The 72,089-nt window shown below is 36.3% G+C and overlaps 5 protein-coding genes and 1 long non-coding RNA gene across 10 annotated transcripts; 3 read left to right on the top strand and 3 right to left on the bottom strand.

Annotated features, from left to right (window-relative positions):
* Positions 1–13,886: 13,886 nt before the first annotated feature.
* Positions 13,887–26,875, top strand: LOC131303584 (protein DOG1-like 4). Its single transcript, XM_058330525.1, has 2 exons — positions 13,887–14,583; positions 25,837–26,875. Exons 1-2 carry the CDS (start codon positions 14,089–14,091, stop codon positions 26,263–26,265), a joined length of 924 nt encoding a protein of 307 aa, XP_058186508.1. The 5' UTR covers positions 13,887–14,088; the 3' UTR covers positions 26,266–26,875.
* Positions 26,876–30,699: 3,824 nt separating this feature from the next.
* LOC131303583 (protein disulfide-isomerase-like) lies at positions 30,700–38,698 on the bottom strand. Of its 5 annotated transcripts, none has more exons than XR_009192095.1 (11): positions 38,410–38,649; positions 36,606–36,636; positions 36,199–36,486; positions 35,916–36,104; positions 35,709–35,834; positions 33,260–33,397; positions 33,050–33,169; positions 32,716–32,833; positions 32,507–32,619; positions 31,852–31,953; positions 30,700–30,846 (listed from the first exon to the last, which is right to left on the bottom strand). XR_009192095.1 is itself a non-coding variant. In XM_058330521.1 (11 exons), the coding sequence occupies exons 1-11, from the start codon at positions 38,574–38,576 to the stop codon at positions 30,776–30,778; spliced, it is 1,524 nt and encodes a 507-aa protein (XP_058186504.1). In that variant the 5' UTR covers positions 38,577–38,698; the 3' UTR covers positions 30,700–30,775. The 5 variants fall into 5 exon arrangements, 4 of the variants coding, with proteins under 4 accessions (XP_058186504.1, XP_058186506.1, XP_058186505.1 ...); XM_058330521.1 differs by having other exon boundaries at positions 31,852–32,014; positions 38,410–38,698; XM_058330523.1 differs by having other exon boundaries at positions 31,852–32,060.
* Positions 38,699–41,250: 2,552 nt separating this feature from the next.
* On the bottom strand, positions 41,251–49,924 carry LOC131303582 (uncharacterized). Its single transcript, XR_009192093.1, has 3 exons — positions 49,686–49,924; positions 44,750–45,149; positions 41,251–41,501 (listed from the first exon to the last, which is right to left on the bottom strand). It is a non-coding gene; the product is annotated as an uncharacterized LOC131303582 (long non-coding RNA).
* A 4,772-nt stretch (positions 49,925–54,696) lies between these two features.
* On the top strand, positions 54,697–55,852 carry LOC131303580 (uncharacterized). The gene is made up of 3 exons (XM_058330520.1): positions 54,697–55,036; positions 55,227–55,546; positions 55,577–55,852. The coding sequence occupies exons 1-3, from the start codon at positions 54,701–54,703 to the stop codon at positions 55,719–55,721; spliced, it is 801 nt and encodes a 266-aa protein (XP_058186503.1). The 5' UTR covers positions 54,697–54,700; the 3' UTR covers positions 55,722–55,852.
* Positions 55,853–58,882: 3,030 nt separating this feature from the next.
* LOC131303050 (uncharacterized) lies at positions 58,883–61,330 on the bottom strand. Its single transcript, XM_058329840.1, has 4 exons — positions 60,530–61,330; positions 60,218–60,485; positions 59,101–59,805; positions 58,883–59,058 (listed from the first exon to the last, which is right to left on the bottom strand). The coding sequence occupies exons 1-4, from the start codon at positions 61,328–61,330 to the stop codon at positions 58,883–58,885; spliced, it is 1,950 nt and encodes a 649-aa protein (XP_058185823.1).
* Positions 61,331–65,666: 4,336 nt separating this feature from the next.
* LOC131303049 (uncharacterized) lies at positions 65,667–69,822 on the top strand. The gene is made up of 4 exons (XM_058329839.1): positions 65,667–68,097; positions 68,197–68,325; positions 68,964–69,052; positions 69,748–69,822. Exons 1-4 carry the CDS (start codon positions 65,667–65,669, stop codon positions 69,820–69,822), a joined length of 2,724 nt encoding a protein of 907 aa, XP_058185822.1.
* Positions 69,823–72,089: the final 2,267 nt, after the last annotated feature.

Below are 72,089 nucleotides of genomic sequence, written 5' to 3'. Positions count from 1 at the left end.
TGTTTTCCAAAGTAAGGATTGTGTTGTAAGTTCTACTTTCAGTAAAAAAAAAAATTTTGCTCTTACTAAAATATTTTTCTTGGCACTCATCCTCCCAATAGCACATAAAGTTTGTAGAGATTTTTCTACTGAGCACGTGTATTCTCAACCCTTTATTTTTAGGTACGGATGAGAGGCAATTACTTGAATTGCTTGACACACACGTGTGGACAAACTTTTGAAAGCAATCGGTGGAGAATTATTTTGACATGCTTTGTACATCATAATTTGGAGATGTAACTGTAATTTTAATCATATTGGTTTACGATGGATAACTGTAAACAATTTACCTTATTTTTCCCCTTTTTTGGATTTAGTTGAAATATTGTGTCGTTATGCCCTTGTATGTAAATTTTTGATGGTGTAGCGAACTCTTTGGGTATTATGGATCGTATTTGAAAGGATTCTTTTTATGTATAATTATTAAAATGTACATTTAAAATTGAGGGCATGATATTAGAATAATCAAACTTAGCAACTTCTTACTAACTCATCAAATTTTGGCCACTGGATAATCAAAACTAGTAATTTTTTGCCAATAACCAAATTTAGTTGTCCCCATATTTTATCAATCAAGTACACCATTATTACACAAAAACATTCTCTCTCTTCTATTTTCAACATGTTTCTAAGAAAAATACTTTTAAAAAAAATTTATTTTTTTTGCAAAAACTTTTTTTTTTTTGCAAGAATAGTTTATTTCAAAACAATTTTTTTATCAAAACTTTTTTTTTCAAATACTGTTCTTTATGCAAAAAAAATTTCAAAAACTTTTTTTTATTTGAAAACTTTTTTTTTCACTTTTTCCCAAAAGCTGTTTTTTTTAAATCAAAGTTTTCAAGCTGTTTTTTTTTAAATCAAAGTTTTCAAAAAACTATTTTCTTTTATTCAAATAACCTGTTTTTATTAGTTTGAAACCTATTTTTAAAAAAATATTTTCTATGTCAAATTTTTTTTATTTTTATAAGTTGAAAATGTGATATGGCAAGTTTTGATTATTTAATTTTGATTGTACCGTTGCGGACCTTTACATTACTAACCTTAAGCAACCCCTTAAATGCATAACTAAAAGATGATGTGATAATTTTTTATTATTGACTTTTTGTTATTCCACTGTGATGCTCTTAGAAACATGTTGAAAATGGAATAAAGAGAATTTTTGTGTAATGATGTTATACTTGGTTGGGAAATATGGGGAAAACTAAATTTAGTTATTGACAAAAGGTTGCTAGTTTTGATTATCCAAGAGCCAAAATTTGATGAATTGCTAAGAGGTTGCTAAATTTAGTTATTCCAATATAAGCTCTTTTTTGAATAAATGTTATTAACTTTAACAATCACTGTGGATGCTCTAAGAGGGATAATACAATGATGAAAAAAATGCCAAATCTTTAACTCACTAATCATTTCTTTTACCAATTAAAAATATCAAGTTGAATAACTCATTGTGCGTGCACGCACAAATAGGTATTATAAATTTACGTGAGCATATATATATATTAAAGACCATGGCTTATTTTAATTAACCTAATTTCTATGTTGTTTTATAGATACGAAATAGCTAAAGACAAATTATTGAACAAGATCCCAATAGATCTTCTTCTTTTTCTAAATTTCTTGGATGTAATGGACCTTGCTATGTAAGGGCCGCATTTCTTGCATGACACAAAACTCATGCATTTTAATTTTTGTGCATTCTTAATTGTCATTGTAACGCTCATATTTTCGGACATTATTAAAAGATTTTTCACAATGATTTCTTGACATAAAATGACAAATTTCTTAAATACCAGCAGAAGCATAGTTTGATTATATCTATTTGTCATAAGTAGAAAAGTTTCAAAGCAACAGTCAACTTTAAAATTTGTTTTTGAAAAGGAAAAGAGTAACTAAGACTAGGGAAATCTGGGGTTCATAGCTTCATTCTTCAAAAACTATGGCTCAGTTTGGTTTGGTTAGGTTTGGCTTGGTTTGATAGCTTCATTCTTCAAGAGGCTTCACCTTTGACTTTAATAATGCCTTTCTGATCCATCTTTCGTACCTAGTGTTTGAATACCAGGATAACGTAGTACTACCGTAAGTGATTGAAGCTAAATAGCTAAAGTCCACCCGGAACCCATAATCAATCTTACAGATAAATGTATAACAGTTCAATAACATCTATAAGAGTAGAAGGTAACACGTCATCCAATTCTTTACAAGTCATTATCTTACATGAATTCTAAGGATCTTCTCCACAAGGTCATTTCCTCCCCAACCTCTTTTCATGACATGTGTCATGGGATCACCTTCTCTTGTTTGTCCTGCACCAGGGTCCTAAGTGAATACACTTAAGTTATTTACCTAGCATGGATTCACCTATAGGACCATAACAAGGGTAAGCTTACCATGCAATGCAGGGCTGGCCCAGGGGTAAGCCTAGCAAGCCATTGGACTTGGGCAAACCTCTGGGTTACGGCAATCAAAAAAAAAAATCCCATATCCATTTTGTTATATATATATATATATATATATATATATATATATATATATATATATTCTGATGAAGATATAACACAAAGAATGGAGTTGATTTTTTGGTCATAACATGCATTTTAGTTCTCATGTAGAAGGTTAGATAGTAGGGGGTATTGGTTAATAAGGAATGACCCACATTGATGTAATATTTATGGATGAGGTATTAAATAGCACTCGGTTTGGATGAGGTATTAGAAAGGGGGATAAAATAGTACTTGGTTTGGATGAAGGATAAATAGGGGGTATAAGGAAGCGTGAATGATGTAAAAAGCTGTCAAATGACTCTTTTGCCCTTGTGCAGCCCCAAACTTAATTATGTATTACGTTATATATATAATTACAAATATAATTAATCTTTCACACTTAAAGCCTTCATATTTAATTTTACTAATAAATGTACTAATTTAATAATATTACAAAATAAAAAAGTCAGTTTTAATTTGATAAAATTCATTTTTTTTAATATATAAACTGTAGGTTGAAAAAGTCAGTTTTACTAACAACTGTAGATTAAATTCGTTTTTAATCTTTCACACTTCATTTTTTTTAAACCATTTTTTTAATATATAAACTGTAGATTGAAAAATTAATTGTTCCAATTTTCAATCAGTTTGAATCAGTGAAAGGATACTATTTGTCTAATTATTTTATCCTAAAGAGTCATAATTAATTTTTGGCTTTAGAGCTCTCGTTGGTTAGCCCTAAGATATTTGGTTGTACGATTTTCTTAGGGCTAATCAACGAAAGTCTTAGAGTCAATTTAATTATGACCTTTTAGAATTAAATGATCAGAAAAATAAAATCTTCCCACCCATTCAAACGGATTGAAATTTGGAACACTTAATTTTTCAACCTACAATTTATATATTTAAAAATTAAGTACTCTAATTTTCAATCCGTTTGAACCGGTACGAAGATCCTATTTGTTTGATTATTTTATCCTAAAGGGTCATAATTAATTTTTAGCTTTAGGGCTCTCTTTGGTTAGCCTAAGATATTTGGCTGTACCTCAGGGTGGAAAAGGGGGATTACGATGGGTAGAATCGTCCGAAATAGAGGGGGATTTGGGGGATTCCACAACAACTGGTCGGACCCTACCCATGGATAATACCCCCTCAGCTAATATTAGCAGGTGTAGTGGAAGACCAGGTGAAGAGAATACCCCCTCCATTTTTGACTGCCAAATGGGGTATTCGGCTAGGCCCAGGTGTTAAAAAGGGGGAGAACACAACACTCCTTTACAATGCCCCATCCAAATAGGCCATTGGTGTCATGTGGCCAGGGTGGGTTTTAGGAAAGGACAAATATGGTGAACAAATCAACAAAGCATGGCCTTAACCTTATGGGGAAAATGGCGGCCCAGGACGTGTTTTAATAATTAATATCTACCAAGGACATGTTGAGAATATTTGTTAATGCTGAAAATGTCCTTGGCAGGTAGTAATTATCAAAACACATTCTTGGCTGTCATTTTTCCTAACTTATGAGATAAGAGGTCACAAAACAATGTAAGTGTTACGAGTTATTTAGTCATGTTTCATTCAGTTTTTTCCAATCGGTGTTCCGGTTTCTTTAAAAAAGAACTTTTAGAAAAGGAAGGTAATTTCAAGCTCAAAAATCATATATTTATGCAAATAATTTTTTTACCAATATGAATTTTATTTGATAGATCTCATTGAGATCATTTAAAAGGTGCAAAAAAAATTAAAAAATTGTTTTTTATTTTTATTATATTTGAGCTTGAAATTACCTTTTTTTTTGAAAAAGAAGGTTTAAAAAGAAAGCGGAACGGCTCAGTCGGTATAGTCTTAAGCACATAATTTACTATTACTAGCTTGCTTTATTTCATCAATCCTAAACCCTCTCGCTGAGCTCAGGGCCAACCCTGAACATAAGCCCACCAAGCGACTGCCTAGGGCCTTCTGTTTTGGCCCAAATAATTGGGCCCCATAATAGTGCAATCTAGTATATATTAGTATGTGAAATATTTTTTAACTAGGCTAACGTAGCACATTTGTTAAGCGCGCGTGTATGGAGCGTGGAAACGCGAGTTCGATTCCTAGCGGCTTCCTTTTTTCTCCCAAAGTTTTGGAACATCTGTACAAAAAAGGTTTTGAAAGGAAGTTTTGGAGTCTCGAACTCCTGACTTGAGATTCTAAAAGGCGATACAAGTACTTTGCCGCCGAGCTACAACTCAAACAACTTAGGGGGTGTTTCCGGTAGTGAAAAATTTGTAGATTTTTATTTGTGGTTGAGAAGTTGTTAGATGTTTCCAGTAGTGAATAAGTTGTTGATGGGTTTGTGAATAGAGTTACTGTAGCAAAAAGAAATTTTGTTGACAACTTTTTTATTAATGGAAACGCGATGGTAAAATGCGTTAAGTTTTTAGTATTTTTATACTAAAAAATGAGATGCCCCATTTTCAAACTCTGCCTAAGGCCTTAGAAATCTCAAGGCCGGGCTTGGCTGAGCTCAGGCCAATGGGTTGAAGGATGTTGGTACAACTGTACAAGTACTTGGCCAACTTCACAATGCAAGATATTTAATCTCAAATATTTCGCTGTATATGCGATGTAAAACATTAGAAGACATTTCTTCAACCAATGTCCATGTAGTGATTTTTGGAGGTGAGTTCTCATTCGCAGCAATATGGTTTGAATTTAAAACTATATATCCAATGTCAATCTTCTCGCAATCGAAAATACATTTCTACCCATAGATTGACCTAAAAAGCATATAGATCCGACAGTACTTATTACTCCTCAAAATTAGGAAAAAAGGCGTCATCAAAACCCATTTAATTTCTAACCCATTTCCCACATTATGTGGAGTGGTTGTGATTACTTTTGGAGGTGAGAAGAGAAGTGAGGGTTTGAATTTTGTCGAATGGTAAATTGGTAGTGTGCCTAATCAATCAGACGGTGATGTAGCAGGGAGACATATGCAACTAGATAAAAGCTGTGGGATTAGTTTGTTAATATTTTCAAACTTCAGGTCAATACAGAATCTGGCAATGATGTACCAGGACAAAAAAACAAGGGCGCCGCTATTCGCAACCTTTTATTTTCTCCCATAACCCACTACATTTCGGTAAATGGTTGTTGAAAATCGTAAATAACATTTCGGTAAATTGTTGTTGAAAACAAGATTATATTTCGGTAACTACATGTCGAAAATATGTTCAATTTTCGGTAAATAGCTGTTGAAAAAAATATTAAATTTCAGTATTTAGATGCTGAAAATATATCTCAATTTCGGTAAGTAACTGTCGAGTATAATTGAAAATTTTTAACGGACCATGAGAGAAAATAGAAGGCTGCGAATAGCGGCACCCAAAAATAAAGAGCACTAAATACAACATGTCAAAATTCATTGTACCAGGACAAAAAACAAAGAGCACTAAATACAAGAAGTCAAAATTCATAACTCCCGGTGGAAACCATCAACCACTTCAAAAAACCATGAGCACCGTAAAGACGAAAATGAGAAGAAAAAAAAAACGGTCTTGCTATTGGGCAGACAATAAACACATTAGAAGACAAGAAAAATACTTATTTTTGTGTATTTTATACACCATTTAATATACATTCACACACTTATTATTGTCAGCCTATTGAGCTGATTTTAAAATTTTCCAAAAAAAAACCCATGAGCACCGTTATGGACAAAACCGCCTGTGTTCTTGGCTTCATATGTTCTCTAGCGGTAGCTTTGTTACCTCCAAATAAATAGAGCTACGTACACTACGTACGCGACCAGGCTTGAACCTTCCCTTAACTAACCTCTTGAATAAACCTCGTACTTAATCAATTCTTTTGAGATCAATTTATGTGGAATATTTTTCCTGATTTGGGACCAATCTATCCAGAACTTTTTTCCGGTTTTAATTGGGGGCATTGCTAGTGCACTGTAGGATTGATTCCCCAAGATTAATCAAGGTAAGCGTAATCTGGTTCAGACACCTCAATTTAGAGAAATGTAAAATGGAATAGTATGGGGCCGTTTTGCGGACAACTAATTAAACACCTAAAAAAACACTCCAAATCTCAATCTCATAGTTTTCAATCAAATTTTTATGATCCGAACCGTTTAATGTGTGCAGAATGTGATTTTAAAGGTACCCTTGAGAAATAAGCAAAAAAAATGACCACGAAAATGCTTGTTTTGAACAATTTTTAATTGAACCGTTCATCAAATCTAAGCTAAAAATTGCTCAGATGAAGCCCTTCCCGGTCTTTTTTTTTGTTGGTTTCTCGTGGGTACCCTTAAAATCACATTCTGATCACATTGAGCAACTTGGATTATTAAAATTTGATCGAAACTATGAGGTGGTTTTTTAGGTGTCTAATTAGTTATCCCAGAACCGCTCCGTATAAGTAAAAGCCCTTCAGCTACTAATAATTTGAGGTTAATATTTTGAGCTACGTGGTTAGGCTAAGGGTTAGCAGGTCAGCTGGCGCGGGTCGTTACAGTTGATATCAAATCACAACTCTGGTCTTTATGGTGGGAGCCACCTTTAGAATCTGGTACAAACACACTGATTATGCTGTACAGAACTATGTGTCACACCATGACCACCAGGAAAGGTTGCTGGGCTAATACAACGACGACATTAAATCATAAGGTGAGGAGATTGTAAGAACCCATCACCATGGAAATGAATGAAAAGAGTCCCACATCGGTGGATGTGGAAAATGTAAAATGGAATATAAGTAAAGGCCTTTCAGCTACTAATAACTTAAGGTTAACCTTTTGACCTGAATTTATTTTTTAATCAAGCAAAAAAATTGAAAAGAAAAATAGAAGCAGCACTTTTATATTTTATTAATTGGTAAAAAGGGAGCAGATATAATTTCATTAGTCAAAATTGCAGTGGCAGAGCTTTCTTGGAGCCCAGGCCACCCTCTAAACTCCCGAGTTTTAAATTTTTTATTTTTTATTGTAACGTTCCGAAATTTCTTATAAAAAAAATTACTCCCTCCGTCCCTTTTTAAGTGTTCTGCTTCGTAACTCCAACTTATTAAAAAGACATCATCATTACACCTTTCACATCAACTTTTTCCTCCACTTTCCCTACTTACCCATCATCATTACACTTTTACTCACTAACTTTTCAAAATAAAATTTACTTTTAGGGACAAAATAGACAATACACCAACTTTTACCCCCCTAACTTTACAAAATGGACACTTATTAAGGGACAGCCCAAAATGGAATACTGGACACAAAAAAAGGGACGGAGGGAGTAAGATTTAATTAACGTTTCCTAAAATCGGGGCGTTACATGTATACCTGATTTTGAATATAATTGATAATTATTCGTGTATCGCTACTTATAATCTCAATAATTTTGGCTTGATTTCATAAAAAACCGGCTGGTTATTTTACATTCTCATTTCTCAATTTCTTTCATAAATAAAAAATAATCGCGTGACTGTTGAAGTTGCTAGAATGTACAAATGTAATGTATTGAAAAGAAATTTTTTTATGAAATAATAAGTATATATTTCGATAAAAAATGTCTATTAATTCGGCCTCCCTACAGTCAAAATCCTGGCTCTGCCACTGCAAAATTGGGACCTTACGTACGATATCTATACTTACTTTTATTTTTAGTAAACTTTTTAAATTTTGTTCAAAATATGTTACTTTTTTGTATTTGTCTCGACAAGATAAATTAAAAAAGTAAAAATTATTAATGAAACTTCCAAAAAGCTCAAAATATATATATAATCTAAAAGATTTTTTTTTTTTGAATTTTTGCACGTTTGCGCACTTTTCATTTTTATGTTATCATACTTGTCTACTTTTTAGAATATTCTTGTTGTCAAGATGGGTTTTTATTCCAAAACAAATTGTGTATAACAGCTACTCTGGCTTGTCCAATGACCATCACACACATTATTTGAAGATGTCATGTTGTCAAGATGGATGTTTAATCCAAAATAAATTGTGCATAGCAGCTACTCTGGCTTATCCAATGACCATCACACACGTTATTTGAAGATGTCATGTTGTCAAGATGGATGTTTAATCCAAAACAAATTATGCATAGCTACTTTGACTTGTCCAATGACCATCACACACGTTATTTGAATATGTTTTAAATTTGATACTTTAAGGATCCTTTCAAAGATATTATCTCAAGTCATAAATTTTGTATATACTTTTAAACAAATATCTATAAATTTTGTATATTATTATATAATGCTGTCTACTGTTCATATAAGGATATAGGTAGAATTATATCTTTACAATATGGTACAAAGTGCGTAATCAAAGATGACAATCACTTTGTTTGGTTGAGCTTTTAGAAAGTTATTTTTGAAAGTTGGAGTGGTAATGAGTGGAGAGAGATAGAGAGAAAGATTTATTGAAAACTGTACCTAGAGTTGAAAATTACTCTAAAAAAGGCAATCAAACATAGCGAATAACACCAACCTTTTCGGTTTCCTTTTCTCAGAGTTATAAATAGACTTAATTCGATTGAATTTCAAGGTTAGTATTTTTGGGGTGAAATATTATTAAGTCCACCTCTTTTAAAAAAGAAATTATACCAAGACAAAAATGCCCCCTATATAAGCTATCATATAGAGAGAAATCCTAGACCCAAAATAAATCTGAAGCACAGACTCCCCTCCCTCTCTCTCTCGCTCTGCTCCCCACGGCCTACTCTCTCTCTCTCTCTCCTCTGCAAACCCTCTCTCTCTCCTCCCCCAATTGTCGGCCTCAAAATCACCAACATGAAAACGATGCAGGGCCGCGTGATTTGCGACACCAACGACAAGACCCGTGAACGTCGTGAAATGGGATAGTAAATCACACTCATTACCTTTTGAGGTGTCGTTTTTGTGATACATGAATCTCCAACAGAATTTAGGTGGCCATTGGGTTCGGGTGCTATGGTAATTGAGTCACTCATATCTTTCTTGGTACTTGTGTCAATGCCCATATGGGCCTTTGCATTGACAATGCTTCGATCTTTATTGGTAACCAAAACTTGGGCATTGGGCGCTTCCACAACCAAATCGGTGTTGTCTTCCTTGGTACATCTCTCCCTGTTGTAATCGCTAGTTTTACCGTCAGTTGTTGCACCCAAATCATTATTGACAGTTTTATCAGAGCCATCAATACAAGCTGATTTTGTTAACTGTTCTCCATTCAGATGCAGAGGAGCAGGCCCATCAGTAGGACCAAGTCCTTTCTGGCCCTTCCGGTTCTGCCGAGAAACGTGCGATGTGAGGCGTTTGTGTGCAAATGGGGTTGTGCGGCAGTGGCGGTTTGAGGAGTTTGAGGGCAGCAGATGCAGGGTTTTGAGGGGTCAATTCGAGGGGTTATATGTCCTGCGGGGGATCGATTTGAGGGCTTACGCTAGGGGTTTTGGCTACAAAGGCAAGAGGCTGAGATATTGGTTTTTAGGGTTGTTTTGATTCGAGGGGTTATATGTGCACTTTTGTTAATGTATTACCAAACATAAGGCAAAAATGCAGATTGTGACATATAAATTTATATGTGCATTTTTTCAAGCATGGTACAAAGTTCAGATATACACATATAATATTATCTGTGTTTGTGTTGGCAAAAAATACGTTTCAGATATTAATAGATAGCCTTATATGTCTTAGATCTATCTTCGTTTTTGATAACGTATAGAGGACAGATTGAGACATATAAGATTATATGTGCACTTTTGTTGATATAGTACCAAACATAAGACAAGAACACAGATTGGGATAGATAACGTTATATGTTAAGGTGTGGCGGGTTCAAGAAGGGAATGGCTCAAAATAGGAATAAAAAAAAGAAGATAGAAATTTTTGTCACACATATAACGTTATATGTTGGCTTGGTGGTGATGGAGGTGGAGTGGTGGTGGTGGCAGCGGTGGAAAAAAAAAGGAAAAGAGAAATTTTTGTCACACATATAACGCTATATGTTGGCGTCGTGGTGGTGGAGTGGTGGTGGTGGCAGAGGTGGTGGTTACGTGGTTGCAACAATATTGAAAAAAATGGAAATGTATATTTTTTGTATTAGCCAAACAAGGCCCTTGTTTTTTTTACATAGGGTAATTTTGTCATTAGAATTATTAGTGGATTAGAGGGATTAAGAACTTTAGAAGTGGACTAGTGGGATTAGAAACATGCTATAGTAAATCTCCCAAATTTTTTCCTAAAGATGTATGTATGTTGGACTTCTGGGAAGAGTCCATCATAGTCTTATAGATAGTCCAGCATCACTATTGATGATTCAAAACAGTTATCGAGCTCATCGAGAAACTCAATCATGTCATAAAATGTAAATAAATTATTAATTAATAATTAAAAAGGTTCGATTCAATATGTCAGCATGTTATTTTCAATTATATTTCAAACTCATATTGATGGATACATAATCAATCAAATGTTTCACATTATTAATCTTCTCAAAGAATTCCATAGAATAAATGATTTTGGCTATATATTAAAATGACATTTATCCCGGCAATGATTCCTTAACATAATTAATTTTCTCAACCACTATAAAATCGACAACCGTCATAACGTACACTATAAAGAGGGGTGCTATTTGCACCGACCATTTCCATATCGACGGTATACCGATGGCCGCGCGCGGCCGTCTCCAGCCACCGGACGGCCGATCTGAGCCGTCCAAATTTTTTTTTTTTTAAAACGAGGGGCCCAATGCGGGAATCAACAGCATCCGATGTATGTAGGGTGCTTGATCTAATCATTCTATTTTTCGGATCGACCGTCTGGTGGCCGGAGACGGCCGCGCGCAGCCATCGGTACGATTTCCCTACATAGTGGTCGGTACATATATCTTTTCCGCACTATAAAATAGACGATTTAGACTATTCAAACATCGTGAATAGGTAAAAAAATTAGAACAATTCAGTTATGTAACGCCCTAATGCCACGACCATATATTATGCTTCCACACACAATTAAGCTTGTCTGACAATTCGTCCTTCAAGCATTGCTTCCACAAGACACGCCTCTAGGCTCTATCTATCTACTTATCGGGCGCAAAATTTTACAAAAACTTCAAACCAATTGATATCACTAAATAACCAAACAACTCTCTCTTGGGCACATACACACAATCTCTCTCTTCGTGTAAACTTACTTGCTCTCTCTCTTTTCGATTTTTATGCAAATACTTTCTCCGTCCTAATTTTTTAGTCCCATTTGGGAGTTCGTGTCACTTTTCAATTGATTATATCTTGTAATCTATAATCTTGTAAGTAATTTTGAAAACATCGATTAAAAAAACTTATTGAGATCTATCAAACAAGATTTATATTGCATATAAATAGTATTATCAATTAAAAGTTATAATTAGTTTTTTTATCTGGTTGGAATAGAAAGATGGATAAAAGAATGAGAACTGAAGGAGTATGAGTTCGGCTCAAGTTTTAACATAACTCAACTCATCAAGTTTTAACCTTGCTAATTTAATAAACAAATTGAGTTCAAACACCTTGATAATAAACGAGCCCAGCCCTCGGAGTGAGGGAGAGTGTTTGAAGGGTAAAACTGCCATATACTCATAAACTGCGTGCAGAGTAGTTGTGACTCGTGGCATTAGTATTTACCTACAGTTACTTGCATGAGAGCATCTCCAATCCATTTCTATTTCTTCAAAATAGAAAATGAATGTGACATATAAAAGAGAAATTTTGTAATTTATCCTCTCATTTCTTCATTTTATATACTTTATAGGAGATTTTTGGAGGGATCCATCATTCTTTTTAGATATTTTAGTCTCCATAATGGGATATAGTTTCCAAATATGGAGGTCACGCACCATTTTGGAGGCCAAAATAAAAAAGACAATGGGTTCATTTAAGTTTTTCATAAAGCACAAAAAGTTGAAGAAAATTGTGAATAAATTACAAAATCTTCCTCTAATATGTCACATTAATTTTTTAATTTAAAGAAATAAAAATGGGTTGAAGATAGTCTCATCTTATATTATGAAAAGAACTACCCTAAAAAGGGGGAAAAAAAAAAGAAAAAAAAAGGAGAAGTTTCTCGAATAAACCAAAAAGTCTATAATCACACTTAAAACATACACTATATTAACCACACACTTACATATATAGGCTCACACGTATTACACCATTAGTGTGTATGGTCTCTCATATTTATGTGAATATTTGTGTATTTGGGTGTGGGACTGGAGGAACATGTTGTGTACCATCCGAACTGTTTGTCTCAACAATCAATGATCTAAATTTAAAAAAAAAAATTCCAAGGAAAAGTTCTTAAAATCTGAATTATCAAAAACACTTTTGGACGGTTGTCGAGAATAAATTGAGACGTCACGACTCCCGCCTATTAAACTTGCTAGGGGCATATCACTCCCAACCACACCCTCTCACATACAGGCGGGTCCCGTTTCCTGCCTGTATGTGAAAGGGTGTGGTTGGGGGTGATGTGCCACTAACATTTTTGATTAAACTTTTTATCAGAAAATGACAAACCAATAAATAAGTAAATAAATACAGTAAAAAGCAACCCTCCCCCCTCGCTCTCTGTTGACTGTATTTGCCAGTTGGTTCGAACCCACCCCATGCCAAGCTGGGTTCAGAATTTCAGGTTCAGTGCATCATACCCATCACAGTTTTGTCCAACTGACGTGCCCTGCTTTGGGTACACCATTTGGTCTATAGTCTATACCCACCATTTGGTCTATACCAAATATGCACCACATCTCATGCGACTCACTTTCTACCCTCGTATAAATTATTGAAGCTGTTCAATTTATAAATTTTTTCAAGATTTTTTTTTATAATAGTCAGAAAGGTCAAATATAAGTAAGAGCTTTAAACCTTTAACAATTCTTTGCTCAATTTTTTATTAGTAAAATGGATGTAGAATCGATTGAGCTTTTATTAATATTCAACTAAACTGATTTCGTACAACGATTCTTAAAAAGTGTTATAAACAAATAAAGCGATTCCGATCATTTGTGTAGAACTCTAAATAGATTCTATGGAATATAGTGTTCATTTAGTGGACACCAAATGGTATGTATCCATGAGAAATTTTTTAGTGCTGGATGGGTATCACGTCATCCGGCTGACGTGGAGCCCGAGCGGGCATATCCGAGCCGTCTAAAAATATATTAGATGGTTCAGATTGAAATACTCTCTTCTCTCACCTCACACTCTCTCTCTTCTTTCTCTTTTATTTTTTCTCTTCAAATTCGAGCCGTCCAAAACCGAAATGTTTTGACAGGATGCACCGAAAAGACACCATGGTACCGCTCAGCAGTGAAAAATTTCTCGTGTACCCATAGTTTTATGGCCAACTGACCGACCGCTTCATTCACCAAAACCCTGTTTGGGGTTTCTCTCTCTCTCTCTCCGCCGGTTTGTAGCCATCTCTTCAGAGGTGTTGCTCCTTTGTGGCATGTTCTTGGTATAGCTAGTACTAGTATTTATTACCCAAAAAAACACAGAGAGAGAGAGAGAGAGAGAGAGAGAGAGAGAGAGAGAGAGAGAGAGAGAGAGAGAAAGTCCTAATCATGTCTGTGGCACCGAGCAGTGCCTCGTTCATGGCACAGGCCACCAGGAACGGCACGCCCGAGCTCGAAACCTTCCACAAGTTCTTCGAGTGCTGGCTCGTCGAACAAGACCAACACCTCCAACAACTCATCTCCGCTTCCAGAAACAACGACGACAACAACAACGACGGAGCGACATCCGAGTCGACTCAGCAGCAGCGGAGCGAGAACCGGAGCGAGTTACGGCTGCTAATCGACCGAGTCGTCCAGCATTACGAGCAGTACTACCGGGCGAAATCTAGGTGGGCCAAAGAGGACGTGCTGGGGATGCTCTCCCCTACCTGGCGGAGTACCCTTGAGGACGCTTTCCTTTGGATCGGTGGGTGGAGACCCAGCATGGCTTTTCACTTGCTCTACTCCAAGTCCGGGCTACAACTCGAGGCGAAACTCGCTGAGTTGATTCGTGGACTCAGCACCGGCGATTTGGCTGATCTCTCTCCGAGTCAACTCATACAGGTCAGTCAGTCATGAATCCTGATCTTGTGAATTTCTTAACAAATAGTAGGAAACGGATATTCTATCGTCTCATCAGTTTGAACCTTAGTCACATATAATCCTTAAAAATGTCAAGTGCTCTGTTCTCAATCCTCGCATTGCACTCGCGTTCCCAATGTTTGCTCCCACGAATTTTAGTAGATTGAGATGTGTTTCAAAAACGTTTTCACGCTCGTGCTCCCGCACCCGCTCACATACGCAAATTATGTGTCTTGAGTTTGAACTACATAGATTAGTTCGATTAATTTCGGCCGGCATCGAACAATATTTTTAGTGGTTGAAATTTGGTAGTAAAAGACTTTTATTGTTAAGCGTACGTGTTTTTTTTTTCTTTCTCCAGAAAATGTGACTTTTTAATTATCGAGGGGAATACGACTACTTTGTCCGGTGTCCAAACCGGGACGGGGAATTCTATTAACACAACACATTATGCAGCATGCCCATGTGACATTGTTTTATTGATGAGAATGAGTTTAAACAAAAGATAAGAATTACAGAAAAACCTAACAACCTAACGCTTCCTGAAAAGTGCGTTAATGAATAATTTACAAATTTACATAAAAGACGAGAAACAAAAAAGAATGCGGTTTTATAGCGGGTGTAATTGTAAAAGAGAAAAGTGTACAGTGCCTGTTAGTTACTCCTTCCGTTCCAATTTGCTTGCCCATTTTTGGAAAAGCGAGCTTTTATGAGTAGAATGATAAGAAATGTAATTGGTAATGTTGCACAACTTTTTATATTGACTTTTGAGATATTAATAAGAGGAAAAAAGTATTAGCAATTTGGGACGGAGAGGATATTTTAACATCCGAACATGAAAGTTGGTTTTAATACACACCACTATGGAAAATGAAAAAGCAACTAATGCATGGATGGAAATATTAATCCTACATATTAATATTTTTTAGGTAGTGACTTTTATACAGCCTATTTCATAATCACTTCATTTTATTTTAATATTGTCTTCTTTTGATGTGAGTTTACAATGATGTCCTTCAAAGTATGAAAAGTTATATAAACAAATGATAGGTTAATTTTGAAAATTCAAATAACAAGAGGACAAAAAAGATAGTGTGGTTATAAAAAACGTGGTGTTGAAAATTAAGTTCCTATTTTATTCCCCAGTTTCAGTTACCTTAATTTTAATAAAACTCTTAGGGCATTTTAAACTCTTAATTTTAATACAGAAAGGTATTGTTGTTAATTCCTGGATGTTAGACTCTAAAAAAAAAATGCATTAATGGATCCTACGTAGGAATGGCAATGGGGCAGATTAGGGCGGATATGGGCATATCCATACCCAATATCCGAAATCAAAACTCTAATTGAATTTGCCCTGAAACCCCAACAGGGAGAGGAGACACTACCCATAACCAAACAGTCCAAACCTAACGGGGTTCGAGTAATAACCGAACTGAATGTCATCCCAGATTATTTCGTACATAACAACACATTCAAAAACATTTGATCCTTTGCATCTTCCAAAACAAAATCAAGAAGAATAATCCTTATCCATCTTTCTCGAGGTCCATTTTTATATCAAAACGCATTGAACTCTACACAAGTAGTGAACAATTTCACCATGAGAAGAATCGAGAGAGAGGGGGGGGTGGTGGGGACGAGGCCATGATGATTGACGAACGACAGAAGGGAGAGGCCGTGAGAGGTTGCAGAGGAGAGGAGGGGGTGAGTTTGAAGTGTTGGCTGCGTGGAGTGAGTGAGTGGGCGATTCTTGTGAACCTTAAACGCAAAAGTATTATGTATGTATGTATGTATGTATGTATGTATGTATAGGGCATTTTCGTAATTTACATGTTTCAGTTTGGTTCGGAGATCAGACAAACCCTAATGCTTCGTCCGTCTATATATCAATATATGATCACCCCAAGAGTAGGGTCAGTACCTCTGTTGAAGTATAATAATCCGGAAGTCTGGGATCGTACCCAAGAGAATATCATCATGGTTTGATTGGATTTATAGGAGTAAGATATGTGGCCTTCAGGCAGCTAACTTTAGGCGTAGTTTGAAACAGAGAAAAAGTGCAATGTAAGTGTGATTTGAAAAAGATTTAAAGTAAGCGGCTAGGTCTTGGGGATTTCAACACCCACAACTCGAATCAATCAGCTTCCCTCTCGGATTACTCAGGTTGAGATACGCGTCAACGATCTCCCCAACCGAAAGATTTATCATTAAGCCCATTTACTAGAAAAGGAGTCGAAACACCAAGAAAGTTTTAGTATTCATCTAACAAACGCAATGGATGACATAGCTCTAAGCATCGATGCATGACAAGTAGGCTCGCTCTTGCCTACGCATGATCAAAGAGGTTAACACCGCCGAGATTTGATAGGCAAACACGAACTACCTTGATTTTCCAACTTACTTGAAGATTTATTGAGAAAAACATGATCAATCCAAGTTATGGAGTGCTAATCACTCAATGACTAAGCCTAATTAACTACTCACTCATGCTAGGAATTGAATCAACAAAGTTAATTATTGAAAATATAATGGAATTCAAATTAAACTAGAGATTAAGATAGATCAAGAGCGTAGCTACAACTTTAATGAAGAGTAAAATAACAAACTAAAACTAATTAAGGGAGAAAAGTGCAGAATTAACTAAGAACACCAAGAATGATCAATCCAAGTTATGGAGTGTTAATCACCCCATGACTAAGCCTAATTAACTACTCACTCATGCTAGAAATTGAATCAACAAAGCTAATTATTGAAAATATAATGGAATTCAAATTAAACTAGAGATTAAGATAGATCAAGAGCGTAGTTACAACTTTAATGAAGAGTAAAATAACAAACTAAAACTAATTAAGGGAGAAAAGTACAGAATTAACTAAGAACACCAAGAACAATGAAGAACAATAACAAGAAATGTAAAATCTATTCTAGATCTAAAAAGTGCAATGTAATCTAGTGTGTAGTGTATATTTGGATATTGTGACATAATGAGGTTTATATACTAGCCCTCATTCGCACACGAAATATCCCAAAAACGCCTTAAAAATCCGCTGCGAGGCATTCGGTATCGATACAGGGATTTCTTGTATCGATACCGAATAGCTTTGAGACAAATCCACTAGGCCGCCGTAGTGAACCGGTATCGATACCCAATTGCAATTGGCATTTCCTAGTCTCTCTGTTTCAACCGGGCTCTTTAGCTTCCGACCACCGGCTTGGCTTCCAAAGGTTTTGGCCACTCGTCGGGTCTTCAACACTTTGTTCTTTGGCCCCGGTGACTCCATTCTTGATCATCTTTGAGTCTTGGATGCCACCGGCTCGCTTTAAGCTTTAAAACCTCATTTATTAAGCGGTTTTCCTGCAAAATGAAAATAACATACCCTATGTGCAATATCAAACAAAAAGCTAAATTAACTAAACATAAAGTGATAAAACTAAGGACTTAAACACAAAGAATATGCATTATTGGGTGATTATCACCTAACCAAACTGAACCCGAACAGATATTTCTTACCTTCCACCATATTCGTACCCGTGAAAAATTTCAGTTATGGTGTGGAAAAAAACTTCGGTTACGGTTTGGGTACCCATCTGTATAGTTTAAATTGCCATTCCTAATCCTACACCTTATAAATACATACTTAGAGTGTGCTAAATGCCTTATTGGGCACATTCTTTTGGACCTTAGCCCAATTTGCTGAAATTCTCATCATCGACAAGTAGAATCAAAGGGAAAATACTACACATTAATGAAGAAACCAAAATCATGGCATCCATTGAGATTAATTACCTATCCGTTATGGATTGCCAAAAAATTTCTACATTGCTGTGGAATTTTTTGCTGAAAAGGGGGAAAAAGGAGTCTAACAATATATTCTTTAGAAAATTAGAAATACTGTATGGAGGGTGATTTTTTCTCATTCAAAATAAATATCCCTATCTTGTTTAGAGATTAACTACAAAGAAGAAAAAAAAAGGGGGAGTCTAACCATAGATTTTTTTCAAAAAAATAAATTAAAATGTCTGATTCATGACATGGGGGGTCATTTTTCATATCCAAATAGGGGCATGTATCTGGTGAGGGGCCTAAAATCTACAAATGAGAAAACCAAAATGGAAAAAAGAAAGTGAAAATTAAGTTTTTAAGAGTGATTTTATTGCAACCAAAAAGTCATCCCTAGAAGAGTTTTTTTAAAATTCGGACTGTCCAAAACACTTTTCGACGGCGAAATTGCACGCTGCTGTGTTTTACTCACAGCTGCCCCCCACTTCCATTTTCTATCCGCATGCATTTGGAAAATAGTAGTCACCATCTTCAAGTTAAGCTAAGGGACTAAGGGACTGTTTGGAACTTTCAATTTGAAGCTTATGGGAAGAAATGTAAAAGGAAGAGAATATAGTTAAGAAAACAAGTGTGAGAAAAGTTTGTTGTGTTCGACCTTTCTTTTCCTCCTTTCTTCTTCTCGACCAAATAAGGAGAGATTTTTCTTAAAGTTTCCCTCCATTTTCAAAGTTCCAAATAAATCCTACACCTATAACTTGTTGACCCCCATCACTTGCCGGCAAAGCCTTCCAACTGGCAATGTCCACCTCCATGGCTTTTGAAAATTATTTATGTTATTAATTTTGTGATTTTCCTTGTACGCTAAATTTTTTTCTTCATGTCACTCTGATTGAGCACTTAAAACTGAATGTATTAAGTATTAAGTTATTAAGTTAGTTTGGTTATCATATTTCATCATACTTAATATATATTAAGTGCCTGATACCTACTTAATTATAATTGAATTTTTCAGTATTTGTGTATTGCTCATTTCTTTACCACCACCGCCGCCACCATTCCACCACTACCACAATCACTATCCCTCATCGCCATTGCCACTGCCGCCACCACCACCACTATCGCCTCCAATGCCATCACTACTCTATCATCACCACAATCACCACCATTCCACCTCCACACCACCACTACCATTATTGCCGCCACTGCCACTGCCGTCGTCACATACCACCATTCCTTAGCTGCACCACTATCATTGCTATCGTTGGCGCCACCACCACCATGATGTCACCACTACCACCACTGGCACCACTCCACCGCTGCACCACTATTGCCATTGCCACCATCACTAGCATGCCATTGTCATCACTACTACCACCACCACCACTACTCCATTGTCCCACCACCATCACCACTCCACGGTTGTTATAATCTCTACCACCACTTTGTTAACGCCATCACCACTACCACTATCGCTATCGCTATCACTACCACCATCACTGTCATCTCTCTGACACCACCACCATTCTAACTATCAATATTTCTCCAACAACACCATCACCACTCCACGATCGTTATAATCTCTACCACCGCTACTCTTAATGCCATCACCACCACCTCTACCTCCACCACTATCGCTATTGCTATCACTACCACCGCCACTGTCATCTCTCCAACAACACCACCACCATTTTAACCATCGATATTTCTCCATCTCTCCATCATGTTTCACCGCTACATTCACCACACATTTCTTCACCACCGCGACTATACCACCGCTTGCTATTGTCATCACTTGCATCATTCTCCACTGTCGATGTCTCTCCACAACCACCACTGTCGCAATATTTCTACCATACCACCTCCATTACCACCACCTCACCACCTTCATTACAATCATCACTACACACTACAACTGCCACCTCCACCACTTCTCCACCACCACATTGACAAACACATGAGATTTATTAATTAAATTAAAAGAGAACAATCACAAATGATTAAGCTAAATTCATTTATCTTACATCAAAATAGTTATCTTAATTCAGCTATTGATATTTTTATCAAACATCTTTTCAGCTTAAAAAACTCAGTCCTCAATTTTTAGCACGTAATTTTTCAACTTTCAGCTTCACTTTTCAGTTTTATCAAACAACTCTTTTGTTTGCCTCTTAAAATTATCAGTTCACAAAGTCATCTGATTACCTCCTAAACAAAATGACTTTTTTACCCTTTTAGTTCCGAATGTATCACTCGAGTTCAATTGTCATCTCTGATCTAATGATTAGGTCAATTTGGTCTCTAAAGTTACAAATGTGTGTTTAACAGGTTCCTTAGACCACCCCGTTTGTCGTGTGCAACATAAACATGGGTTATTTTTGGAAATTCCAACATGAAAGGTAGGAAGCCTATCCCATCCTAATGATTATACCTCGGCCCCGTTTGATAAGTGTGTTGGATTAGATGAGATTAGTAAGAAGATGAGATTAGTAAAGAGATAGGATTAGTAATACCGAGTGTAATCCCAAATGGGTGTTTGATTGTGTAAGGATTAAATCATGGGATTGTGATTACCAATCCCAATCCTTTGTTTGATTGGAACACCAAGGGATATGATACAAATTACATTTTCCAATTATACCCATGGTGAAAATCTGGTATATCGAATTGCATGGAAGACCAGCTCAAGAATTTGCAATTTTTGGACAGTTTGCAATTTTTTTTTTCATCCAATCAATTTTTGGACAACCACCGGCATACATTTTTTACCAAAAGGCTCGAAAGCCATAGGAGCAACGATTGCTCCTCCTCCTCGCTCCAATCTCGTTGTGCCATTGATATTGTGCAATCAAAATAGAAAAGAAAACTTAATATCCAATTAGATCTGGAAACGAGATGGAGGATTGGTTCTGTTTATACAAAATGGTGGCCCTAGAATTGTAGTTGAACCCACTTTTCAATGAAGCTTCATAGTCTATTATGAATATTAGATAGCAATGGTTGAACTCTCCAAGCCCACACAAAACCAATTCGTACCAGCTAAAAGAAGAGGAAATTTTTCTGTTGACAACTACCAAACACCTTATTAATTTCTTTCAACCAATGGAGGGTATTATTGGTATTGAGTTAAAAAACCATGGGCAAGGTGGTCATTTTGTCGGAGGAAGCTTGGCATAGGATTGGTAATACCTAGTACCACATTGTATTACTAAGTGTGGGATTACTAATCACATGCTTTTTTCAATCTCATCCTTAATTTGCCAACCAAACAAAGAGTTAGGAACCCCATAGGATTAGCAATCCTATCCCAAGGTCTAACACACTTATCAAACATGTTATAGAAATCTAAGTCATATAATGAGAAAATGCACGTGAAGAACAACCGTCACTTAGCTTTTGTGGAATATAAGACATCCATTACCAAACATGTCGAAATTGCTAGGGATCTAATTTTTTAGTGTACATAAAGAAAAATAAAATTTCAAGTGAAAATATTATAACAAAGGGGTTGGCCCGAAGCAGTCGATAAAGGCGGAGAGGTTGTGTGTGCAAAGGGTGGGGGATGATGGGGTGGCAGCCATTATGGTGGGGCGGTGGGTGAGTGAAAATAAAAGTTAGGTCTAAATTGAGGTTGAAGAAAAGAATTTTTGGGCTAGGCCAAAGGAAATTAAAAAGGGGATTTTTTTGGATCGAATTAAATTGTTTAGATGGCGTAAAAGTAATTTGAGGTTAATATTTTTAAGTTTAGATAGAATCACTCATTTCGAAAACAACATTTTAGTACACATGTTATTTTTTGTACAATTCCCATGAAAAGTGGTGGTCAGTAAGAGAGTTTAGAGGGAGGTGACAGAGTTATGCATTGTTAACAAATGACACTCATTAATTGGACACTACTAAGAATGTTTTGGATGAGGGATGCTTAAATATTGGTCATCAGCCCATACCTGACTTATGTTTACATCCCAGTCAATTTGAACACTTATGTTTTCATCCCTACTGTTTAATAATCTCAATAGTGCCCTTATATGATACATTGGGTATATATAAACTTAACACCTCCAATCCCACTGTATAAATAGGCCATCCTTCCCCCATAAATTTCGCCCTCCAATACCAAAAATTTTGACCAAGATTTTGATCAAAATCTTGATCTAAAATAGAAACCCCCCATTTGAATTCTTGACCAAGATTTTGAGATCTAAAACAGAAACCCCCCCTTTGAATTTTCGTCTCACGGCTTGCCTAAAACCTCAAAAGGCGAAACCCACATCAGTCCTCCATCGTTGCGACATCCGTAGAAGAAGAATGGCACACGCATTCCCTCGTTCAATCCCAGTGGGATTTTTCACTACAAGAAAATGCATATTTGGCAACACCACAAAGTACATCGGCAAAAGTGCATATGGGTCGGCAAAGGTTTTTGCTGATGAAAATTTTTGTGTCGGCAAACTGTCGGCGTTGATATGTCGGGAAAGGGTTTCGCCGACATGAATTATCCTTCTTCGGCAAAAGTATAGTTTCAGCGATGCAAGCTTGCGTCGGCATATCTGTCAGCAAATGGTATTGCGTCGATAAAAAGAATTTTAAAATCAAAAAGTGTGACTTTTGCCGACAAGATTTTTGCATCGCCAAAAGTCAATTTTAAAAAAATGTACATCTGTTGGTGTTGTGCTTTCGCGTGCCCCATGTTTCAAACTCTAGACCTCAAAGTCTCCACATCACCTGTCTACCAATTGCACCAACTTACTTTTCGTTAATAATATTGCAATATCTAATATACAACCTACATATACAATTTTTTTTAGGATTGTGATTTTGGCACTCTAAAAATTAATGGAGGGGCTCCAAAACTGAACTGTGTTGATACGCAAAACGACGTCGTTTTGGAGCCCCTACATCAATTTTTGGAGTGCTAAAATCAATTTCCTTTTTTTTATCCTTACATATACAGTACATATACAAATGTTTACTCTCTTTTTAGGCTTCGTTTGGCATTTTAATTAAGACAAAAAGATTTTTTGTCCTTCTTCAAACAAAATTCGCATTAGTTAGTTTTTCGTCAATTTTTCGAGGATTATATTTTCTTCATGACGAGAGGTATCTAAAAAGTAAAAAATTACGATCAAACCCCAATTTTTTTTTAAATAAAGACAAAAAAAATTGATTTATTGGCTTGTTTTTGTCTTTATTAAAAAAAGGATTTTAATCATAATTTTGTACTTTTTAGATTTGTCTCATCATGAAAAAGCAATAATCCTCAAAAAATCGACAAAAAACTAGCAAATACGAAATTATATACGTACCTTATATTTACCACATAATATTGTCTATACATACAAATAACAGAAACACACACACATAAATGTATATACTCCCTCTGTTCCACAAAATTTTTTGTCCACAAACTTAGAACCTAAAAAAATACATTTTTTGAAAAAAAAGAAATCAAACTTTCTTTTTCGCAAATTAGTAGATATCCATGTGTTCTTCAATTTTTTTGCCCAAAAAAAAAAATTTCAACTTTTACTTTTGCTGACACAAAGATTTCATCACCGAAAGATTTATCTTTTGGCGATGCACATTTTGTCACGAAAAGTTACTATCACCAACACAAAAATGTCGTCGCCAAAATATTCAACTTTTGTTGATGCACATTTCATCGCTAGAAAAAAATTTCGTCTGCAAATATTTTGTGGGAGAATATTTCCCACCAACCTTACTTTTGCCGACAACATTGCCGACGCACTTCTTTTTGTCGCCAAAAAATTTACATTTACCGACATGAACAACTTTTGCATCAGCAAAAGCAAGCTTACTTTTGCCGACATAAAAATGCATTACATCGGCAATAAGGTCACCTTTGGTGCATGTTCTTGTAGTGTTTATACGGAAATCCCAAATCGCAAGAAATCGGTCTAGTCCTCCGGAGCTAAATCAATTGGTGGAGGAGGGGATGAGACCAACGTGGCTAGATTTCATCCATCCTGGCCATCAAACGCCCCCCTTTTTTCCAACATGGTTTGGTTTTACCGATTGGAGCATGATTTAGCGTCCAAACCGCAATTGATTTTTCAAATCCTTCCTATTTCATTGTTGTTTGGTGGAATCTACCATGATTGTGTGGGGTACATGGATCGATTTATGAAATATTTTATGTTTTAGAAATATGTCATGTTTATGAAATCGATTGTTTGTTTTTGAATCCGAATGGGTTTTATGATTCTTGCGAAGTTCCATGTTATTTGATAAAATCTACCATGATGGCGTTGGGTACTTGAAATGTTTTATGAAACCAATCATGATTTTGAAGTTCATCTTCATGAAACCGAATGGTTTTATGATTCATGCGAAGTTCACTGCTATTTGATGCAATCTACCATGATGGCATGGGGTACTTTAAACGATTTATGAAATATGTGATGATTTTGAAGCCCATGACCATTGCATGTATAATTGTTCATTGAATCATGGTTGATTCAAGTCCAAGCACATAGGGATTCTTCGATGATTTCATGAACTCGACATCTTGCGATGACATATCTGTTTGATTAAATGCATCATGAATGGTTGGTTGGGATAAGTGTTAAGAGTGTAAATCGAGTAATACTTTGATTCAATTAATAAGGATTAAAACGTGTTTAGCATTTTGAGCAGATATCCACCATTGCAGTTATAATGGTTTTCAGATTCATGGTAAATTATTTGTAGCATTTACCATGAAATATGTTTGTCTGTTCCTATCATTTGATGGTAAATTATTTGGTCCGTTTACCATGAAATGTTTGTTCGAATCATGACATGTATCGTATCCAAACATATTGTGATTTTGTTTTAAGTTTATTTCTCTATAAGTTGTACCACGAAATGGGATGAAACATGTCTTTTCAAATATTCGAGACAGATTTTTTCCTTTTGGTTTCTTTTTGTAAATCTATTTATATGATTTTGAATATGGAAAATACAATATACGTACAAATTTGGTTATCAGTGGGATTTGGTTTCCCTTGTATCTATATGGATACATCCAATCCCCCTGAATTAGGAAAACAATCAAATCCCACAAAATTAGGAAAACAATACAATATATATCATAGTGAAGGGTAAGAAAGATAATTTACACATTAAGAGAACGAAAAGATAAGTCCGAAAAGTGGGTGGGATGGAAACTTATGTAGTATGGCTGATTAGGATGAATATTTAATTAGTACTTTTGGACAATCCTGCTTTTAAATTTAAATTGGCATAACACATAAGGTTATATTGTCGTAGAAGAAAAATCAAGATTTTTTCATGAATAAAAAAACCTCAAATTCATTTTTTTTCTAAAAAAGTTTCCAAAATGATCTTAAAAAGGTATTAGAATATATACTCAATTTTGAAAAATGTAATAAATCGAGACGGGGAGCATCCTAATAAGTGGGAATCTTATATATGTTCTTTATGTGATTTAGGTTGATGAGTTACAGAAGAGTACCATAAAGGAGGAAAAGGAGATCACGGAGAAGTTGGCCAAGCATCAGGAAACGGTTGCAGACTCGTCGATGGTGGAGTTGTCGCACGTGGTGAGCGAGCTGTTGCGAAGTGGCAGCAGTGGGAGCGCAGCAGGGGATGAGGCGGACGAGCGAGTTGAGTCAACTCTGGCACCCAAGGAGGAAGGGTTGGAAGATTTACTCCACATGGCGGATGATCTACGGCTGAGGACGCTAAAGGGCGTAGTTGATATTTTGACTCCAATCCAGGCCGTCCATTTCTTGATTGCTGCTGCTGAGTTGCACTTGAGGCTTCACGAGTGGGGTAAAAAGAAGGATGCCATGAACAACCGATACCATCATGCACCTGGCGGTGATGGGTCCACAACCCAGCCAAATCTACCAAGTTGAACTTTATGATGATCGATCAACGAAAGAGATCCCAAGTTGCGGTTTAAAAGGACGGTACTTCTTTCTTTTGCTTAAGTTTTGAAGGTCTTCTATTTTCTATTTTGGACTCGGTCTTCTTTGCAGTCGCATGAGTGACTACGGGGTGCGATTTGCCCACAGTCAAAATCCTTCCTCCATTATCTAACGTGCGCGTTTATAAAGTAGGGCGGATGTTTGGACACTCATAAACACTTCCATCAGAACACTTTTGTGTTTCGAAAATATTAAGACTGTCTTTTCTAATGAAGTTTTTCGATGGAGTGGTTGTGGGTATCCAATGAACTTAAATTTTTGAGTGACCGTGTTGTTCTACAAGTCCTACAAATAGGAACGGCTCGGAACATAAAGAAGGATTAGAGTGTGGGGAATTGCATTCTGCAGTCTGATCAAGAAGCTGAATCCTTCCTACTTTATGGTGTTGAAGCTTTTTAAAACTAGGAAGCAAGATGTTATTAGGTGCTCGATCAGCTGGTGTTCTAAAAGCTTTTCTATTATGAACCTATTCCTGACTTTATGAATCGAGTATGAATGTTTCTCAAATCACAAGATCAGAAGTTTAACTGTTAGGTCATTGATCAACACGATTGCATCTGGCTTCACATGTTCTTGTAGCTTCTTAGTGAATTCACGATTTCTTTTCGTACAATTGGTTGAATACTTGAACCTAGGACACAGTTTAACACAATTTAAATACTTTTTCCGTCTCTTTTTTTAAGTGTCCGGTTTTGTAATTCTAATCCAACTTGTTAAGGAGACATAATTATTACACATTTTACCTCAACTTTTCAAAATTATCCTCTACTTTTACCCATGACTCTTTATCCATTAACTTTTGAAAAGGATATCCTCTATTTTTACCATTGACTCTTTATCCATTAACTTTTGAAAAGGATAAAATGATATTGTACTACTCAATAACTTTTTAAAATGAATATTTATTAAAGAACAATCCAAAATAGAATATTACACTCTTATTTGATTTGAGAACTAAGAGAGAAGATAATTTTCACATTTTACACATGCAAAACTTTATTCTATGTTGTACCGCGCGTACGAGTTGCATGAGACCGTGAATCTACTAAAAAAGGTCATTGCAAGCCCATCTTGGGCCCACATTTATGAGTTACCTGTCTTTGGACAAACTTTTCCACTTGACTATTGGTCCTTTGGCATGCCCAAAAAAACCAAGTGTTTGAGCTACTTCTCTCGATGTCATATATTGTCTTTTATCATACCCAAACACTTTGTCTTCAATATAAAGAAAAGGCTTATCTACTTATAAATATGTCCTAGTTTCAAAGTCGTCCCTATAAAAATAATAGTTTCAATTTTGTCCTTGTAGTAGTATTAATCTCAATTCAATGTGTTTACACCAATTTTTGGCACCAAATCTTAGGCTAGCGCTGGAAGACCATTTAATTAAATTGGGCCACAAAACAAAGATTTATTGGATTAAAATTAATGGGTTAAGATAGTATCAAGTGGGCCCAATTAATTTTAATCTAAATTGGTCGTGGGCTAAAAACTTTGTGGGCTCGATTATGTTAATGAAATGAAAGGCCCATAATCTTTGTAGGTGTTGAGAGCATTCTGGAAGTAAAAAACCGTGCAAAGAGGAAATGGGTTCATTAATTGGCCATTTCTCTCTAATACCCACGAAACAAGGAAAAAAAGAAAGGCCCACCACCTCTTGATAACTAACTGCCAATAACTTCCCATGACTTGGAAAGCATGTGGGTAATTCTTATAACTGCCCACTATGCCGTGAAATTCACAAATGACGAAGTTACAAATTACACTTGGCAGCACATGGAGGAGGCACGAGACACACGGCGTCACAAGGTGAAGGCGGGAAATCTCACACGCAAAACCGTAAGGAGCATCTCAGCCTATAAATACAAGAACTCAAGACTAAAAAATGGTTCACATACCAATCAAGTTCAGTGCTTATCAAACTCAAATTTTCACCAAAGTTTGTTTTATCTTTACTTTTTCTGCATTCAACTCAATTACTTCATCAAGTAATTTGGGTTTTTACTTTTCATTGTACCCAGCTTTATTATTCCGACATAAAAAAGTTCGTCTTTTCTTTTTATGTTGTTACTTCTTTCCTACACGGTTAGAAAATTGCTAAGTTCACAACCGTTGTGGCAAACCACAAACCTCCATCGTGATCTTTCCCTTAGGATCACAGCACACTCGTTGTTACAGTTATGAGGTCAGAAAAAGGACATCTAGTCATTTACGTTAGACGCAACAAGTCTTGGCATGTCCGCGCTCAATCCTTATATGATTTTGTGCTAAACACAATGTTAACCTTGCCGTTAAACCAGGTAACGGCATTAGCTAATGTGTGTAAGACAGAGTATCTACAGTTAAAGGTGGTCTTTGGTGGTGCGGGCGAACGCTCATTAAATCCTAAACCACCTTCAGAAAATGATGACACAAATCCAAACCCAATATCTTAACCCAACCCGTCCCAAACTTGATCCTCCTCATTTTCTGTGCAAAACCACCGTGAAGGGCTCCAACGGAATCAGATGGTAATAGACATAGCAGACGGAGGAAATCACGGAGAAGATTGAAGTGGGAAACAAAACTCGTTCAACATCACCGTCGTGGACGATGGTGGTGCAGAGAAGAACTTCATTGGGGAATATACCCCATCCGTCAGTACCTCTCCATAATCTCAATTTTTGTCCACATCTCGGACCCAAAAAAATGATCCATACGGTTGACTTCATAAAACACGCAAAATACGGAATTGATTTTCAAACTTCTTTTTTTGATATCCACACCCCCTTTTTGTTTTTTAGTGTTGAAAGTGTTTGTATTTTTTTCTAAAAGACAAAAAAGGAAGTGTGGATATAAAAAAGGTTAGTATAAAAATCAATTCCCGCAAAAAAAAATGGGTATACAATATCTGCGTATGATTGTATATTGACAGTATGTGAATATGTTACTTTTTGTCCTAGAAATTGTAAGTTAATACAACACCAACAACAGAACTCATGTAGTCTCCAATCATTGGGAGTATGGGCGGGGGAAGATTGAAGATAGACCTAATCTTTGGCAATATGCACAAAATGACTGCTTTCAAAAAATCACTGAAACAGTGGCCCCCCTATACCTGTTTTGCTGTGGAACCATACTCCTAAATCAAAGCCGAATGATATTAGAGAGGGCAGGCCTATAAATTGTAAGTTAATATGGACCAATAAATGCGGACGGAGGGATCGAAGTAGTTCTTTACATTTTCTATGAGGTGAATGATTTCGATCAAATTTGGACCCAAGATGTGGACTAAAGTTAAGAGTATAGAATGGTATGGAGGAGGGATAAGAGTATGGAGCAGAACTCAAGTGATGGCGTACGTCTTTGGTTGAGAGGTTTGGGTTTGTTGTTCATTTGGGTTATGATTCAATAAGGGTTTTAGGTTTGTTCTTGCCACATCATCTCTATAGCTAATTAATCATTTTCAGTGTTCACATTATTGCCATGTCATATGCCGTCAAATAGATTATCTGATTCTGTTAAGAAATTGACAGCAAGGACACCATTGAATCAGGATTGGTATTACAGGGACGAAATTGAAACAATTAGTTTTCTAAGGACGATTATGAAATTTGGCCATATTTCTGAGGACCAAAGAAATAGATAAACCTAAAGAAAATGAAATTTAGGCCAGACAACTTGTCTTCTACTGAAAGACAGCTTTTGCAAACTAATCAAAAATACCCTAGAAAGTTTGTCCAAAGGCACTCTTAAAATGTTGGCATACTGAGGCCCTTCGTGTTTTGTCATCAATGCAGAAAAATTTAAATTATTAGGGAAACCAGAAGAAATAGAAACACATCAGGGAAATGAATCACTCCTATTAATAACACGCAGTCTTGAACCAAATGAGTGCCATGTGAATTCCCTATACTTGAAAGACACATTCTCAATATTAGATAGTCTGATCAACTTTATATCTTTTTTATTTCAGATAGTAGATCTAGATAGGTTTTATCGTGAAACCAATGAACCATTCCCCCGGCAAAAGAAATCATCTGGGGATTTAAAGACTGCCTTTTAATCCTCGTAGTTGCGAATTCGCTTGTTTGTCCTTGCCAAACCGAATAGTGAGGGCTGTGGGCCTATTTTGTCAAGCAGGGGACGTATATGGCCTCCTATGGTGTAGCTTGTATAGCGGTGGAGCTGGCATGAAGACGAATGTTAGGGACTAGCTCTTGCCCATACACAAAACAAGTTGTGATTGTGTAAACCCTAAAGTTTACGTGAGTGTGTGTGCATGTGTGCGCCTACAAATGTGTCTTCCGGTTGTTTCACACACACACACACACTTGGAGAGAGAGAGAGAGAGAGAGAGAGAGAGAGAGAGAGGAACAAGACTAAACAAAATAACTGGAGAAGTTTCATTTTATTCCTACTGAAGAAAGTGCAAAAAAACGACTCAAAAGGGCTTGTTTCATATCTGCCCGGCCAATGACTCTTTCAGTTTTCTTTGATGCCAAAAAGAGAGTCCAAAGCACTCGCAACCTGCAAACACAAAAGCAAAAACAGAGCGTGGACGTTTTAGTTTTTTTACACCATTAGATTTTGTGTTTAAGTTAGTCAACACAACAAAGTAATTGGATTTTCTTGATCAAAAGAAAAAAAAAAATCAACCATACTTTTTCACCATTGTTTATGTAACGGACCAGTAACTTCAATCACCAGGGATTGAGCGTAGATTATACACTTGTTCTTTTTCTCGACATTGTCTTCCACTTCATCAAAAATATCCTCTCATTTTTCTGGGAATGATCAACTCCACCTTTGTCATGCCTAGTGGCATAAACAGTAAATAGTCCATCCCCGAACAATAAATATGTCGTAGTTACGATTCATGATATGAGACTCCGGTTGGGAAAAAACAATAAAAGAAAGCATGATACGAGCATGGAGAACCAACAGGACTTATGTGGCCTTCATTGCTAAAACCTCCAATAGGAGAAAGCTCACTTCGAATTCCTATATAAAACCTCCAATAGGAGAAAGCTCACTCCGAATTCCTAGCTGAAACCTTAGCTAATCCCACGAAATAGGCAAATATTGTCAAACCAACGGAGATGGCTAAACATCAGAAAAATTTGGCAAAAGAGGGAATGACACAAAAATGGGAACGTTTCAATCTGTTCTGGTCGAAATGAAACAGAATCAACCACAACACAATTATCACTTTTTCAATTGACGTAAATACGTTATTGCCAAATGCAATGCCTTGTTGTTTATTAGTTATTATATTATCTTTCTGGGTCAGTGGTGGCTAGTCAGTAGTGAACTGTATAAAGTTTGAGCCCTAAATACTGTTTGGCCTTGCCATATGAAATTACTAAAATCTACAGCTTTCTGGGCTACATCATCAGCCCTTCATAAGGAGGGCTCACCCTGTGAGACCGAGGGCTATGACTACAGATGTTTATGTGGATTTAGCAGTCTCCTTCAGAAAAAGCAAAACAGCGATCCAGGAAACACAAACAACAAATGAAGAAGGATAGTCACCTTCCTTATAGCTCATCTTTCTCTGGAGCAGATTCAACTGAGCTTGGTTGGGTAGTTTTATCCCGATTATTTTGAATGAAGTCAATGATATCCTCCTTTGTTCTATCCCCATCATATTGCAACATGTTACCGCCAGCAGTTTTAAAGTACAAAGTAGGGAAACCTTGAACATCAAAGGTGTCATTTGGAAAATCATTTGCAGTTGCATCCTAAAAAACAATTTTAGATAGACACATACATCAGAATGACACAAGAAATTAAAGAGTAAAAGCAGCAGGTAAAAATGAAGATAGGGGCATGCAATTACGCATGGTGAACAAAATATGGTCATTGTTCTAAACTTTAGGCATCAGAGGGAAACCTAATAGATTATGGATTGACACAGTGTAGGAACCTCCTAACAAAATGGATTTATGATCATAAAGACAGTACTAAAAGCTGTTTCAAAGAAGTTGTTGGAAGAATCCTGGAATAATGCACATTTTTACCACTAACCACCTTTTGTTCCAAGGTACAACAAACAAGGAGCATATTCATAAGTCATAACCATAAACAGTTACTCCAGTAGAAGATCAGTCGTGAATAACTTCTTTTTTAAGAATTTCTAGACAAGAATAAGTGATGCATGGCCAGATTTGTAGAAAAGGAATCTAACCAGCTTCGCAATGATGACATCTGGATCATTTTCATATGACACAGCAACTTCATCCAAGATTGGAGCCAGTTTTTGACAGTGTCCACACCATGGTGCGTAGAACTCTAGCAAAACTGCAAAAGAGAAAAGATTGTACAACATCTTCTAATAACAATCACACATAAATACATTTAGGAATCCTTGAAACAATTTGGGTCAAAAACACGCACTGTTCTTTCCAGAATTGAAGACCATGGCCTGGAGGCTGTCACCGACGACCACCTTCACAGGTTCATTGTTAATTTCTGGAATGGGCTCTGATTTTACAAATGGCTTCAAATTACCATCCTGTGATCTCATGAACAAAGGTTTTAGTCATTTTAACAAACAAGAAAGAGAAGCCATCCAGGATGGTAAAGCTTTTACATCATCATAGGTGGAAAAAATGGATTTCATATGTTTCTTTACATGAAACAAGTTACAGGTGCAATTAGAGCAATAATTTGAACAAAGTAATTACTATAATGGTAGATTATCAATGAGAAAAAGAAACAGAAGCATCACCATATATTCCTTCAACCAAAGTGCGATATGATCGGGATTCAACTTTGTCTTGAGATATTTCTGGCCGTCATTGTTCTGTATATACCCAAGAGGTGCCTCATCGCCCTTAAGTCCATAATACTTTTCCAAATAGAAACAACAATTGAGTGTGAGAATGAGAGGTCAAAATACAATGACAGCTAAATGCATATGACTAGGACAGAAAGAAACCTGCAGGACACCTTGACTGGCTTCAAGGTCACCCAGTAGAAAGCTTACGCCCTTTCCTCTGTAGGCCGTGGCAACATCCTTAAATTTTGACTTGAAAGCAACAAGATGCTCGCCAGTGAAGTTGATAAAAAGCATCACCTACTCATTTTCAATTTTTTTTCCAGACGACAATTCCACAGATAGTAGATGATAGCATCAGTAAATTTGTCAAGAAAGAAGAAAGTATAAACACTAAGAAAATCGTGTTGGTCAAACAACAAAAATGTGTTGTGTGATTGTGTTACAATAAATTGTTTTGTAGAAGACTAATTTAAAGATCCAGACAACCACACCATAACGAATGTGACGAAGATACAATGCCTAAAGCACATGGATCTGAAAGGCTTTGCTACTAGTTCAGAGCCAAAGTTCTAACATGCAGCAAGCCGAAGAACAACTTTTCTAAAGTTCTCCAAATACCAAATAGATTAAACTCTGCAAACAGAAGTACTAGAACCTCAAAATTTATCATCCACCCCAAGAGAGACTCCAACAAAAACTCTAAATACATAGATACTAGGCTTACTAGCCAAAGAACATTCCATTTGTCAGCTACGATCTCATGAAGACCTTGACAAATAAAAAGAGTCACAGAGATATTTGATGTTCAAAGAAAATGAAGGAAAATGGTTGATGAAAGAGGTGGAAACCTCAATTGCTTCAGAAATCAGGCAACTCTTGTTGACTGGAAATGAATTTCCAAATCAAAACTCATCCTGATAAAATAAAGCTTTGGTTTTCAAAATTCTAAACCCATCCAAATTTGACCCACGCCTCAAAGCATCGCCCCCACATTGTTTTGTTTCCTTTTCTCTTTGCTTGTCTCAAGGGAAGACGTGCAAATAAAGAGAAAAAGATGTAGGAGAAAAGGAGCATCATGTAAGTTTATTCCAATCTTCACTTTATAGGAAAACTAAACTAGTCTTTAACGTTTATGCTTACAGCCTGAGAAATATGATTGTACATTAGACCAGTCTCGGTTAGTTTGACCCGCAAAATCATGAATGAACTTTGATGTGTTCTTATGAGTTCCACCAAATCTCACATATTCTAATTTGGTGGATTTTACAAGGGTGCGACACTGCTGGAAATAGTGTGCCAGCAGGTGGTTTGAGTTCATGGAATGGATTGAGTGACCTATTGAGGTCATGTTGCTCTAATTTTTGGAGCAATTGTTGTGCTCTATGGCTATTGTGATCCTACAATTTATGGTTCTTAACTCTTTGTGGATTAGTGTTAAAAAAATATAACTTTGAGTCTTGTTTTGGGAGGGACATGTTGGGAGGGACATGCATTCATATGTTGTTTTGTGCAAGTAAACTTGGCTTGCTATTCGTAAAGGTGATTTGGTGCTATCAATTGTGTACTATATAGGTGTTAACGAGGTTCCGAGCTCGTTCGAGATACGTAGGCCGTGAACGACGTGTTGGTGAATCTTTTGTGTTAGAAGTTAGAGGTGGAGTTTCTTGACACTTATTTTATTACCTGTGCATATCTTATGCCAATTAAATGTTTCTTTTATGAGAAAGGAAGTAAGGTTTTACTAATAGAAACTTTTTGCCATATTCTCGTGGATAGATTCTCATATATTTCTATAGCCAAGGTTTTTGTGGCCTGTCGCTACACTTGACATGGTAGTTGTGTCATGGTGGTTGTGACACGAAAGTGAGGTTATGGCTCTTAATGACCAGTGTTTGATGGCCTTGACCACCAACCAGATAATCATGTTGGGGTAGGTGCAAGGTTAAGGTTACAGTACTGCGGGGCACATGGTCAGTGTTTGACCGAATTGATGTCTATTTAAATTATATTGAAATGTTTTGCTTAATGCAGATGCTGGATATGAACTGATATAAATTATTTGGTTTATCGAATGTGATTTGGATATAACTCTACTCATAAAGTGTTTCTCATTAACATATGATATTAATATGTTACTAGTGTCTATGAGCACGTTGATTTTAGCTCACCCCCGGTTGTGGTTTTCAGGCCTTGAAGGTATGAGATAGAAGGGATGGTCCACTGTATAGTCTATAGCTTGGAGTGGTTCCTGCATTTTCTTGAGTTTGTATGAAACTTTTGTATGTGACATAATGTAAAAACTAGTTGTGGTTTGTAAGGTGTTTTGAGACACAAGACAGATTGTACATATGTTGGTTTTTCTATAATATAAAGTCATTGTGTTTTTATTTTTGTCTTTATTCCGCAAGTTTAGTTTGTGGATTTGGGAATAATATAGAGCAGGTGTTGTGTTTTTCCCTTGTTACACTTCGTTTTGGGAGTTTTTGGGCATGGGGTGTGACATTATCTTTCTTCTTTCTAATTCAACGAATTGATGATGGGAGAAGATAAACATTGTCATTAGAAGATCTACTAGAACCTAGATAGGTATGAGCAAACAGAAGAGCACCTTATCATTCGGACTCTCAAAGAATTTCATGAGAAACGGATGATTGCTTGGGTCTTTGGTGTACAGAGTTACGATAGGCACACTAGCTGCTTCAACAAACTTTTGCATAGCATCCACCTGAAAATCCTGCAAGAACAAAACTCACTGCTATTATAGGATCGTATAAAAAATAACGAGGATGATTATTGGAATAAGTTGCCAAGATACCTGAAAATCAACAAAGAGTTCATCAAATGGCTTAAATAACCTAATGGTTGGCCTATTAACTGATAATTCACCCTTTGGAAGGAGTTTGGCATCCAAAGTGTGACCAAATTCGTAATCAGACCGCAACTTCTCAGCTAGCACTGAGAAGTTCTCGAATTCTTCCCCAGAGAATTTCGGAAACACTCCAACCTAAAAAAAAATGAATGTGGATATCAGTAGTAGATACATCTAACTCCTTCCAATAACTTCGAAAAAGAAAGACAAACAACCATGAAGGACTTACAACAAAAATTTTTGAATCATCGATAAGACTGGTAACATCTTCCACAGATTTTATTTCAACAGAAGCAGGACCAGTTTCTTTCTTCAAGTAAGCTACAATACCATCAGCTTCACGTGGGCCTTTAAATTCTTGGACGTTCTTTCCTCCATTTCTAATTATCTTAATAGTTGGGAAGCCCTGAATCTCATATTTGTTAGCGAGTTCTTTGTTTGATTCTTCGTTTGCATCAACTTTTGCGAATACCACAGGAGGGTCATGACTACTCAAAACCGAACCAGCCTTCTCATACTACATATATAACAATAAAATTGCATTTGAAACAACTTAATCGATAGAAAACACAAAAGTATTTCACTATCAAATACTGACAGAGATTTCCCTTTCTAGATTAGAAAAAAATTGATTACCTCAAGTGCAAGTTTCATACAGTGTCCACACCTGCCATAAGGGTAAGAGAAAATATAGTAAGCCAAATTAATGTTTCATAACTACAGGGTGTACTTTCTAATAAATTTATAATCAATTAGAAAACTGAGGTTTATAAATAAGTTCCTACAACTACTTAGGATTGAAAAAGTTCATGCAAACAAGATGCCACAAGTATTGAAGACAAATGGTCAAACATTCAGGGATAACACATGTTTTCAAATTGGGATACGTATCATGAATTATTTTTTCATGTTCCAAATCGTATCGGGATACGTATAGGAAGTAAGATAGGTTAGCATATGCTAATATACAAATAAAAATTAGTTATACCTAATTACATGCTACAAATCTTTTGTATATATGAAACATAAGTGTTTCATATATGAAAAGTAAGCTTTTGGAATGAAACGTTTCGAGTCTCCCATGTGGGGTCTATAAAATTGAGATTTCTTGTGCCTTGGTCAAGGGAAGAGAAAAATAGTCTTATCTGATTCATGCAAAGCATGATCGAAATATGTTCTTTCTTCAGTAATTCGAGTTTAATTTTTATTTTGAAATGGTTTGAAGGTCGCCAAAATTAGATCAAAGATTTAAAACGCGTTTGAGGTTCCGCTTCTAAAATATGGTATGACCTTTTTTCAATAAGTAATCTTAAGATACAAAACGTATCAGGATACGCGAGTATATCGTAGGATATGACATCATATAGTAAGATTTTTAACAAAAAGCATATGGGGTGGAATACGTATCATTTTTTGGGAGGTGACGATACAAATAGTAGGATACATATCCGTTATTGAAGGATTTTAACAACCATCCGGATAAGTACATAGACTATAACTAAAAGGTAAATAAACATGCATAACATAAAGTAAATTAGTTAAATTATGGGTGGTTTGGCCAAAGCTTATCTTGTTTTAATTACTTTTTTTTTTAGACAATTATTTTGGAATAAATTATGCATCCCGACCAGATGAATGTAGAGAGTAAAACAATTGTGATCAGAAGCTTAAAAAGGTTTACTAAAGGTCAAAAATAATCTAAAAAAATTATCTGTTTTGAACTATTTTTGTCTATAGTCAATTTTTTAAAGGTTGTAATCATATCATAATATTTTATATTATAGATCCACTTGTCGAGATGAATCAATAATCCAAAAAAATACGCCAAACTAACATTGAAAAAATTGCAAAAAAATTTGAATAAAGACAAAAAAAAAATCCAAAAGGTCTATAGTCAATTTTTTAAGAGGAGTGATTTTCGCACTCCCTAAATTGTTAACTACCCCCATATTGATTTTCGTACTCCCCAAAGTTTTTCGTACTCCCCAAAGTTCACAATTTGGAAAGTGCGAAAATCAACTCTATAATGGTTTTCACTCCCGTTGGGAGTGCGGTTAACAATTTGGAAAATGCGAAAATCACTCCCTATTTTAAAGTCTTTAATAATTATTTTCTATATTATAGATCCACTACGAATCAATAATCCAAAAAAAAAAAGAAAAACTAACATGGAGAAAGAATTTGAATAAAGGAAGGAAAAAAAACCCAGATGGATTATTAAGCGAAACCACACATGCATGTATATATATACCTCTGAGGTAAAAACGAAAATGTGTGAACAAAAAAACTGCGAAATCTCGATACTCAACAACATAAGCAACATATCAATCTATGTACAAGCCTTAGCACCTAAATTGAAGATGCAGAAAATGGACATTTCAAAGATTGATCCACGTAATTACTACGGACTTAAGCAAAGTAGTAATGGTGATTGCCATACCAAGGAGCATAGAATTCAACGACAATGAAGTTGTGTCTGCTCACAGTATCCGTGAAGTTGGTGTGGTCCAACGTTAACACATGATCGTCTGCAGCGACCAATACAGTGATCAAAAGCAACATCATCGAAATGGACAACAGTTGGCCAACCAAAACCCTAGACGCCATTGACGCACCTCTTTCTCTCTCTCTCTCTCTCTCTCTCTCTCTCTCTCTCTCTCTAAAGTTATGTGAGAGTCTGTTACAGATGAATGAAGTGAGAGAAGAACGAGAAATGGACAGCTTTCTGTGTGAATAAATAGAGAGAGACAGCTTTCTGTGTGAATAAATAGAGAGAGAAATAAGACTCACGTGAGCCTTTGTTTGACGTCACCCGTATGACCTGTCCAGTAGTAACTGGAAGCTTAGGTGCGTTGTCATGAGAGAAACTAGTAATTTATTGCAATTGATTTCATGAGATTTTCTTCTTTAATTGGAAAAGGGGTCATATAGAAACATAATAAAGTGAGATAAAGTTTGACTTAATGTTGTTGGGTTTTGATCTTTTGATAGTATTAGTTTTGGGTAATTTTTTTTTTCTTTTTTTGATTCGTTAATTGAATCCAATCAAGTTAAAAGATTTACCAAAAGATACAGACAAGTTAAAATAAACAAATTATTTAAATTATTCCTTCAGATTATGAAAATTTTAAATTCGATCCGTATTTTCAATTCTATTAATATTTCTCTTGTGTCGAAGCAACCCAAAACGTAAAATATTTTGACTATAACTTGAAAACAAACTCATAATAGCAAATATATGTAGTAGTAGTGTTTATCCAAACTCAAACGGATTTTTGCACCTCTTCAGATTCGTATATTTTTTTATTTTTTTTAATGATAATGTCACATTTACTAATTCTACGAGTGACCTGGTTTGAAACCAAAACAAGAGAGCTTCGGCCAGAGGTCCATAGTATAGGGATTAATACTGTAATAAGGACATGAATAATTTTGGTACTGCCGCTAGGACAACTGGACCCGGTTTCCAAATATACCCTTGTTTTGAAACAAAAGCAGGCACACTTTTCCCCACTCTATTCGATTAAAAAGGTTTCCACAGAGAGAGAGAGAGAATGGTTGGTCGCCATCCTTCGTCGCTTGCCAAAGTCGCCGTTGCCGTTGTCGTCGTCGTCGTCCCCTTCAACGTCGTTGTCGTCGTCGTCCTCTTCAACGTCGTTGTCATCATCTTCCTTCAACTGGTAAGTCGTTCTGCACATTTACGTTTTGTTTCTCTGTTTCTACACATTTAGCTAGGGACTACGAACTACTTTTTGTTCCAAACATTTAGGTTTCGTTCCACATCTTGTTATCTGTTGTATATTCTGCATTTGTAGTCCATTTTGCAGTCTATTGGTATTGAATATGGTCTGTTTAGGATTTGTAGTCCATTGGTTAGGGTTTCTTTGCTACTGATTATGGTTTATCTGGTTAGAGCTTCTTTGTAATTTTGCAAGATCAGTACTTTGCATTTTGTTTGTTCTTACAAATTACATGACAAATGTTGTCATATGTTGCATACTCTGCGTTTGTAGTCCATTGGTTAGGGTTTCTTTGCTACTGATTATGGTTCATTCAGGGTTTGTAGTCCATCTGGTTAGAGCTTCTTTGTAATTTTGCAAGATCAGTACTCTACATTTTGTTTGTTTTTACAAATCACATGACAAATGTTGTCATCTGTTGCATACTCTGCGTTTGTTGTTCATTTTTAGTGTATTGGTACTCATAGCACTGAATCCAGAATGATAACAACATTTGTCTGTTTTATTGAGGAACATCCATAAAACACAAGTTGACTGATGTCTCTTGTTTGTTTTATTGAGGAACATCCATAGAACACAAGTTGACAGATGTCATTATTTGTTCATCTCTATGTTATACCAGATTTGAAGATTCTTACAAACAACATCATCCGGTTATTAGAACACAAGTTGACAGATGTCATTATTTGTTCATCTATGTGCTATACCAGATTTGAAGATTCTTACGAACAACATCATCCGGTTATTTTGTTCACATTTTCTGCTGTTTTGTTACACAGGAAATGGTGAAACCAAAGAAGTCTAATAAAGAATTGGTACTTATAAATCCTATGAAACCATTACAAGTTATCACTACAAGAAAAAACATCATTCCTGACTAACAGTTTAGTCGGCAATTGTAGGTATTTTAGTCGGCTAAAGCCTTCCCCGACTAAAAATTTTGGTCGGCACATTAGTCGGTGGAAGAAGGTCGGCAAATGTTGTTGCCAACTAAAAAATGTTTAGTCAGCTAAAGTATATACGTTTACCGACTAACATATTTCGACCAATACTTAGTTGCCACTTGTATTTAGTCGGTAAAGATTGGACTATTGGCCGACTAACGTTTTAGTCGGCGAATGTGCTATTTATAGGCCGATTAATTGTTTAGTTGGGGATTTGTAACATATTTGCCAACTAATAGATTAGTCGGGGAATGTGTTACGTATTGGCCGACTAAATGTTTAGTCGGGGAATGTGTGGTAATTGGCCGACTAATTGTTTTGTCGGAGAATGTGTTTTAATTATCACCGACTAACAGTTTAGTCAGTAAATGTCTTTTCAAATCAACTAATTTATGGCCTATTGGCGACTAAACTTTAGTCGGGAAATATTCCATACCAATTTGTCATTCCAGAATTTTCTACAAATTTTTCCACATTAGTATTCCCTGTAAATTTCAACAACAATTACATCCACAAAATTGCCAACCTAATGCAATTAATACAAAATAAAAATTTCAAAAAATAAATACAAACTTTCATAAATAGAGAGCCACCAAATAGTTAAAAAACTTGTATTCAAATTCGTAGAGTGCATAATAACACGTCCACCACCACGGCTGGAAAATAAAAAAAAATCCAAGCTTAGTTCAACTTCAACAAATCTCGTGGACCGCAAAATACTAAATAGTTCAACTTCAACAAACGGATAACCCCAAAAAAAATCCAAGCACGTCCACAACCAAAATCTAACTTCGATCTTCATAGTCAATAACCAACATCCTGCGCGATACTCCATTAAAACGCCGTCCCTATAAAAAAAAAAATAATCTATCATTAGTATTTATGAACTAGTGTATTCCATTGCACAAAGCATGAACATAAAGGAATGATAGAGTGAGTTTCAGAGCTTTAATTAGTGGAACAAATGCAAGTGTCCATTGCAATTTATTTGCCTGCTCTAGTCCATAAAAATGGCCAACCAAAGACAACAAATTGTAACAACAAGCTAATAAATACATGGAAAGCTGATAAAACATCGGAAGAATAACAGACATGATTCATAAAATTGAAAGATGAAGGGAGGAACCAAAACACTGAAAAGAAACAATACCTACAAAGAGAAGGTAAGCATAATAGCATATTACTAGTTTTTTGGTTTTTCCATGACAAGTATGACAAGAACGGATGATTTTTGGTTCAGAAATACCCCCCCTCTTGGGGAAATGTAGATCCTTTCCAAGCCAACAGTTGGAGTGAATTGTATCATGAAAGTTTTGATATTAGAGTAACAAAAAAATTGGCAGTAAAAATAACTCAAAAGTAAGACTTCCTAAAATACCAAGAACAAAAAGTATTGAATTCAAAGAAATTCAGGCAAGACAATCCCAGAGATACCTCTTTATAAGATGGAGAAAGTAAAGAACATCATATTCGATAACTTCCCATAAAATAAGATAGAGTAGAATATTGGGAACTTAGCTGAACTAAGATGGATAATTGTTCTATGTCAATATCTGCAAACATATTGTCCTTTATACTAAACAATGACAATTATGCGATTCCAACCTTCTCGCGCTTTCACCAACTTGAATGAATTCTGTTGGCTACGAAATGTTGATAGCACAGAGATTGAACTCATTTCTGTTCAATCAATTTTTTACCAACCACAGTCAAAATTAAGTCTTCCAATTTTTCTTCGGCCCAGTCAATGAGAACCATACATTGATAAGTAAATATTTACACTTTAATCCATTTCCTCTTCTTTGTGTTTCTAATCAGCCAAATGGGCTGGGCTCATTACTTTTTCTCTAGCACAAGAAAAAAATGAAAAATAGTACAAAATTTATGGTCTTTTGGTATAACCTTCATTTTCTCTTTTGCTCTCATTTCCCAATCTCCAAAAAACATGTCTGGTGGCCAGATTTCCTAATTGAAATTCTGGTAACTTTGACAAAATGAACAAAATTGCTGCGTTTTCAAAAGAATTTACTAGTGTAAATTCATTTGCCTACCCCACTTCGGAGTTCGGACACCAGACACTAAAACTATGTGCAATTGGACCACATTTGTAATACCCCATCGAGTATTCGGGAGTGGTATAATTATCCATGTTTATTGATTTGTCTTTTTACATGGGATAATGGGAAGATAGATAATTAGAGAAGAAATATGTGGCTGGAGATAAATGTGCAGGGAGGTTTAATTGGTATATTGTGTATTTATTAGGAAAACAAAAATGAGATCTTTTGCATGCATAGTCTAAATGTCAACTGGGTGAGAGTATGTGCATGTGAAGGGAGTATTTGGCAAGTGTGTGTGCACGTGAAGGGAGTATGTGATGAACTTTTAAGCTTGTGTCTTGAAGATTAAATGATAACAAGACAAGCAAAAAAAAGAAAAAGAAGATTTAGCTAGTCATGGACACGTGGCCAATTTATAATTCTGGGAGAGATGACTCCGCAGGAATTATAAAAAGAGAAAGGTAGACATAGTATTGAAGGAGGAGGGGAAAAAGACTGGTCATAAGGGCAGTAAAAATTTAGGGTACTCTCCTCACCTCAGTTTTCCTTTTTGTTCAAGAGCTAGGGAGAGTTTTGAAAACTCTTTTCCGAATTAGTTTTTGTGGAACAAAGGGAAGGTTGAGAGGAAGTTTTCAAGGGAATTATACGGGGTTGAGGTCTTGATGTTTTTGATTGGGAATTTTACACAACATAAAATGTTAAGGTGTTAATCACAATTGGTATTTAATTTTGGTTTTGGATTCTGTCTCAAGGATTAAAATTTGACCTGAGGGTGATTATGTTATATGGTGGTGCTTGAGGGTTCGGGCTGTTACAACATCGTTGAACCTTATAAAACTTGGAATCCGGCAGCTATATTATGTTCTTCTTCGAGGGCTATCTCTTCTCTCTTTGGCCTTTGTGTCTTTATTCATAGGTGCACCCCTAGTGTTTTTCAATTTTCTTTTGTGGCAATATCAATATCATTCTAAATGCTTTTTCCTTTTGCACTTGCAACTGTCGGGGACAAGTTTGAATGTAGGACTCTGGACAATCGCCTCTCCTGTATCTATTTTGCTTAATATTTCTTGCTCCTTTCTATGAGATTCAAAATCACTTGGCTAAAGACATGCTGTCCAGACCATCATTTTATCCTATGCACTTTAATGATGTGTTATGATCCTAAGCGTGCCACAAACTTTATACAATTCATCCACTACAAAATGAATTCAACAGAAAGCAACAAATAGACAAATAGGGCTCAAAAGCAATCCTAAAAAGGAAAAGGTAAAAAAAAAAGAAAAAAAGAATCAAACTAGATTATAGTCTGCCGTAGCAAAAAATAATCCTTTCTAAATTATCTAGCTTCCCAATAATTCTGGCCCGCGGCTCAAACTCAAAACACCCCTTTCCAATTATTGACCAAACTACCACTGACACTTTGCAAACATCTGCATTCTATTTATCCTAATGCATTTCAGTTCCAGGATGAGGCCAAAAATAAGACAGACATAGCAAAAGTATGAACATCAGCAATTAAACTCGACACGAACCAGAATGTTATGAACTAACGCAAGCAAGAAGGCATTGGTTGGCTCAAAAGCTACGTGCTTTGAATAAGGAAACATCAAATTCAAGTGGAAGGAACAATACCCTATATAGATAATGCCATTGACAGAATCACAAGTCCAGACACCCTTTCCAACTATTGACCAAAATAGCCACTTATGCTTTGCCAACATCTGCTCTCTATCGAACTCAGCTATTCATGATAATGCATTTCAGTTCTAGGATGATGCAAAAATGAATCAGACAACCATAGCAAAAGAATGAACATATACACTTAAACTTAAAACTAAGCATTCCAGATTGCCAACATCTACTCTCTATCAAACTCAATTATTCATGATAATGTTTAGTTCTAGGATGATGCAAAAATGAATTAGACAGCCATAACAAAAGAATGAACATATACACTTAAACTTAAAACTAAGTATTCCAGATTTCCTACTTAGCATCAAAGTAAATTCTAAAAGTGATATTCTCAAACTACGTACCATATATTTGAGCCACCATCACCCTGCTCCCATGTTGCCTCGTCCACCATTCTGCAATTGGTTGCCATCCTTAAGGACCTCCCTTCCAGTTTCATCCCCAATACCTTCATTGGGGTCATGATGGTCATCATCATATGCTTGAGGTGCGGGAACAAATTCCCCATGGTGCACCCAAGTCTTATAAGAAGAGTCAAATCCTTTCCGTATCAAATGGATCTTAACAACTACAAAGCTATGTTTTCTGCCATTTACACAATCATTACATGGACACCGAATCTCAAGTTGTGGTCCTAAATTCGCCATCGCAAATTGTAGAAAAGATTCCACCCCTAGTTGATACTCTCTACTTGCCAACCTATTTCTTCTTATCCTCATCCAACTCCTGTCCATTACTTATAACCTACAAAATTAATTAAAGGTTACACAACATTGCTATGTTTTTTTTACAACACTACATATGGCCCAAGTATATGCACAAAATAGAAAGGAATAAATAACGAAGCATAAGAACACCATCAAAAGAACAATTGTTATTCATTCACTTCCAATAACAATTGTTACTATCCACATGTTCAAAACAAATGTTTTTTTACCTTCCATGCAATCAGAGCAGTAAACCATTTAAGAGAATAGTGGTATATCAATTTTTTTTTTTTGTTTTTGAAGTTACAATTGTCACGTTTTTGGGCCCTTTTTGAACTTTAAACGTGGAACAAATAAACGTACAGAAAAACTAACATGCACGAATAAACCCGCTCGCAAGGTCAGAATCTATTATGTTGTTGTATGAAGACATGAACCACCCAACTCAATTACAGCTAGTTAGATGACAATGGATCCGCAGGTGGGGTGCCAGTGCAGTTGGCACATCTATTTACCCCCATACATGAGGTGTGGGGTTCAAGTTCCCCCTTCCCCCTTAACACTAACACCTAAGCACTTCTCCAAACGTATGGCAAAAAAAAAAAAAAACAGCAAGAGACCACCGAAGGGATCATGCTATCTTAAAAGTTTTGAGCTACTTGTTTAATACATAAAAGGTATCACACAAGAGAGAGTTTATGCAAAGGTGAGAAAATGGTACAATATCCATTTGTTGTAAAATTGCACCAATTGGTTATAGGGTTTGTCTAACGCCATCGCACACCGACTACACTCTCACTATCCTAGAAGATCACAACCACGTGAACATGTACCCACCATCTACTTCTCAAACTAAGCTGTTACAACATACAGTATTCAGAATTTTTATTTCCACCCAAACAGTTCTGTGCAACCCAAACTTCCAAATGAAACATTTCAAACTCGACGTCCACACCAAAATCTCTTGTTAGAGAGCAGATTCCAACTTTTATTTTACTCACACTTGCTTAACTCGATTCATAAAGACACATCCCGAGAAGTACCCATATTCATCAAATGCAATTTGCACCTTCAAATGAATTCCCAGATTTAACACCAGTGCATATTAGAATAGACAAAAAGCAACTCACTAAGAGCATCTCCAACCCTTGCTAAATAATTAACCCAAATTTGAGTACAAGCTACATTTGGTATGTATCACTCTAATGGAAAAACTCAAATCTAAGCACCCGCAAACACCGACAAATAATGGTGCCAGACTAGACAGTACAGAACAAGGCAATGACTGAAAGTAACCAATAGTCATAGAACACACCTATCAAGGCAACAACCATTATTCAAAGAGTTCAAACAAAACCAAACCAATTGTGACATCAATGACATAAAGAATACAAATATCAAAAACCTACTGTCACGCCCTCGATTTTCAGCTAAAATAATAATATATTTTCCATAACAGAAGTCTTCCTCTCAAACTATATTTACCCTTAACTGTCATGCCAATCCAAATAAAGAATCAAAGTCTCTTCTTCTTCTCTCTAATTTTTTTTTTTTTTTACGTAAAGTCTCCAAAACGTCTTCCATTAAAAGGGGCTTCACAATAATCAAAGAGATGAGTTTATACATAGCTTTACATATGCTCAAACCAAAAGATACTACATTCAATTGCAGGTGAAGTACACAACGTGAATTAGACTAGATGATAAACAACTCCTTAATAATTCCAATGAAGCTCCCAAGAGACGTCTCAATGTGTACTCCATGCAATCCAAGCTAAGTGCCATGGCGAGTACCTGAAAAGATAGGGTGAGCTACACTAGCTCGTAGAGATATCCATACCTAAATTACATGCAGAAGCAAAGACAGATCATAAGGGAAAACATTTTCCAAAAGCATACGTGTTTTGTCAAAAGTGAAGCTCAAAATATCATACTCACGCTGGAAAATATTTAACTCCATTTCTCAAACACCAACACTCTCAACCACACACACCAATATTCTTAAAAATCTCAGCTTACCGCTATGGCATTACCCAACCCAATCCCTGCTTTTTCATTTCCATTTCAATGATCTAAAGATTAGTCTGAGTTCTTTAACAAAATGTTTTCACTTCCTTTTCTCCTACAACCAACCTACCTCTCACCAAAAATATACACACTAGGCATGTAGGGCTAGAACATAAGGTAAGCAATGACAAGTCGAACAATACCGCACCTCAACAACAAGGAAACTCACCCGTCAATCCCAAATCAAACTTCAAATCTCAACATCTAGCAAAACTCCTCCACATTAAGATTTCCCTTATAAGTCTGACAAGCAAATACCATACATGAAACTCTCACAATGCATCACACCACGAGGTACCAATTATACATTCACACAGAACTGCCTATCACACATCAGGAGAACAAGCCACAATGATTTGGCAGTCTAAAGGGAAAAATAAAAGAAGACATGTATTGACACATTAGACGTTCCAAGTTACCAACTCAAACTGACATTTTCAATCTTAGTATGATAATAAAAAAAATAACAAGATTCTCCGTTTTCACCATGTCACGCGTTTCGATTTTATTTCCGGACATTAAGGACCCCGTGCGTCCTATGTTCATTCCGGCATCACACCTTTCGATAGATCCGTGGCTTTCTTGTGCACTTCCGGGCATTAGGGACCCCGTGCGTCCCATATTCATTCCGGCATCACACCTTTCGGTAGATCCGTGGCTTTCTTGTGCACTTCCGGGCATTAGGGCCCCGTGCGTCCCATATTCATTCCAGCATCACACCTTTCGGTAGATCCGTGGCTTTCTTGTGCACTTCCGGGCATTAGGGACCCCGTGCGTCCCATATTCATTCCGGCATCCCACCTTTCGGTAGATCCATGGCTTTCTTGTGCACTTCCGGGCATTGAGGACCCCGTGCGCCCAATATTCATTCCGGCATCTCACCTTTTAGTGGATCCGTGACTTTCTTGTTACCATTCAATTATCCACCATGCAACTCATATACTGTCACATATTCTCATTGAGCAAGTAATTTCATTATCCAACATTTCTCCACTTCCCACACATAGCAAAGACACATAATAAACCAACCCATGGATACAACACATAAAGAGGAAAAACTGTTCATTTTTCTCTGAGTATCGATTAACATCAAAATCAGATCATTTTCTCGCATATCCATACACCAATATTGTATATCCCTTATACACCACAAGTTCTCACGTGTTCTTGTTTCAATATACTTATCTACATAGCACTTCTCATTTTCTATTTCATTAACAAACTAATCATTAGTCAATACGTACCCCAACATGTCAATCAATCCTATAAGATCTCAATCTCATGGAAGTAAGTCAAAACAATCAAACCTAAGCAGACCATTCATTTCACTACTCATATTCCATTTTATTCCCACACCTTTCCTTGAAATCCATATATCCTACCACATCATCATATCTCAAATGATAACATCAACTTTTATACTTACTAGTTCTCTTTAACCAACACTTAGTCACCTAGATCAACTCATCCTATCCCCACATATCAAATTGGCGAAATTAATCATTTACATTTGACCATATCCAATTAAACAACATGAATTCCAGGGCGACACTTAAACCATTGAAAAGTAGACTTCTTCTTCTTTGAATCCATAGGTCATACATCAAAAACAGAGTTCGGGTAACCTAACTACGGCCTTGCGATTATAGCTTCAACATAACAGTAAAAACTGGTGCAAAGGCAGAATTTAGGTCAACTTTGGATGCAAATCTGTTATCGCTCGGACATACCCATGATGCATGGGATGTATCGTTGGAAAGCTCTATGTGTTTAGTTTCTAACAAAACAAACGGTGTGTCATTTTGAGTCCCGAGCTAGGAGTTATGGCCATTTTACCAAAGTCCACCGGTGCTGTCAGATTCTACGCGGGAATAAGTAAAATTGATTGAAAAATCATAACTCTTCCAACTTAAACCCAAAAATATTGAAACCAACGCCAAAAGTCGCACCACTACAAACCCTACACTCAGTAAAAATCCCAGGTTCAGAAACAAGAGGAGATTAACCCAACAATCAAAAGAAATACAGATTCGCAATCATTTTCGCCCTAGTCGACCAACCCTACGTTAGAAATTCACCAAAAATTGTATACTTAACCGAATCACTTGATTCCAACGCCAATCCCTTCTTAACTTAAATATGTAGCTCCTGTAAAAGACCCAAAGCCACCAAATTGTTCATCATGCCCAGAAAATTAAAAGAAGACAGCCACGCACAGATTCGCACATCCAGGAAACAGCCGGTATTCAAAAATTCATAACTAATTGTGTGATTATCCGTTTTTCATGATCTTGGTACCGAAATCTTCGTATTGAAACGTACTTTAACTGTTATGAAGACACCAAAAATTGGTTCCTAGCAGAAGGGCTCCCAATAGACAGATTACCAAAACCCACGAAATTTTCAGCAAACACTAGATTTATTCAAGACTCAAAATAGATGAACAAACTTGATTCTTGTACATCAAACTAACACTTAAACATGTAAAGAAGGCAGGAGATCCCTACCTCGAAGGTTGAAATTAAAATCCCAAGAATCTCCAGGCAAAACCTCTCCCGAAAACACCTCCTCCGAGCTTTCCAACGCGATCAAAGGTTAGAACTCGATTCTAGGAGAAGAATACTCCAAGATCCCTTGGTTAATTTGAGATTTGGGGAAGAAATTTGATGAGAGAGAGAGAGAGAGAGGCCGTGGGAGAGATGAGAGAGTGGCGTGGGTGTGTGTGTTGTGTTTACTGTGAGAGAAAAGAGAGTATTATAATTGAGGAGAAAATTATCTCCTACACCCACACATACATCTATCACATGCCATACACTCACATATTTCACAATTGCACCGAATTTTCAACTTTTTGCACATCAATTCCCATTTCATTATCCACCATAATAATCAACTCTTTTAAAAAGGGTCCTCTAATATCCCCAACATTAAAAATAAAAAGGTTTTTAATACGGGTCTCTACACCTACGGATACATTAACAAGTTGGACATACACAGGTTACAAGTTTGTACCCATAACCTGAAGGGAAAGTTCAAAACAACAGTCACGGTTTAGTGTTCAGCCATCTACAAGTTTAAGATTTATGTGCTCAAATTACAAGTCTTATGGTTCTTTTTCCAAATAGTGTTTTTCTCCTTAACTCTATGATAGTCACGCTCAACTTGCCTCCAATTATATTTTGCAGGTGCACCTTAGAACATTTTACTCAGTTTTAAGAGGTTGCAAACTTTCATAGATCACATGCACCATACTTCATTAAAGTGTGCCTCACAGATACAACACTAAGATGAGAATTTGTAGCAAGAGAAAACAAAATAAAAGAGGACATGACTACAAGTGCAGATGTGCTTACAAACATGGAGATTACATTAAGTGGAGACAACATATATAATCCATGTGTCAAAATTGAGAGAGACAAAAATGAACCAACAAAAAGACATGGCTAGCACGAGGATGTTCGAAAGATTGAGTATAGGTTGCTAGCGAAGAAATTGTTTTGGTACAGGTTAACCAAACCTAATCATTCAGATGGCAAATTGGGGAAGCATGACCCAGCTTTCCTATTTCAAAATTCCTATTTCAAAATTAAAAGAAGCAATTCAAGCTGAGAATTCGTAGGATGGAAAGAAAGGCATGGATATTAAACAAGAAGTCCTAATGTCCGAGAAAATTGAGCCCCATCCAAATAACCATAAAAATGTCATTCTTAAGAATACATATTTTAAAAAAAAATCAAAACATAACATTTAATGTGAAAGTAAATTTGGGGGTTCAATGTGGGATGTTTTTCACCATAAAACAGTCACATGCAAAACCCAGATTATGAGAGAAATTAACCAAATCAGTAGATAATCAGTATATTCAACACATGCAAAACAAAGACTGAGCTTGGATTGTACCTATTGAGGAGAAACAGAGCGACCTCAGCTTTGAATAACAAATACTGGGCTCCGATTTCTGTTGTCGTTCGAAGAGAGAACACGGCTACAGAACACAGCGATGAGCTACGGTGGGAACTAGGTCTCGATCACGATCTGGATCTGAGGCAATAGGAGGATGGCGTTGGGGAGAGAGAGAGAGAGAGAGAGAGAGACCTAGCTATGTTCAACGTTGGGGACGATGTGACGAAGACAAGGGTAGAGAGGGGGGCTTATCACCTGTGTTGAGATTAAACGATGCCGTTTTTGGGATAGAGAATGCCGCCAATAATTTTCGTGGAAATTTCAATTGTCCCGCAAAAAATTTACAATTTTCCGACTAATAAACCTAATTTAGTCGGCAATTGTCTAGTTCGAGAATTTGGGAAAAAATATTTAGTGAGCTCTAATTGTGCCACCATTGCATATAAACTCTATACTTTTTAACCGTGGATTTTTTTATAATGCTTGATCTAAACCGTTAGGATTTCACGTCTTATTGATTATAGCATTGTCACCAAAATTGAAAATCATTTAGTATCAACAACCACATGATCGGAATAGTTTTACTACTTCCAGAAGCATTAAAAACTAATAGCACACCACATGAGCCACACTTGAGATCTTTTTGCAAGATCAAAACCATCTGTCTTTGATTAATTATGGATTAGATCATTCTTACTGAGTTATAGTTGAGATTGCTTTTGATTAGACAACTTATCGAATGAAATATACTATTTTCCTAATGAGTCTGTGTCTCCATAAACTCTATACTTTCCTGATCAAGCCGCAAATTTACGACAACGAATAATTTAACAAGTGCAACAAAATCAATGATCTCGATCATCATGGTTGTCTCGCGATCATGTTGCTACTGCAACAACAAATGCAACATAAGACTTAGTTGACTATCAATTAGATCAAAAGTATAAATTATAAAGGTAACTGCCGAGTCATTTTTTATAATGCTCGATTTGAATCGTTAGAGTTTTACGTCTTACCAATTATGGCACTGTCACCAAAATTAGAGATCACTTGATATCGGCGACTTCGTAATCGACACACATTTTATGCATTCAGAGACGTTTAAGTGTAATATTGCACTAACTGAACCCCGCATGAGGTCTTTTTTGGCAATCAAAACCATCTATCTTTGACGTAATACAAATTGAATTATTCATCCTAAAAAATGAAGTTAACCACGTATGAATATACTCTTGATTCGACAACAAAAAATTTGTAATTGATGAATTTATGTGTTGATAAAGAGATTTCCTTAACCAATTGAGCCAAAAATTTACGAGAATCTTAGAATTAAGAAGAAAAGAAATTGAAACAATTTCGATCAGAAAAGTTGCATTGTAATCAATGCACTTGGATTCCAAATATTCCTTTCTTGAAATTTTTTGAAAAAGAGAGGGGGGGAAAAAAAAGGACACTTACTGATTTTTTAACTTAATATTCGCCGACTAAACGTATATTTAGTCGTCTAATATAATTAATTTCCGACAAAAAATTTTGTCAGGAAAATGTATTTTATTTATTGATTTTTAAAATTGGTTAAAAATTAATATTCGCTGACTAAATGTATATTTAGTCGTCTAATATAATTAATTTCCGACAAAAAAATTTGTCGGGAAAATGTATTTTATTTATTGATTTTTAAAATTGGATAAAAATTAATATTCGCCAACTAAACGTATATTTAGTCATCTAATATAATTAATTTCCAACAAAAAATTTTGTCTGGAAAATGTATTTTATTTATTGATTTTTGAAATTGGTTTAAAATTAATATTCATTGACTAAACGTATATTTAGTCGGCAACAAGTTATTATTAGCAATTAAAACAAGTTTAGTCGGGAATTATTATCACTTCTACCGACTAATTTATATTTAGTCGGTAATTTTGTAATATTTTCCGACCAAATTTTTTTTAGTCGGCAATTTTAGTCGGAAATTATGTAATTTGTTGTAGTGTATTATGCCTCTAGAGAGGATGAGAATGAAGCAGTCGCCAGGGGAAAAAACAGCAGTATAAAGTTCAAAAAAGATAGCAAAAAAAATGCCTTCCTCTCGAAAGAGAACAAGAACAATAGAAGATGAAGAAGATGAAGTTAAACAGAGTCCAACAAAGTGAATGACAAGATCTGTCACACAACTAGAGAGAGATTCTCATAAAATGGACAAGAAGGAGAAGAAGAACGACAAGAAAAAGGGACTTAGCCCTGTTAAACAGAAGAAAAACGACAAGAAAGAGAAGGACAAAAAGAAGAAGATACAAAAAGAAGAAGAGGATGAGGATGAGGATGAGGATGAGGAAAAGGAAGAAGAACAAGAAGAACAAGTTCACAAGCCAACGGAAAAGGAAGCCCATCAAAAATCTAGGTATGGTTTATGACAAGAATACTACAGATGATGAAATCTGTCAAACAGATGATGAAATCTGTCATATTCTGTTCTCTGTATTTTGGCAACAACACATACAGGACTGGAAATCTATGGAAATTAGTACGCTTTATTACACCAACTAAACCAACAAAATCTTATCTATCATGCGAACAATACTACAACATATAGTTACTTTATGATAATCTACATATATGTATTCATTCATATACTGACCAAAACTTTGATACTCATGCAGGTCTAGTCCAAAGACGAAGCGACTTAGTCCTATTAAGCAGAAGAAGAACGACAAGAAAGAGAAGGACAACAACAACAACAACGAGAATAAGAAGAAGAAGAAGGATAAAAAGAGGAAGAACTATAAGAAGAGGAGGAGGATGAGGATGAGGATGAGGAACAAGAAGAAGATACTGATGATGATGATGAAGAAGAATAACTTCACAAGCCAACGAAAAAGGCTGCCCATCACAAATCTAGGTATGGTTTATGACTAGAATACTATAACATATGGTTACTTTGTGATAATTTGCATAAATGTATCCATTTATATACTGAATAAAATTTTGAAACTTATGCAGGTGTAGTCCAAAGACGTGTGATCCTGTTCTACGGAAGCGTATTCAGAAACAGAAGCAACAGCAGCAAGTGGCAAAAAGGACAGCACTGAAGAAACGAAAGAAAAAGGTTAAGAAAAAGGTCAAGAAAGAGGTTAAACCTAAGCCTAAACAAATTCAGTACAAGTAATCTAAAAATTGCGACATTTGTCTGTTTTGTTAGGCAACGTTCATATAAAATAACGACATTTGTCTATTTTATTGAGGAACATGTTATCATTTGTTCATGTCTGTCCTATACCAACATCTTCCTGTTATTTTGTTCAAATTTCACACAGGTCGAGTTTTTCGAAGTTTTGTGAAACTCTTGAAGGACATAAAGTTCACAACGCTCTAGAAAGAGAAAATAAGAAAAACGCCATTTGCTAATCTTATATTTGCTGTGGTTGTTGAGAGCTTGACTGAGGCATACCTGAGGAAAAGCGACCTGCATGCTCTTTCGCTGATAAAACGATATGAGGGATCAGGAAGGAGGTTCAACCTAGGAACCAAATCAGTCAAGATAACAGCACAAGAGTTTGCACTTGTATTTGGCAACCCGTATGGGCCCAACTGAATTAAACCAACAACAAAACCGAGGATGCCAAAAACAAGTTTTGCTAATGAAGTTTGTGTTCGGGGAGGTAGGATAATGACGAATTCAAGTTTGAAAGAATACTTCCAAATAGCTGTGAAGGAAAAGGATGATGAAAGTGCAAACGACGTAGCACGTGTGCTAACACTGTATCTTATCTCGATGGTGTTTCTCCCAAGCACAGAGTCAAGGGTGAGCTGGAATTTAATTGAGTTCGTTGAAGACTTGGATAAGATCAGCTCCTATGACTGGGCAACATTCTTTACAGACAAGCTCATAAGGCAATTGAACGACAATATTGAAACACCGGCATCAACCGGGGGCTGCATAACAGGGCTCCTGGTAAAATTCTACTCTTTTATGATATCAACTTTTTGTCTGTGATAAACTGCCTATATATATACTGGAAGATGTGGTTATAAGATGTCGTTATCTTTCATAACATGCCTACATGTATACTAAAAGATGTGGATATCATTGGTATTCTGCCTATTTTGTATTTAAACTAATTTGTATTTTTCATGAAATACAGTATTGGTTGTGTGAGCACGTGAAATTGGTAAGCCAAAGAGATCCAACAAACTTCCCGAGGTTCGTCAAGTGGAGGTTTACCGACCTTAGTGTTGGTTTGGCAGATAACCCGTTGGATGTTCTTGATCCGTTAATCGTGAACGACTCAGAGTTGGAGGCAACAGAATTGGAAAAAGAGTTGTTTGGATTTGTTGAGGTGCCGGAAGATGATCATGTGAAGCCAGAAGATGAGCAGGATAAAGATGGTGATGACCCGGACCATGATGATGCAAATACAGAGCTTCAAAAAGAAAATGAATTCGTTCGAGAAAAAATCAAAAGGTTGATCGAGGAGAATTAGCAAATCAAAAGGTTGACCGAGGAGAATGAGCAAAAAGATGCTACAATTGCCCATCTTCAAAAAAGAATTTCGGAGCTTCAAGACGAGACATATGAGAAAACAGTTGTTGAACATTTTGAAGTGGAGACTGCTCATGTTGAGAGGGATTTTTTGTGAAAGAGATTGAGCATAAGAAAGTTGAGATCTGCAACGTGCTCGTAGAGAACGACATTATAGCTGAAAAGCTAGAAAGAGCAGAGGGAACCATTGATGACATAGAGACACATTGTATTACCCAACAATTCAAGGCCAATCTGAAACACATTAGGCTATATGTTTCTGTTTTTTTTTTTTCCTTTATCTTTCCATAGGAACCACACAGATAACCTAATCTTATTGTTTTTTTAGGAAAATAGACAAGTGAAAGTGTGGAGAAAGATGCAGAGGGTAAAGATGAAGAGGAGAAAGAAGAAGAAGAATGTGGTCCTAAGCATCAAATGGTGCCGGATGAAGAAGTGGAAAGGACAACTATTGAAGCTTTCACAGGTGTACTAGCTGAAAACAGTCCAAAACCAACCAAGAAAAAGAGAAAACAGGTGGACCCTTCATCTCTTGTACAGAATGTGAAAAATGAGACAAGAATAGAGAAGAGGGAGGAAGGTTTCGTCTATGAAAACCTGAAGAAGGTAAAGAAGAATAAACAAGATAAGATGGATAATTTGATACCAAAATGGAAAGTTGAAAAAACAAAATTGAGTAAATGGCTGGCAGAAGAAGACAAAGCTTTGCTGAATCTATTATATGACCTAAACCAAGGGCATGCGAAGTAAGTAAAGCTACACTTATTTCATTAATTCTCAATTTCATTCTCTTTGTATAATTCTTTCCTTTTGACATCACAGTGAAGCAGTTTGGACGGACAACGAAACACATTATACCATAACTTTCAAGTCAATAATAAAGCTTTTGGATGACCTAGACATGGGGAACGAAGTAATAGATGGGTACACATCAATGCTGAAAAGGGAGCAGGAAGTTAAACAACTGACGCATGGAAATAGTGCGTTCTTCACATCCAGCTGCTGGGTAAGTACATTGTCCTTTCCCCACAACAAAACACTATTATGTTCTCATGGTATATAATCTATTCAGTTTATTCAGTCCTATGTATCTCACGCTGTTTTGATTTCATTTGTTCATGTCTGTGCTATACTAGAAATACAAATTTTCACATATGTTTGTGTTTATCTAACTAAGATACTTTATTTCCACAGACACTTATCAAAATGGGAAATCAGTCCCCCAAAAAGTACCTCCTTGATAGCAAACTTGAACAACTCTACGATGAATTACATGATAGGGGCTTAGATTACTTTTGTTACCTTGTTTTCCCGATGAACTCTTTAGGAAATAAGACAAACAAAAATATTCCATATCATTGGACTGTGCTTGTTTATGATATGCAAAAGGAGGAATGGAAGCATTACAATTCATTGAAACCATAAAAGAAAGAGAAATCAGGTGACCCTTACCTTAAAGATGCTGCAATAGTGGTAAAAAACCTTCACCTTTCTCTTATTTACTTATTTAATTGCTTATAATCAATGACTGCAACTAACATAAAAAATTTACTTTGAAAACATAGAAAACTGCTGTTGAGAACTTCATTAAAGGAATTGGAAGCAAGAAGGAGTAATCTGCCCCAATTCAACTTGCTAACTCCCATAGGGTCAATTTTTAAAGATGGTGCTCAACTAAAAACAGTGCAAGAAGCACTACAATAGAATGATGCTTCATAAGCTTCAATCAAACTTTCCATATTTAAGCATATGATGACATTTATTGCAATCTACTATACTCTATCTCTTGAATATATGCAGGGTTGATTGTGGACCTATTGTTTGTTACATCATCAAAAAGATTTCAGAGCTTGAAGAAATACCACAAAAGCTTGAAAAAGAAGATGTTTAAGCTTTTAGAGTGTATTTGGTCCACAAGATTTTACATGATAAGCCAAGATCATGGACGAAAGAAAAGTGGCAAGACACACAACTAGCTCAAGATTTGACTTTTGTTAAGTAGACAAATTTGGATTCAGCACTGGTTTAAGAACAAATTCTCCTCTTTTGTTTAGGAACACAATTTGTGTTAGTGGTTCAAAAGCACAGTTTGTGTTGCTCTTTTGTTTAGAAACAATTTTTCCTCTTTTGTTTACGAACTCAGTTTGTATAGGTGGTTGGTTTAACAGTTTGTAGTTGACAAAACAGTTTGTAGATGGAAGAACAGTGTCTAGGTCATTGCTTTAACAGTTTGTAAGTGGTTTGTTTAACAGTTTGTAACTGGCGACAATCTGGATTTTGATAGTTACATAAAACTTGTATTTTGGCTATGATTGTTGACTGTGGTTGTTGGCTATGATTGTTGACTATGATGATAAAAGGCCTGGTGTAGGTTTATTTGTGAATTTCGATTGTGAATGGTAATTTAGGATGAGAAATGCCCGGCGTGGGCTGATATACACTGTGGGTTTCTGATATTTGTTGTTGTTGTTATCAATTTGAGACACTAGGCATCAAGCTAGGCCATAAAGCAGGGAAACCCTGTCAATTTTTTTCCCTGTTTGCTGCACATTTTTCGGGCTTGGCTTCTTGAGATGTCATGCTTTCCTAAAAGGACATTAATCTTGGTACATTTGCTGGATACCTATGCTGCTACAGATTTGAAAACTGAAATATGCACATTTGTGTTCATACCACTGATGTAAATGTGTAAACAGATGATGAAATCTGTCATATTATGTTTTCTGTATTTTGGCAACAAAACATACAGGACTAGAAATCTATGAAAATTAGTATGCTTTATTACACCAACTAAACCAACAAAATCTTATCTATCATACAAACAATACTCTACAATATCCAAACAAGTTCAAATCGAAGAAGTCAAACGAAATCTGTCAAACAGACGATGAAATCTATCATATTACGTTCTCTGTATTTTGGCAACAAAACATATAGGGCTGGATGCTTTATTACACCAACTAAACCAACAAAATCTTATCTATCATTCAAACAATACTATGCAATATCCCAAAAACAAGTTCAAATCGAAGAAATCAAACAAAATCTTATCTATCATCCAAACAATACTATGCAATATCCCAAGAACAAGTTCAAATCAAAGAAATCAGACAATACTCTGCAATATCCCAAGAAAGTTCACTCAATTGGCTTTTTACATCTCTTCTTATTATGGTTTCCCAACTTTTCACACCTCCCACACCTTATTTGCCTTACCTTCTCTCCTTTTGATCGAATTCTTTGAACTTTAGGTCTGCCCTACGGATTTCTTTTCTTAGGAGGAAGAACTACACGGTTCTCTTTTGTCACTTCTGGAGCTCCGAGAGTGGGAATAGGATTTATCATACTCTCATATGACAATCGAAAAGCTTCAACGATGTAAAAAGGATTTATGTAGTTTGATACTTGTAAGCCGACCTTTTGAATAGCCTTCACTGCATGCACATAAGGAAAACCGTTCAACTACCATCGACAACATGTGCACGTCCATCTCTGAACATCAACTACAACTGTCGGAAGAGAGAACATATCAAAAACATCTTCACTTTCCTTTGCCACAGTCCACGACCGACCTTTGTTGAAACTTGTGACCAACTTCTTATCCATTTCAGGACACACGATGTCGTTCCACTTCCATGACTGTTGCCTCCTATCACACATTTGCTCCATCAGTTTAACCCTTATCATGTCAATCACTTTCAAAATTGGCAAATGACGGGCTTCCAAAATCCATTTGTTGAAAGACTCAACTGGATTTAAACATATGACCCCATATCTTCTACCTTCAAAATATGCATTTGCCCACTTGTCAAGTGGCAACAATTCAACAAAACCCTTAGCTTTTGGACCACCAACATTGCAGAGTTCTTTAAAAGCTTCCTCATAATTAGGAATCGATGGTGCATATGCACAACAAGAAAACAACTCGACTTCTCTGTCCCTAAAACCATTAGACAATCTGCCCTTAAACTTGTCCCTCAAGTTATTCTTCAAATGCGTCAAACAATACCCATGATATCCATTGGGAAAAACCTTTAGAATACCTTTCAAAAGCCCAGAATGACGATCTATTATGAATGTTATTGGACGAGATGACAGAATTGTTGACAACTTCCTCAAAAACCGAAGCCAATTCTTGTCATTTTCAGAATCAGCAATGCCATAAGCCACTGGAAACAGTCCTAATCCAAAAAAAAAGCAACACGCAACATTAATCTATATTAATCTATTTATTGTATAACATAATCAATGCAAATCTGTCCTTTGTATCTTAGAATCTAAGGTAAAATATAACGTTATCTGTATTTATTTATTAATCTGCTCTGACAGTATATCAACAGAAAACAATAGATGTTGTTATCTATATTAATCTATTCATGGTACAACATAATCAATGCAAATCAATCCTTTGTATCTTAGAATCTAAGGGAAAATATAACATTATCTGTATTTATTTATTAATCTGCTCTGACTCTATATCAACAGAAAACAATAGATGTTGTTATCTATATTAAACGTGTCTCTCAATCTTCCAAATAACATAAACAGAAAACCAATATTGAACAAACAAGAAGACGAATAAAAATAACTAACCTTGATCGCCATCTTTTCCTATAGCTCCGAAAGGGGTTCCTATGTACCTCCCCTTCAAAAATGTCCCATCGAGTGCCAACAGAGGACGGCAATAATTGAAGCCTTTGATACACGCATCAAATGCTACAAAAATCCTTCTAAAACAATTAGTTTTGTCACAATACTCAACATCAATAACACTTCCTGGGTTTTTCTCCTTCGCTACCTCAGCATACCACCTTAGTTGGTCAAAAGACAGTGCATAATCTCCATAGAGCTCATCACCTGCCTTCTCAACCCCAAACCAAGCGTGGTGATAACTGATTTACTCACATAATACTTCTCAAAAAATTTCACTGCTTGTATTGGTGCATAGTTTGTCTTCGTTCGAACTTCCTCCCTAATCTCTTTAGCAACCAACTTTGAACTCATCCGAGGATTCTTCGAACTAGCAAAAACACCAACACAACTGTGATTCTTCTCAAACTCCCTAATGCAAAAGAAACCGTTAGATCTCTCAATGGTTGCATGAATAAACCATTGACAACCAGATTCTATATGTTTTTTTGAACACTCCGCCATTACTCTAGACTTGTCATTCTTCAAAAACTTATATACAAATCCGACTTCAATAGCATACTTTGCTAGACAATCCTTAAACTCTTGTACTCCGCCTCTAAACTCTTGGCCAACATGAGTAATCAACTTAGCCCAACCAACAGAAAGACGGACAGTCTCGTGGTGGTGACAAAACTTCTCAAGCGGATCTTCTTCTACTTCATGCATAGTACTACTTTGACCGACTTCAAAACTTCTTCGACATTCAACACTTTCAACAACAATACTCCGATTATTATGATCAACACAAGAAGAAAGCACTTCAACAACTACATCAACGCAACTAACCCCATACGCACTAGCCAATGCAAACATATTTTCAAAATCGACATCATTATCTAGAACGCAATTGTCATGTCCACCTACAGCATACAAAAGTTGAAAACTAGAGGTTTCCAAATTTGGCCACTTCTTCACCAGACTACGAACAACATCGTCAAAGTAGAAATCTCTCCTAACTGGTACGACAAGAGTTTTTGAACCATATTTGCACAAAAGAACAATAGAAGATTCCATACTGGAAATTTAACTCCTTCTGCAAACAAAAAATGAAAACAAAATATCATTATCTATGTTGATCTGTCCTATTAATCTGCTCCAAAAAAAATGGAAAATAAAATATCATTGTCAACATCGATTTGTTCTATCCATTCACTCCACAAATCGCACAAATGCACACACACTCAAATGAAGAGAGAGAGAGACGTCGCCTGCCAAATTGCAGTAAGAAAATAAACGAGAGAGAGAGAGAGAGAGAGAGAGAGAGAGAGAGAGAGAGAGAGAGAGAGAGAGAGAAACCTTCCAATCGCAGTGAGAAACCTTCGTTAGATCACAGTGAGAAACATTCGTTCGATCACAATTGAAACAAGCTCAGCAATTCAAACCTAAACCTCCAAACCAAAATCGAAAGAGAGAGAGAGAGCTCAGCAATTGAAACCTAAACCATGAGAACGAGAGAAAGGAAGCATTGATCATGAATTTGGTCGTCTCTCCCTATCTCCCCAAATTCACGACAGTAATGACCGTGAGAGAGGAGAGTTTCAAATCTTGCCGTTATATTCTAAGGGTAGTTTGGTCCGTTAATGGACCTATCGCTGCATAACTTCTAAGTATGATGGATCGCCAGCCAGTTAAAAGAATAACCTGGATTATAAGGCCCAATAAGGCTAGACTGTGGACTCTAGCCATTTACTGCCAAAATAATCATACTCCAATCTATATTATATTATATTATATATAAAATATATAAAGTTGTAAGAAAACCTACTAGGGAAAATAATGGCCAACAACATGTTTTGATAATTAATACTCACTAAGGACATGTTGAGAACATTTGTTAATGTTGAAAATGTCCTTGACGGATATTAATTATCAAAACATGTCCTGAACCGTTAATTTCCCAAACTACTGCTGCAATTTTTATCCCTACTGTTATCTCTAAAGTACACCTAACCCAATCCTCTTCTTATTTGTGATAACACCCGACCCAATCTTCGCTTGCCATCACCATCACCATCACCATCACCATCCTGGCAACATAAACAAATAATATTATCGTAAATATATTAATTAAAATAACAGTAAAAAAGGTAGAAATACTGAAACGAAAATTTTCAAGATTAATATTGACGTTTACAATAAATAATCGCAAAGACATGGTGTCAACTATTGAGGTCTCACGGGCATGATAAATTAGAAAATTACTCCATAAAAATAATAAATATTAAATTGTCGAACCCTTTTGCACATCAATTTAAGTATACGGTAAGTCAATGAAGAATTAAATGTAAATTACTTGTGCGGAGAATGCATGTCCCATATGTCAATGGTCCAAGTCACTAATTATATTCATCTTTTAGAACGAGTATAATATAGAGCCTTGTCTTGTGTGCCCTCTCTCCCTCTTTGTAGAAAACTTTCTCTGTGTGGTCCGCAATGGATACTTTCGATTTAGACATGCCACAATGTGTGTCTTAAATTCACATACCAAAGGGTACGCTGAGGGGAAAGTATTAATTAGACACTCTTCTTCGCCTAATTAAACGTTTGGCCTCTATCTATTTGAGATAGGGTGTTTCAATTATTTTTTTTGGTTTTTTGCAAATACTTTATTTATTAGCCAATAAACAGTAAGATATATGAATAGGAAATAGAACAGTAAAATGGAAACGGGGAAGAGCTCATGCATTAAACAAAAAATTAAATGGAAAATAACACAGAGAAACTTACTAACGTGAAAGGATCGAGCGGCCACCAAAAGATTCACAGCCAGCGCTTACTAACTAGCGGCCGTTACTAGACCCGGCGGCCTCTACATGCATGGATACAAACATCTACCGGCCATCGCCGGCCTCTACATGCATGGTGAGGTGGTTGTGGTCCCCATGAACGGGCTGCTCTTGGTTGTCTTTGTGTGCCGAATTTTGGCCGACATCCTTTCTGAGATCTCATTCGGGCGAGGGACTGGCAGTTTGTCGCTTTTGGTTTGTGATGCTGTTGCTGATTGTTAGATATTTTGGCACTTTCCGGGGTTGTTCAAAACCTTCATTGGTGTTTTTATTATATCGACTCCATTTGATTGTAATGGGTAGGTTAATTAGGGGGTAGTTGCTCGCTCGATGCTCCTCCCATTATCTGCACCAAGTTGACCGCTACGAAATTGATCCAATTGCGTGAGAGGTAATTTGCATTAGCACATCATGCATATTATTTCCAAGATTAGAAATTTATTCATGCATGTTTTTCTTTCCGGTAAATCTTTCCGGAAAAAATTCGTTTTCCATATATATATATATATATATATATATATATATATATATATATATATATATATATATATATATATATATATCATTACGAGAGGTTCTTTCTAAAGCAGTAAAACAAAAAGAATAATATTGCACGGTTGCCTTTCCAAAAAATTCTTTGACAATTTGCTTTCCATATTTGCTTCATTAAAAGATTTTCGCTTGAGAGCAAATATCTATTCTAATATATAAAGGGAGAGCACCTCTTTGGTGTCTCTTTTTTGGTGTCATGTATTTTCTTTTCCATAAGTACCCTCTTAAAAAAAGAAAGCCAACGCAAAAGTACTGTAGGTTTAAGGATATAATTGACATTTTAACATAAAAAAACTACTGAAAACTTCCTTTGCCACGTTTCTCTGTTCTTCTCCCCTCAACTGCCACGTTTGGATGAAAACTTGGCAAAACCTGCAAAAGCACAGAGGTTGCTTCGCTTTCCTTTCCTTTTGAAAAGCGAATGCACAGAGGTTTCTTCACTTTACCCTATGCTTCCATACTCTCTCCTACTTTTCTAACTCTCACCATTTTTAAAATGGCGTGGGACAAAGGTGGACAGGGTCTGCCATTCAAAGGGGCTATATTCAACAAGCAACCAGAAGGTGTTTTACTATTTAATCTTTAGCCTTTAGTATTTCTACTTTCTTTTTTCTATTTTATTGGTGAGAGTGAAACTGAAGGCAGTGTAGAACATAAACAACATTGACATGACCGAGGACATGGTTGGGCCATGTTTAGAAAGAGATATAATCAATTTGTTTTTATGGATCCTTTCCAGATTGGAGAAAATAGTACATGAATAGGTTGGTTTAGTAAATTTTTAACCCATTATGCTCTATTGTGTAGTCTACATGTTTTGAAGTAATTTACCAGAGGCCGGAGCACACGCAATTCGTGTGCAAGTCAAATTTTCACGTGGCTTCCATACCTGCAACTTCTGTGAATCCGTCTTCTACTCGGGTATCATAATGGCCTTTCAATTCCTTTTTTAATTTTTGTTGGTTTCCGTATTTACACTATACTAGAGGCCGGGGCACACGCGATGCGTGTGCAAGTCGGATTTTCACAACATTTGTGAAAATTTGATCAAACATTAAGTGAGAAGTATTTTTACAAAAATGTTGTGAAAATCCGACTTGCACACGCATCGCGTGTGCCCTGGCCTCTTGAATATAAAAGGGATTAATCATCCATAGAAGAAGACAGCCCCCGAGAGAGATTTTTTTTTGTTTGGCAGCAATCCTTGTTTTTTTTTCGATCTTGCATCTAGCACGCATGTCTATAGACCCTTTACGTCGGACGAGCATGGAGAATAAACTATAGACAGAGGCGAGAGTTTTTGCTTCCGGAAAAGAAAGAACGTGGTGCACGACGTTCGTAGGAGGAGAGAGTGACAGTTTTCATTACATCCCATATTTTTCCTCTTTCTTTTTCGTTCTTGCATCTTGCATTTATTTGAACGATTTTGGGGTCTGTCGAGATCACGCTACACATCATATCATACATCCATTCACTGTTCGTGGTTTGGTGCCGTTTGCTACTGAGGCCGAATCTTTTGGAGATTGATTCGGAGCCGGTTGAATCTGGAGATCGGGCGTGAAGTCTGTGGTGCATCTATTGGATCTTGAAGAAGCTCGGGGAGCATCAGAGATTGGCGAGAATAGGTAAAAGCTTGGGTAAGGATTTTACTATTTCGCAATCTGTACTTCTTTTTGATTAATAGAATAAATCAGTAGTGTTGGGCCGTGGTTTTGGCTTAGGGTTATTCAGGACCCTAAGTTTTTCCACGTAAATCGTGCGTCTCTTGTAGCAATTTTATTTTACTGCACTACTTGAGTTTATGTTTGGATTAATCGATAATCAACCCGTTCATCTATATTATTTTTTAATCTGTTAATCTTTATTCAAATTGTTGATTTTTTAACAAAACTCCTATTCACACCCCCCCCCCCCCCTCTAGGAGTAAATTGAATGCTTCCACATAATTTCAATTGGTATCAAAGCAGGTTGCTCTGTTTAGGTTTAACCACCTGAGTTTTATTCTGGTTATAATGGACATGAACACACCACGAGAAGGAGCCTCAAACTCGAGGCCACCCTTTTTCGACGGTAATGATTATCCGTATTGGAAAGCCCGTATGACCACGCATTTGAGTTCCCTAGGAGTTAGGGTTTGGAGATCTATTAGGTACGGCTATGAGGCCCCTACCATAGAAGACACTACGACTAAACAAATGAGGGCTAAGGAGGACACTGAGTGGAATTCTGCTGACAATGAAAGTGTTGAGGCAAACTCTAAAGCTCTAGGAGCCATCTATGGTGCATTGAGTAAAACTGAATTTAGTCGTATTTCCGCGTGCACTACTGCAAAAGAGGCTTGGGATATTCTCCGAGTCACCCACGAGGGTACTAAGACTGTTAAAACTTCAAAACTCCAAATGCTTACAACACGTTTTGAAGATTTGAGAATGCAGGAAGATGAGACATTTGATAGTTTTATCACTAAGTTGAGTGACATCATTAATTCCTTCCACGCATTAGGAGAACCAATCCCTAATCTTAAAGTTTGTCGAAAAGTGCTTAGGTCCCTTCCTGAGAGGTTTAGGGCGAAGGTACTCGCGATAGAAGAAAGTGATAAAGTTGATGATATTCTTTTTGAGGAACTTGTAGGTAAACTTCAAACGTTTGAATTGAATCATCTTTCGAAGAAACCTACATTAAAGCCTAATAAAAGCATTGCTTTTAAATCATCTAGAGAAGAATCCTTTGTGACACAAGAGAGTGATGATGACCTTGACGAAGAAAAACTTGCTTTCTTTGCTAAGAAATTTAGTAAATTTGTAAAATTCCATAAGAATAATGAATCTGAAAATTTTCCTTCTTTAACTAGTGGAGGTAAGAATTTTAATTTTGGGGATAATGAAAAGAAATCTTCTATTGATAAATTCAAGAAATCCCAAGGTGTACAATGTCACGAGTGTCATGGTTTCGGGCATGTTCAGGCAGAGTGTGCTAACACTCTTAAAAAGAAAGTGGCTAAGGGGTATAAGGCTACGTGGGATGACGATAGTGATGAGAATAGTGATCGAGGTTTTGAAGCTTCTAGATATTCTGTACTTGTTGCCAACATTAAATCCCCCACGTCCCCTAAATCAGTGGAACTTTCTACAACTCTTAGTGATGATAGTAAGTATGTCTCGACTGACGAAGACTGTGAGAATAGTGATGATGATATAGATTCTATTCATGAGGCCTATAATCGATTGTTTAAAGAAGGTGTCAAATTGAAAAAGAAAAAGAAGGAACTCGTGAGTGTCATCGAGAAAATTAATGGTGAGAGGAACAAACTTAGTGATGACATTGAATCTAAGAATACCGAGCTTAAAGAATTAAAAACCTATACAGCTAATTTGAAAGACAATTTTGCCAAAATTGAGAAAGAGCATGTGAATGCCTTGAAGGCTCTTGAAGGGTCTAAGGATAGGATTTTTGAACTGGAGCATGACCTTAGGGAGGCCACTGAGGCCATAAAGTGTAATGAGTGTGGTGCAACCCGTATTGCTGAGATGACACATACGTTTAGAAATAGAAGCGACTTAGGGTTTGTTGATCCACCTTCACTGATACATAAGGCTAACGAGTTCACAAAGAACGAAATCAAGTTTGTGAAATCTGATATTGCAAAGAATGAGGTAGTGAGCGATAAACCCGAATCTTCTATTAAATCTCCCACCATTATTAAGAATGCTTACAATAGTAATCATGCTTCTGAAAGGAAAAATCTTTTTATTTGTCACTACTGTGGTGGTCAAGGTCACATTCGACCTTTTTGTTATACACTTAGAAGGGACAATCAGAGAACAAAGGGGAAATTATTTGTAGCCCCAGTTAATAAAAGTGTTCAGTATGGTCAACCCAATGTGGGAAGACCTCAAGTTGTGCATCAGTTTCTCACAAACTTTAAGAACGAGAATTTTCAAAATAAATTGAGTCAATTGGCGAATCAAACTTCTCACCTCGTCGAGGAAATCAAAAAGTTGTCAAATTTGGCTAAAAATAATAAAGAGACTGATATGATTGTTGAAAGACATACCACACACGGTCACACCTCGCATGTGAACACCAAACCAAAGCAAACATGGAAGAGAGTGAATGCCACTTGTCATGTTGCACACACTACGTATAGAGCACAGGATGCCTGTGTTTGGTATTTAGACAGTGGATGTTCAAGGCACATGAGCAGAAATAAATCTTTGTTTGCTAAGTTAGAGAAGTATAATGGTGGCTTGGTTACATTCGGTGATGGTAATACGGGTAAAATCGTAGGACAAGGCACCGTAAATGCACTCGAAATCCCTCTGATAGATAACGTGTTATATGTTGAGGGTTTAAAAGCTAACTTGTTAAGTATAGGGCAATTTTGTGATAATATGCATGAAGTCAATTTCTCTAAAAATAATTGCTCTATTATTAATGCTTCTGGTGTGTGTGTGGTTAAAGGTATTCAATCTTCGGATAATTGTTATTGTGTTGAAACTGCAAGTTCTAATGTCTGTCGTTGAGTCTTGCTTGATGGTGTAGAAATTTGGCACCAACGTTTAGGACATTTAAATTTTCCAGAATTGCATCGAATAACCAAAAACGACATTGTGAGGGGAGTGCCCAAACTTGCCAATGGGCAAGGGCTTGTGTGTGATGGTTACATGAAGGGTAAACAAATAAAAAGCCCTCATAAAAAGATAAATTTAGTTGTAACCACTAAAAGTTTAACCGACCATCTTTTACATACCGGCTTTGTGAAAGGGGGAGTAGACCGAACTTTATTTTTGAAGAAAATTGAGAGCGACCTTTTGAGTGGCATGCGAAACACTTTGGGGCACAGATGTCCCACGAGTTTCAAATGAGCCTAATGGGAGAATTGACTTACTTTCTAGGCTTTCAAGTCCCACGAGTTTCAAACGAACCGACTCAAACAACGGATATTTTCACTAAGCCTTTAGATTCTCTTAGGTTTGAGTACCTTAGGAAATCTCTTGGTTTAATTTCTCTAGATTAGATTGTGTGTGGGGTCACATGTCATCTCATATGTTTGCTGCGAATGTTTTTAATTTTGAGTTGTCATAAGTTGTTATGTACTTAGTAGTATTTTTTTTTGATGTATTGTTTTGAGTCAAAGTTTTTTTTTTAATCGTGTGCGTGCTTGTAATGTTTTTTGCGTGCTTGGGAATCATGTGCTGTCTTGATATCAGTTTTACATATGCTTATGCATTTGAGAGATATGTATCGAATCGAATTTTCTATCATATCTCTCTGTTACATAGTGATGTTGTTCTCTGCTTTGGCAATAGAATCCCATGCTCATGTTTCTACGCACACAATCTCACTTGGAGCTAGTAAACTTACATTGTTTAAGTGGTCTCTATTGAGTCTCAGTTGGGTTTATCTTAACTAATCACTTTGATTGACCACATGTTCGTTGTTTACCTTGGGATGCTTTCCCTCATTTGACTCCTTATGAGATGGGCCGCCTATGGATTGGTGTGTAACGCATCTCTAAGGTTTGGAAAAATCAAATTGAGACTTTCTTCTTTTATTTCTTATCTCTTGTTTAAAAAAAAAAAGAAAGAACAAAACTCCTAAACTAAAATAAAAAAAAGCAGAAAATCGAAAAAAGAAAAGAAAAGGGAGTTTATTTTTATTTGTCTCTTCGCCTTAGAGGTTATAGCTGCCTGGTCCTTTGCCCCACAAGGCTAGGTGTAAGTCGCTAATCTCGAGTCTAAAACAACCGATGAGGTTTGTGCTTAAGTTCCTAGGTCCGAGCGTTTCTGGTTTGACTTCCTCGTGATAGTCTTGTTTAAACCTTTCTTGAGATAAGATTATAGTGCCAATTTAGACCTTGATAAGTTTTCTTGCTCCTCATGCACGGCGTTTGCGCTTCACATTCATAGGCTTGAGCATGGCATTCTATCCATTCTTTGATCTACATCATTCTGCTTCCATGAGTTGATATGGTCTTAAATTTTCATTCGATGCATTTCTCTTATAGCCATCTTTCCTATGTGATTCTTGTTATTACATATCGTATGATTCTCTTGTATGCTTTCAAGTTGCATGTATCTCACTCGGATACAGTCATTTCCTTTGTTTTTCCATGGCAAAAAGGGGGAGAGTTTTTATGGTCATGGGTTGGGGTGTAATGGAGAGTGATATGTGTCGTTGAGTTTTGCATAAAGATAGAGAATTTTTGAGTGCTGTCGTTCAATTGGGGAGATATCTACAAGGGGAGATTTATTTTATTGATGAATCGCTGGTTGAGTTTTCATGCTTTTCGATATAATGTTGCTTGGCGTTTATTATTAAATTATGCTGACCCATTCTAGTAACATATATTTTGTCGCATAGTTTTTTGTTGAGCTATCTTTGCAGGTATTGGAAGTGCAACTCAAGCTTCATTGGATAGACCTAGTTCTGACTAGTGTTTGTCTCTTTAAGTTGTATTTTTTCCATTGTGTTTTAGTGAAGTTGGTTTTGTCCCGGAAATGCCAAAGGGGGAGATTGTTAGATATTTTGGCACTTTCCGGGGTTGTTCAAAACCTTCATTGGTGTCTTTATTATATCGACTCCATTTGATTGTAATGGGTAGGTTAATTAGGGGGTAGTTGCTCGCTCGATGCTCCTCCCATTATCTGCGCCAAGTTGACCGCTACGAAATTGATCCAATTGCGTGAGAGGTAATTTGCATTAGCACATCATGCATATTATTTCCAAGATTAGAAATTTATTCATGCACGTTTTTCTTTCCGGTAAATCTTTCCGGAAAAATTTCGTTTTCCATATATATATATATATATATATCATTATCATTACGAGAGGTTCTTTCTAAAGCAGTAAAACAAAAAGAATAATATTGCATTGTTGCCTTTCCAAAAAATTCTGTGACAATTTGCTTTCCATATTTGCTTCATTAAAAGATTTTCGCTTGAGAGCAAATATGAATATAAAAGGGGTTAATCATCCATAGAAGAAGACAGCCCCTGAGAGAGATTTTTTTTTGTTTGGCAGCAATCCTTGAGAATAAACTATAGACAGAGGCGAGAGTTTTTGCTTCCGGAAAAGAAAGAAAGTGGTGCACGACGTCCGTAGGAGGAGAGAGTGACAGTTTTCATTACATCCCATATTTTTCCTCTTTCTTTTTCGTTCTTGCATCTTCCATTTATTTGAACGATTTTGGGGTCTGTTGAGATCACGCTACACATAATATCATACATGCATTCACTATTCGTGGTTTGGTGCCGTTTCCTACTGAGGCCGAATCTTTTGGAGATTGATTCGGAGCCGGTTGAATCCGGAGATCAGGCATGAAGTCTGTGGTGCATCTATTGGATCTTGAAGAAGCTCGGGGAGCATCGGAGATTGGCAAGAATAGGTAAAAGCTTGGGTAAGGATTTTACTATTTCGCAATCTGTACTTCTTTTTTATTAATAGAATAAATCAGTAGTGTTAGGCCGTGGTTTTGGCTTAGGGTTATTCAGGACCCTAAGTTTTTCCACGTAAATCGTGCGTCTCTTGTAGCAATTTTATTTTACTGCACTACTTGAGTTTATGTTTGGATTAATCAATAATCAACCCGTTCATCTATATTATTTTTTTATATATTAATCTTTATTCAAATTGGTGATTTTTTAATAAAACTCCTATTCAGCCCCCCTCTAGGAGTAAATTGAACGCTTCCGCATAATTTCACTGTTGAAGATCGTGAAGATGGAAGGGTTTGTCCGGGTTTGTTTCGCTATTAATGGTGGTGGTTTGGCCCTCTTGCCTTGTCTGCTCCGGCCTTCACTGTCGTAGGTCGGATTCTGCTGCCAGCCTCTACATCTGGGAGCGGCCGGCTTGGCTTAATGGCGAGCTGGACTTTGGTGGTTTGTACAGTGGTGGCTGCTGGTGTAGTTAGGGTTTTTTGGTTTGGTTTGGGTGGGCCGGTCCAGGCTTGGACCAGATTTGGGTTTGGGGCTTTCTTTGTTTTATTGGGTATTGGGCTGATCTTTATTGCATTATCTGTTGTAGACCCTGATAAACCTTTAGGTGTTCTGGGCTTTGCCCCTATGGTGTATTGTCCAACTATTTGTTGGATTCCCTTCCCCTTTTTCCGTTTTTAATAAAATTCATCTTTTGCCGAAAAAAAATATTTTTGATATTGTGAACCTAGGGTCCCATTTGTAAACTTTTGGCCTTTGATCAAAATAACTACTTCAAAAAGTAAAACTTGTAACCGAAACTCAATTTAAAAAAAAAATAAGAAAAAAGGCCAAAAAAGACAACTTTTGGATTCTTTCTTGGATTTTTCAAGAAATTTGGGCTTTGGTTATATTTTTTACTTTACCGATTTCTTTCCTCTCATTGAGATCTAATGATCCACAAAAAAAAATTAAAAATGATGCAAAACTAACAAACATGAAAAAAATATGAATATAGAC

This window comes from Rhododendron vialii, chromosome 10a (genome assembly GCF_030253575.1).
Source record: "Rhododendron vialii isolate Sample 1 chromosome 10a, ASM3025357v1".
NCBI classification, from domain to species: Eukaryota; Viridiplantae; Streptophyta; class Magnoliopsida; order Ericales; family Ericaceae; genus Rhododendron; species Rhododendron vialii.
The sequence above is the reverse complement of the archived record's forward strand: the minus strand, read 5'-3'. Positions and strand labels throughout refer to the sequence as shown.

Coding starts and splice junctions, on each gene's coding strand:
- LOC131303583 (XM_058330521.1), bottom strand. CDS start 38,576: ATGGCGTCTAGGGTTTTGGTTGGCCAACTGTTGTCCATTTCGATGATG. Junction 36,105..36,198: donor ATGATTCAAAAATTTTTGTT/GTAAGTCCTTCA, acceptor ATTTTTTTTTAG/GTTGGAGTGTTTCCGAAATT. Junction 30,847..31,851: donor AAAGATGAGCTATAAGGAAG/GTGACTATCCTT, acceptor TTGTGTTTGCAG/GTTGCGAGTGCTTTGGACTC.
- LOC131303580 (XM_058330520.1), top strand. CDS start 54,701: ATGCCAAAAACAAGTTTTGCTAATGAAGTTTGTGTTCGGGGAGGTAGG. Junction 55,037..55,226: donor GCTGCATAACAGGGCTCCTG/GTAAAATTCTAC, acceptor CATGAAATACAG/TATTGGTTGTGTGAGCACGT. Junction 55,547..55,576: donor GTTCGAGAAAAAATCAAAAG/GTTGATCGAGGA, acceptor GCAAATCAAAAG/GTTGACCGAGGAGAATGAGC.
- LOC131303049 (XM_058329839.1), top strand. CDS start 65,667: ATGGACATGAACACACCACGAGAAGGAGCCTCAAACTCGAGGCCACCC. Junction 68,098..68,196: donor CTCTATTATTAATGCTTCTG/GTGTGTGTGTGG, acceptor TTGATGGTGTAG/AAATTTGGCACCAACGTTTA. Junction 69,053..69,747: donor CTCTATTGAGTCTCAGTTGG/GTTTATCTTAAC, acceptor ACTCGGATACAG/TCATTTCCTTTGTTTTTCCA.
- LOC131303584 (XM_058330525.1), top strand. CDS start 14,089: ATGTCTGTGGCACCGAGCAGTGCCTCGTTCATGGCACAGGCCACCAGG. Junction 14,584..25,836: donor CTCCGAGTCAACTCATACAG/GTCAGTCAGTCA, acceptor TATGTGATTTAG/GTTGATGAGTTACAGAAGAG.
- LOC131303050 (XM_058329840.1), bottom strand. CDS start 61,330: ATGGAATCTTCTATTGTTCTTTTGTGCAAATATGGTTCAAAAACTCTT. Junction 59,806..60,217: donor AGGAAAAGATGGCGATCAAG/GTTAGTTATTTT, acceptor TTTTTGGATTAG/GACTGTTTCCAGTGGCTTAT. Junction 59,059..59,100: donor TCAGAGATGGACGTGCACAT/GTTGTCGATGGT, acceptor ATGTGCATGCAG/TGAAGGCTATTCAAAAGGTC.